Here is a 72,089-nt window from a genome sequence, read left to right as displayed (position 1 = left end):
ATTTAGCTGCCCCCCCACCTCCCCCCGTTATTTTAAATGGAATTTCTCCATCTCTTGTTACTAGCATTTTTTACTAATAAATAGAAATGCTGATTATTTATGTGGGTTTTTTATATTTTGTAGTTTCAATAAAGTTATTCATTTTTTTAAAGTAGATTTTTGAAGGATTCTCTAGAATTCTCTAAGTATGTCATCATATTACCTGCAAAAGTGATAGTTTTATCTCCTTTTTTCCTATTCTAATGTCTTTAATTTCCTTTTCTTATTGCTAAAGCAAGTATAGAATATAGTGGTGATTATGAGCATCCTTGTTTTATTACTGATGTTATTGGGAATATGTCCAGCTTCTTTCCATTACAAAAAATGCTTGCTGATAGTTTTAGATATATGCTGCTTATCATTTTAAGTAAAACTCCTGTTATTCCTGGGCTTCCTGATGTTTTTAATAGGAACGGGAGATGTATTTTGTCAAAATCTTTTTCTCTATCTATTGCGATTATCATGTGATTTCTGTGGGGTTTTTTTTGTTTTGTTTTTTAATGTGCTCAATTATAGTAATAGTTTTCCTGATAGTGAACCAGTACTGCATTCCTGGTATAAATCCCACTTGGTCATAGTGTATTACCCTGCCAATAATTTGCTATAATCTATTTGTTAATATTTTATTTAAAATTTTTGCATTAATATTCATGAGGGAGCTTGGCCTGTAATTTTCTTTCTCTGTTTTGGCTCTTCCTGGTTTTGTTTGTTTGTTTGGTTGGTTGGTTGTTTTTTTTTTTTTTTATCAGCACCATATTTGTGTCATGGAAGGAATATTATAGGACACCTTTATTTATTTTCCTAAACAGTTTATGTAGTTTTGAAATTAATTTTTCCTTAACTGTTTGGTATAGTCCATTTGTAAATCCATCAAGCCCTAGAGATTTTCCTAAATTCACTGATGGCTTGTTCAATTACTCTTTCTAAAATGGAGCTGTTTAAGCAATTTGTTTCCTCTTCTGTTATTCTGGACAATTTTGATTTTTGCAAATATTCATCCATTTCAGTTAGATTTTCAGATTTGCTGGCATGTAGTTGGGCAAAATGGGCCAAAAAAAATTTAATTTCTTTTTCATTGGTCACAAGTTCACCTTTTCATTTTTGATGTTGATAATTTGTTTTTTCTTTCCTTTTTCTAATCAAATAAACCAATGGTTTATTTATTTTGTTGTTGTTTTTTCATAAAATCTAAATTTAATTTTATTCATTGGTTCAATAGTTTTCTTAGTTTCAATTTTATTGATCTCTCTTTTGAGTTTCAAAATTTCCAATTTAGTATTTAATTGGGGTATTCAATTTGTTCTTTGTCTAGTTTTTTTTTTTTCATTGTATTCCCCATTAATTGTTCTCTTCTTTCTCTATTTTCATAGAACTACTTAGAAATATAAAATTTTCCCCAAGAACTGCTTTGGCTGAATCCCATAAGTTTTGTTATGTCTCATTATTGCCATTCTCTTGGATGAAGTTAATGATTTTTTTCTATGATTTCATTTGACCTGTAATTCTTTAAAATTTCATTGTTTAATTTCCAATTGGTTTTTAGTTTATCTTTTTGTATGTTGTCATGTACTTCTGAGAAAAAGGTGAATTCCTTTTTGTCCTTATTCAATTTTCTCCAGAGGTCTATCATATTCAATTTTTCTAATATTCTATTAACCTCCCTGTAATGGGCTGAGGTTTGAGTTGATGCACTGAGGTCCCAAGTACGTGAGGCTAAATAGTAATTGGGCTATACTCTATTAATATACATGATTGGATAAAGAATGGTCCCTGCCCACTCTCCATGCAAGTCCTGATGTGTTGTATAGGAAATGACGATTTTGGTGGGTGGAGGCAGAGAGAGAGGGGAAGTGGGAGGGTTGGGCCTGGATTCGGACTCCGAGCTGCTGGTTGTGTGGCTGCTGGTCGAGCTGCTTCGCTCAGCTGCACATTCTATCCCATTCTCTTCCACCTCCGATCCTTCTTCACTGAGTAAGACGCGATTTTCCCCTAACCTGAATTCCTGACTCGGCGTTTAAAATAACGATCTTCAATTTTGGTGCCCACGGTGGGAACCAAGGACTGAAAAGTCTCCGTGACCAGGAACTTGGGTGAGTATTGTTAATAACAAATAAGGAACTTATTTTCTTAAAAATAAACAAATCTTTTTTTTGGCTAAAATGGGACAAATGCTGCTAAAACTCCATCCTGCCCCCTAACCCACCAAGTGGTGCTTAGAAAGCATGATTAAGCTGATAGAAATACATGGGTTACTTATAACTTGGGAACAGATGGGAGATGTGTGGGTATATTAAATCATCTCCCCTTGGTTCGTGGGAGGAGCAGATCTCTCAGATAACTGGTCCTGGGTTGGAAAAGAGATGTCCATGCATTTCAGAGAATGTGGTCCTCATTCAATTTCCATCGGGCATTTTTTTAATATATTTCATTGCACTAGAAACCCCTATCCCTAAAGAAAAAGCCCGTGGCTCCTTCTCTCCCAAATTACCATGATATTAAGGAGGGAAGACAATGAAAGATTAATGACCAATACAGGGCATGGGCTTAAGTGAGCAAGGGGTGTGGTACCCCCCCTCAGAAAGGCAGCTTCAGCCCCACCCAGGGGAAGTGATTGCTCTCCTCCCCAACTCCACCCTCCGGGATGGAAGGAGGAGGGCAGTGGGGGCAGTTTCCCAACACCTCCCCCACATCAATCATGAGCAGACTCCAAGAGGGGCTTTAAAAGGCCAAAAAAAGGGTGTGGACATCCGGGCTTCCAGCCACTTATTTTCCTTAATTTATCTAATCCTCATCAACAAAGTCAATGCCCCCAACATAGAAATCATTAAAAGATCTTAAAAAGGCCTGCACTAATGGGGCACATCAGCTTATTTAATGCTATTCAAATTTGGCTTTTAAATCTTGACTCCTGATGACTAAATCTATAGCAAGGGATCCTAGAACCTGAACAAAATTAATTGGCTTTCTGAATATAGTAGTTCTGTGGATACAAGCAACAAAATAGTCAAAATCTTTCATGCTGCGATCACCTATGACCACTACAAAGGTATAGGTCCTATGCAAAATCAAACGGTTTATTCATGCACATATGGCAAAATTCTGCTAATGCTATCAAAATGTGAGCTTCGATTCACAAAAAATACAAAAGGTATCTTCACAAAAATAATCAAGGGGGGTGACCCTTCCCCGACTTTTGGGACGTTTGACTCTTCCAAACTAATAGGAAAATCAACAACAGATGTTTAATAAGGCAACTTCAAGGAAAAGCTTTAATAAAGGGGCAAAGGAATTTAGGACTCAAAGGAGCTCCTTTAAAGTTCATAATTTAAGTGGGCCAAATCCATAGCCAACATAGAACTTAAAGATCCCAAAGGGTGACAGGGTCCCTTTTAAAGGGACTTTAAGGGAATCAATCTTTCGTGTGGGGTTTTGGGGATCTGAAACCTTTTGGAAAAACAATGAAAAAAGGGTGGAGGAACAAGGGCCCCACCAAAAATCAAAAGGCTTCATTGGGCCTAGAATGTAACAGGTTAGGGAAACGGGATGGGGAAGTTTAAAAAAACCCGGGGCTATGGGCACCAATGGGCACCAAAAAATGCAGAAGCCAAAAATATGCCAAAGCCGGAAGGCCTTTTGATCAAAGGGTTACAATAATCACCAGGAAACAACCGATGGAAAAAGGGAATTCAATTAAAATAGATTGTTGCAGGAGCAACTAAATCTCCCTGGAGAGGTAAAACTGTTCCTCTCCAGCCTATGGATCCCTTCCTCCAGCCATAACGCCCTTTTACCTCCCTAGAAAGACAAACAGTGTTAATAGATTGAAACTAATGTTAATAATAATAATAAGGAAAACAAGTGGACAACCCAGGAAAAAAGGCACAAACTACAGCCTAAAAGTGGGATAGTCACAGATTAGCCCAGCACAAAAAACCGCAATTTATGGCAGCCCTTGGCCAAAACCGCGCCATCCCAATCTTAAAATGGCCTTATTGGAAGGGATTTAACATTGCGAACAAGGTGGGTTATTAAAAAAATTAAACAACACCAATTCTTGGGGAGGATCTTTCCTAAGTTGGTCTGCCCCATAAAGGGACTTTTGAAGGCAAAACAGGGGTTTTTACTCCTTTAAGTTGAAAAAAATCCCCCATCAACTGTGGGGAAAAGATGTTTACCTTGGGTTAAAAATATACGGTTTTTTAAAAGGGCTGCTGTTGAAGGCCCAACCTTTCCCTGTTCTATCAATGAAAACTAAACCAGTGTAATAGGCAGTGGCCCTTAAGTAAAGATAAAATTCAGGCCTTATTAGATATAGTACAGGGCAGCTTGACCAAGGAACCTTAAATTCTCTAATCCTTAAATTCCCCAATTTTTTAAAAAAGAAATCTGGAAAATGGAGATGTTAACGGTTTGAAAAGTGAATGAACAGATGGAAACTAGAACTCTTAGCCTGGACTTCCCTCTCAGTTCCTGAGAATGGCCTCTTTGGGTCTAGATATTGGGTTGCTTCTATTCTATCCCTCAGGATAAGAAGGATTGAAAGATTTGCCTTTTCAATTGCGGTTCCGAGCCTTATAAAAAGATATGAATGGACAGTTTGCCACAGGTAAAAAACCCCCTACTTGTTCAAAATTTTGCTGCTGTCTTTTAGAAAAACATTCCCAAAAGTTATGCTTTACATTACATGGATGACATCTTGGGATTGCACCTGAAACAAATGTTAGAAACATGTCTACAAAAACCAAAAACACTAATTACAAATTATCATACAAGAAAAAATTCAAAGACATGCTCCTTTTCAATTTTGGGATTAAGTATCCAAGGTGCTTACAGTTCAAAACTTTCCTTAAGAACAGAAAAGCTAAACACATTAATGTTTTTGAAATTGATGGAATATCCAATGGATGCAACCAGTTTGGTTTTGATTACCTATCAGTTACAACCATTATATGACATTTTAAGGGAACAGTCTTTAAATTCACCACGCCAACACAAAAATAAGAGGCTTTGAGAGAAGTTGAACTGGCTTTATCAATTGGTTGAAGAGTCCCAAAACCCTTGGAAATCAGTTTTGCCACAAAGAGCACAGCGTCCTTCATCAAGGACAGTGGGATAGAGTGGGTGAACCTCCCCAACCAGAACAAAGCCTTCCCCCCAATGTTGTGGCTAAATTTTTATTAAAGGCCACTAACGGGAAACCAATTAAAAGGGACAAGACCGAAAATTACCCTTTATACCAATACCAAAATTAATGTGTTTGTGAGACCATCCCAATGCCAAATTTTTTTTTAGCCACGCTCCAAATTTTTTTAAGGTCTCCATTAAAAAACTAACTTACAATGGCGATGGACTCTTGAAAAAAAGTTTCTAAAAGTACCTCTTCAAGGACCAACTATCTTCAAAGGTCATCCAAAATAATATTTTCTTTCTCATATCTAACTATAAAGTAGTCAGCTCCTTTCAGTCCCTCACGGAATGTTGTTCATCATTCAGCCCTTACTTTTATCCAGGAACAAAATAAATATCTGATTGGCCTATTCGGTAGGTTGGTTCAAGTCCCAGCCCAAATAAAATTCGACCTCTAAATATATAGCTCTTTAAAACTTCGAGCAAGTGGCTCGTAAATCTATATATTACCCCATTCTCATAGTGGATTGGTCCATATTTGATGGCAATTCAGGGGCCCAACTTTTGGTCAATACCCCTTTGTTCCAGAAGCTCGGGCATCTTTTCTAAATATCATCAGGCTGCTCGGCTTTCGTTTTAATTTTGGAATAACAAGAGGAAGCTAGGAGCATGTAAAAGCCTGTATGGCTTGCCTTCCTTTCCCAGCTCTAAACCCTCCAGGAAGAACCCTTTGGTTTGAAGACCAATGAAATCGGCAAATGGATGTTACCCAAAATCTTTTGGTCTCTTCTTTTTTCCATGTTTGGTAACACCTTTTCAAATTCCTTTTTGCAATGCCAGCGCAAAAAGACAGCCAGTGTACTAATTCCTCACACAAGCATTTGCCATTATGGGGGCCCAAGCAATAAAACAAAAGGTCCTGCTTATACTTCAAAACAACATTTTTGTCACAGTATAGATTTACCACGGCATACCTTTTAATCCTAAGGAAGGCAATAGTGGGAGGGAAAAGAGATAAGCCTCCTCCAAAAACAAAAGAAAGGGCCACAGGTAACCCCTGAAACTTCAAATCTACTCTTTTCTATTAACTTTTGATTTTTACAAAGATACTGGCTCCAGCAGACAGGTTTTATAACCACCGGAAGATCAGTGTCCAGTGCGAGCAGCTCCACTATCTTTAGATAATGAGGTGATGTGGAAGACCAAAAGTGGTGAATGGAAAAAGGACCAGATAGGTAACTGCTTTGGGGAGGGGTTTTTGTTTCTACGGTGGGAAGGAATCAGATGGGTGAACGGCCATATTCACCTTTCCATCCCGAGAAGGGAGCAGACCCTTGAAACGGAAGACAAAAATATCTGGTTTTTTGATTGGTTACCATTGAAAAACGGGATTGGGTTTGACTCATGGACATCAAAAGATTGTCGGACTTGAAAACTCTCAGGAATCATTGGATTCTCTGGTGGGACTCAAAACCCCCTCAGGAAATTGGTTCTCTGAGACATGGGACGAAAACTCTCGGTCTTGGTTCTCTGAGAAAATGGAACTTTACAGGACTTCAAAATCTACTGGAATCATTGGTTCCCTAACACATAAAAAGCTTTGCGGACTTCAAAAACTCAGGATCATTGGATTCCCTGACTTTGAAACAATGGACAATAGTTGGTTTTGGACTATCTCTTGGCTGCTGAAGGGTGTTGTGTGACTGTTGTTTACCCTGGGACTTCTGGTGATCTTTTCCAACACCATGTTGATTTATATTGTTTGCTATTCTCCCATGTAAAATTCATTTTGTTACACCACATCGAGCCTGCCTATGAGGGGAGGGTCATCCCTAATAACCTCTGCGTTATTGCTTTTGTTTGTAATACCTCCCATGCTGATGGGTTTGTGATAATAAGACCCTTCAGCCCAGAAACCATGCAACCCCTTTCCCCGGTGCTTTTCATCTCCCTTCCTGAGATGTCGGGTGGGCGTGATCCCCTTTTTGTGCTTTCCTGCCTTTTCTGAGGAAGTCAGGGGCTGTGATCACCACCCTTTGCTTTCACCTCCTTCCCTGGAAGTTAGGAGGCGTGATCCCACCTCCCTGGGGGAACCTCCCTGGGAGTCAGGGATGGCATGACCACCTTGTTCTAAATAAAAAAGCGGGGAGATGTAATTGAGGTTTGGTTGATGCCTGGGTCCCAAGTACATGAGGCTAAAAGTAATTGGGCTATACTCTTTAAAACCATGATCGGATAAGAATGGTTCCCCTCTCCCGTGAATCCTGATGTGTTGTATGGAAATGACGATTTTGGTGGGTGAAGGCAGAGAGAGAGGGAGAAGCTGGGAGAATTGGGCCCTGGGTTCCAGACTCCGAGCTGCTGGTTGTGTGGGCTGCTGGTCAGGCTAGCCTTGACTCAGCTGCACATTTATCCATTTCTTCCACCTCCCTATCCTTCTTCACTGGAATAAAGACTGACGATTTTCCCTAACCTGAATTCCTGTCTCAGGCTGATTTAAAAATACACGATCTTCACACCTCCCTAGTTTGTTTGTTCTTTTTTTTTTTTTTGGTTAAATTTATCTAACTCTGAGAGGAGGAGCTTGAGGTTCCCCACTAATATAGTTTGGGTATGTATTTCTTCCTATAACAGAATTAATATCTTCTCTAAGAATTTGGATGCTCTACCTCTTGATACATGTACTTTTAGTATTGATACTTCATTGTTTATGATATCCTTTAACAAGATATTGTTTCCTTCCTTATCTCCTTTAATTAGATTTATTTTTACTTTTGCTTTATCTGAGATCATAATTGCTACTCCTGTTTTCTTTGCTTCAGCTTCAGCTTAATAAAACCTGCTCCAGTCCTTTACCCTTACTCTGTATGGGTAAAGAAGAAAAGAGAGATACATATTCTGTATGTATTTCTCTGTTTAAAATGTGTTTTTTTGTAAACAACATATTGTGGAAGTCTGGATTTTAATACAGTCTAGTATCTTCTTCTGTTTTATGGGAGGGTTCATTCCATTCACATTTATAATTATGATTCCCAGTTTTATATTTCCCTCCATCTTATTTTCTCTTCCATATTTATTTTTGTTTTCTCTTTCCACCCTGTCCCTCCTTAGCAGTGTTTCCTTTCTAACCTGCCCTGCCCTCTTTCTGCTCTACCTTCTATCACTCCTTCCCCCTTCTCTTACCTCTTTCTCCTGGTATTTCTCTCCTCCCTTCTATCCAACCCCTACTTTTTCTTTCCCCCTTCCCCTTTTACTTCCTTATGGGGAAGACAGATTACTATGCTCAACTAAGTGATTATGTTATTCTGTCTTTGAGTCAAAACTGATAAGATTAAGCTTCAGACTATGCTCATCCCCTTCCCTTATTTCCCTTCATTTTAGCAGTCGTTTGTGCCTCTTCATGTGATCTAATTTGTCCCACTGTACCTTTTTCCTCTTCTCCTAGCACAATCCTTTTCCCACCCTTTAATGTCCTTTTCTTTGATATCATCACATCAGAATCCATTCAGATTCACATCCTCGATCCACATATACTCCCAACATATTTTTCCCATTTAGGGATATAAACAGTTTGACCTTAAATAATAAACATTTTTCCCTGTTTATCTTTCTATACTTCTCTTGAGTTCTGCATATGAAGATCAAATTTTCTGGTTTGTTCTGGTTTTGTTTTGTTTTTTTCAATAGGAATGATTGAAAGTCTCTTACTTCATTGAAGATCCATCTCCTCCCCTGAAAGATGATGCCCAATCTTGCTGGGTAGTTAATTCTTATATGGAACCCCAGGTTCTTTGCCATCTGGAATATGGTATTCCAGGCTCTCTGATCCTTTATTGTAAAAAATGTCAGATCCTGGGTAATTCTGACTATTGATTCTTTGAATCGTTATTGTCTGGTAACTTGCAGGATTTTTTCCTTGAGATTATAGTTTTGGAGTTTTGCAACAATGTTCCTTAGGGTTTTTCCTTGTGAGATCTCTTTCTAGAGGTGATTGATGGATTCTTTCAATGAGTATTTCCCCCTTTGGTTCTAATATATAAGGGCAATTTTGCTTGATAATCTCTCGAAAAATGCTATCCAGGCTCATTTTTTTGGTCATGACTTTCAAATTGTCTCTCCTAAATGTATTTTCCAGTTGGCTATTTTTCCAATGAGATATTTTCCATCTTCTTCCATTTTTTTCATTTGTTTGATTGATTCTTAATATGTTATAGAGTCATTAGCTTCTGTCCAGTTTTTATATGTTATTTTCTTCAATTAGCTTTTATGTCTTTTTCCCCCCATTTAATTCTACTTTTCAAGAGGGTGTTTTCTTCAGTGGATTTAAAAAAAAATTAAACTTTTTTGGATTTTTTTTTTGCATTTGGTCTATTGTGGTTTTTAAGGAATTGACTTCTTCAGTTGATTATTTTTTTGCATTTGTTCAATTTTTTAAATTTTAATTAATTTTTAAAGCTTTTTAGTTTTAAAGCATATGCATGGAATTTTTAACATTCACCCTTGCAAACCCTTGTGTTCCAAAATTTTTCCCTCCATTCCCTCTACCCCCTTCCCTATATGGCAAATAATTCAATATATGTTAAACTTGTCTAATTTTTCTGTCCATATTTCTACATTTATCATTTTGCACAACAAATATCAGATCAAAAAGGGAAAAAATTAGAAAAAAAACAAAATGCAAGCAAACAACAACAAAAAAGTGAAAATACACTACACTCAGTTCCAACAATCCTCTCTCTGGGTGCAAATGACTCTTCATCATAAGATCATTGAAAATGACCTGAAGTAATTATCTATTTGTTGAGAAAAGCCTTGTCTTTTTCTCATGAATTAATGCTTGTATAATCTTGTTGCCATATACAATGATCTTCTGGTTCTGCTCATTTTATTTAGCATCAGTTCATGTAAGTCTCTCCAGACCTTTCTGAAATCATCCTGCTGATCATTTCTTATAGAACAACAAAATTCCATAACATTTATATACCATAACTTATTCAGCCATTCTCCAACTTGTTATGGACCAGAACTCTGTACTTGAAACAAGGATTCTTACAAGATGTTAAGTCAGTGGAATTGATAAGACAATGGTTATCTAGTTTAGCATGGTGATTAATAGTTCTCTAGCTCAGTACATGTATTTAGTACTTAATATAGTTCTACAAGATTCACTCCTATGATAATGTAATTAGAATAGAGCATATAAAGCTGGGACAAACTCAGCCAGAGACATTCCGTCTTCATCAGCCTCATGGTGGCTCTCCTAAGGGACCAAGAGGCTCAGAGACAGACTCAGAGAAGACAAGAGGGCTGGAGGCACTCAGAGACAGACTCAGAGAAAACAAGAGGGCTGGAGGCAGGAGCTCAAGCTCTTGGAGCCAAGGAGAGACATTCACTCCATCTCACACCACCATGGTGGCAGATTTGTCTTGCCCCCTCCCCCACCAAAGGCCTCAAGAAAGCTAACCAGGCACCAGGCAAGGAGACAATAAAGAATTTGGACTTTAATACCTGGCTATTCTTCTGGTGATTACTCTACTGAAACGAAGGCTGCTCCAAGACCTCCAGAAAACCAAGCAGAACACTACAGCTGATGGGCTTCTACTTAGTTTCCAGTTTCTTGCCATTATAAAAAAGGCTGCTGCAAACATTTTTGCACATGTGAGTCCCTTTCTCTCTTTTATTATCTCTTTGGACTATAAGCCTAATAGAAACACTGCTAAATCAAAGTGTATGCACATTTTGATTGCCCCTTGACCATAGTTTTAAATTGCTCTCCAAAAGAGTTGGATCAGTTCACAACTCTACCAACAATGTCTTCATATCCCAGTTTTCCTGCATTCCATCCAAATTTTATCATTATCTTTTCCTGTCATCTTCTCCAATCTGAGAGGTATGTAATAGTACCCCAGAGTTGTTTTAATTTGCATTTCTCTGATCCATAGTGATTTAGAACATATTTTTCATATGACTAGAAATAGTTTCAATTTCTTCATCTGAAAATTGTTCATATCCTTTAAGCATTTGTCAATTGGAGAATGGTTTGAATTCTTATATATTTGAATCAATTCTCTATATGATTTTAGAAATGAGGCCTTTATCAGAACTCTTGAATGTAAATTCCGCTCCCCACCCCCCCAGTTTATTGTTTACCTGCATTGGTTTTGTTTATTAAAAAATCTTTTTAACTTAATATAATTTAAGTTATCTATTTTGTGTTCAATGATGTACTCCAGTTCTTTGGTCACAGATTGCTTCCTTCTCCACAGATTCCTTCCTTCTCTACAAATCTGAGATGGATAGTTTACATAGTTTGTTCTTCTTCTAATTTGGTTATAATATCACTCTTTATATCTAAATCATGATCTTATTTTGGTCATGACGTTTTGACCTTATCTTCATATTAGGTGTTAGGTGTGAGTCAATGCCTACTTTCTACCATACTAATTTGAAATTTTCTCATCAGTTTTTGTCAAACAGTGAGTTCTTATCTTAAAAGTGGAGTCTTTTGGTTTGTCAAACACAAGATTACTATATTCATTGACTATTTTGTCCTGTAAACCCAATCCACTGATCAACTTCTATTTCTTGGCCAGTATCAAATGATTTTAATGACTGCTATTTTCTTTATAATATAGTTTTAGATCTGGTACAGCTAGGCCACCTACATTTGCATTTTTTTTAATTATCTTGAAATTCTTGACCTTTTGTTTTTCCAGATGAATTTGTTATTATTTTTAAAAACAAATAAACCCATAGACTAGCTCTGGAAAATAAGTTTTTGGCAGTTTGTTTAATATGGGATTGAATAAGTAGATTAATTTAGGTAGTATTGTCATTTTTATTATATTACCTTAGTCTATCCATGAGCACTTGATATTTTCCCAAGAGGTTAGATCTGACTTTATTTGTGTGGAAAGTGTTTTTTGATTGTGTTCATATAGTTCCTGACTTTGCCTTGGCAGGTAGATTCCCAAGTATTTTATATTATCCTTAGTTATTTTAAATGGAATTTCTCTTTGTATCTCTTGCTACTGGACTTTGTTGGTGATATATAAAAATTCTGATAATTTATGTGCATTTATTTTGTGCCCTGTAACATTGCTAAAGTTGTAAATTATTTCTATTAGTTCATTCTTTAGGATTCTCTTAAGTACACCATCATATCATCTGGAAAGAGTGTTAATTTGGTTCCCTCTTTACCTACCCTAATTCCTTTAATTTCTTTTTCTTCTCATTGACAAAGCTAACATTTCTAATACAATATTGAATAGTAATGGTGATAGTGCACAACCCACTCCACTGATCAACTACTCTATTTCACCCCTGTTTCACCCCTGATCTTATTAGGAATGGTTCTAGTTTAGCCCTATTACATCTGATGCTTGCTGATGGCTTTAAATAGATGCTATTGATCATTTTAAGGAAAAACTCCATTTTTTTCCCTCTACTCTCTAGTGTTTTCATTAGAAATGGGTGGTGGATTTTGTCAAATGTTTTTTCTGCATCTCAAGATAGTCATGATTTTTGTAAGTTTGGTTATTGATATAGTCAATTATGCTAATAGTTTTCCTAATTCAATTGTATTTTTAAAGGAATTGTTTTCTTCAGTCAATTTTTCCCTTCCTTTTCCAAGCAATTGATTCTCTCTTGCATACCTCTCAGTTCTTTTGTCATTTTTTTCTTGTACATCTCCTATTTGGCTTTTAATGTTTTTTATGACCACTTCTAAGAAACCTCTTTGGGCTTGAGACCAATTCATATCTCTCTTTGAGATTTCCTCTGTGGACATTTTGTTCTCATCTGAATTGGTGTTTTGGTCTTCCCTGTCACCACATAGCTTTCTATACTTCCTTTTTTTTTCTTGCTCATTTTCTTTTATTCTCTTTTTTTATTTCCTGTTTTGTCTTTATGGTCAAGCTCTGCTTCTGGAGGAAAGGAATTGTCCCAAACTTTCAGTGCAGCTCTGAACCTTGATTTTGAGCACAGAGCCCCTTGTATTTAGTGTCTTGTTCACATCAGTGGGTATCCCTATTTGCTCTTTCCAGAAAACATCATGGTTTCCCTTTGCTCTGGTCTGCTCTACTACTTTCTTGAAGTCCTTCCAATTTATCTTGACCTGGAGAGTCACTTCATTCCATTAGACTCTGTTCATAGGCTTGGTTTCAAATGGTTTTTGAGAGAAAATGGGAGAGCTTTGAGCAGTTTCTTGGCTTAACTGCACTATTGTGGCTCCACCCCCAAACTCTCTCTAAATTGTTTCTTAAATCATTTTTGTCCTGATATTCTTCAACAGCTTCATCTAATTATGAGTTTAGTGCTTCTGACATTATTCTTAAAAAATCATGCATCACTTTTGTATTTATTCTTGGTATCCATCTGCCCTTGGTTCTATCTTTCATAAATATCTTTATTTCTTTAAAATAAGCAATGTATTCCCACTGCATCCATGTTGGTCTTTTTAGACAGTTTCCTTTTCCTCCTTTTCTCATTGAAATTATTTATGTGTGGGTATTTTAACTATTTTTTCTTAGGAGTACTCCATCCTATTTAGACAATCACGAAGAATTGGCAGGTCAGGAGATCTCACTTTTTCTTTCTCTGTACTTCTTCAAAATCATTGGTGTATATTGTACTTTGAATGAATTTTGCTTCTCATAAATTCTCTGTCACTTCCTCCTAAACTTCCCATCATTCCTACTTCAGCAACCAACTTATTTATTATTAATATTGGTTAAAATCAGATCCAAAATAACAGCTCTCCTCATTACATCTTCAATCTTTTGTAGAAAATAAGTATTAATCAAAGTATAAATTAAAATTTTTATCAGCTGCTTTGTTTTTGACAGAAGATCAAGCAGATGTCTAGATAGCTGAAAACCTCCTGTACTGATATAACATGCTCATGTGCCAGACTTGTTACTTATTTCTCAAACTCATTATCTCTTTCTTTTCTTCCATCCAGATGATGTTTCATTATCCCACAGCAATTTCATTTATGTTTCATTCTCTATTGGTGGTCACCTAATGCTTTTTTCCTTTGGTTTCCAGCTTTCCTGACAGCAGTATATCTTATCAATATATAGCATTTTCCCCAAATGGATGAAGAACCTCTTGGAAAGTCTTCCATCACATTCCAAATATATAGCCCTGGATGACAGCATGCCTTCTAATTTCTTCTGCCAAATTAAACAATAAATGTCTCTGTACAACCTGGTACTAAGTCACTATTACTATTACTAAAACTTTTCTTTTTTTTCCTGAGCCCAGTAATATATGTTCTCTCTATTGGAAAAAACTTGTATATCTTTACCTATATCTATGGAGCAGGGGAAGTCACTTTTTTCAGAAGGAACAAGTCCTTCGTTTGGGGGAACAGTTTCAAATCTATGATGCATCTAATATTTCAAAGAATCATAATATTATGACTTCTCAGAGTAAGGAAAAAATGGTTTTATACAGAATCATTTCAAGAAATCCAATTCATACTGAAACAGAAAATTTCCCCTAATTGTCCCACTGCATAAAGACCCTCAATCATGGGTCACTTGATGCTTCACTTAACAATGCATTTCTTTTTTATAATTCTAATTACAGCTATCTCTTACACATCACAACTTTTCCTGCAATGGTTTTTATATATCATAGGTCAATATAAGAAACACAATGGGAATATTAAGGAGAATTTTGTGGAAGCCTATGATGACATGTAAAGACCAGCAAATGACAGAGCATATGACCAAATACTTAACCTGAATCATACAATGTTATTGTAAATACCTCATAAAATAGAAAAAAAAATCAGATCTCTAGCACAAAGAGAAGGCCAAAAATTTTCATATGGATTTTCCAGATTCTGGGGAGTCCACCCCTATTTCCCATGATGTGGAAAGGATAACTGTATTAGGAAATTCTCCCTTAAATTAAGGTGAAATCTGCCTCCATGTTACTCCCACATATTGGACCCAGTTCTAATCTCTCTTCCACTCAACAGCACTTCAAACACACATAGACAGTTGTAATACCAAGTCTTCTCTTATCCAATCTAAATATCTCTTTCACAATTGAGATATGATATGATTTTGAAAATGTTCACCATATTTGTCAGCCCCTTACAGCACTACTTTTGTCAGTATCCTTCATAAAATATAGTACCTGGCACTGATACAATTCCTAATATGGATTGAATAGGACAAAAGGCAACATTCTGAGAGTTCCTTATAGCATCCTATGATTTGATTTGCTTTTTTGGCTGAGTCTCACCATCAATTCATATTGCACTTACAATTCACTAAAATCCATGCTGTTGTTTTTAAATATACTTCCTTAATTCTATAGGTGTGTACTTGATTTTCTTTTAATCTAGCTGTTGATCCTCACATTTATCCCTATTAACTTCTGCTGTATTCAATTTGGATCATGATTCTGCCTGTCCCTCTCCTTCTTTGTGTAGCATTCTTCCACTCTCTTGACCTAAGTGTCAGTTTTCCTCTGCCAACTAAGATTCTTTTCTTTTGTTATTTTCCATTTGAAATATTTCTTCCATTCTCTGAAGGGATGCTTTATTCTCTCTGACAAGGTGGAGAGTAAAGAGCCCTTTTCTAGCCTCTCACCTTCTCATATACCAAGACGATCAACCTGCATTTTGTATACAGATATTGAATTACCTCTGGAAGTAATACAAATGCAGTGCAATCTCTCTAAGTAAGAAATTTAAGACTCTATCAAGAATAGAGTTCCTCAAACAAGAGGTCTTAACCTCGTTCGTGTCATGGCAGTCTAGTGAAGCCTCTGAACCACTTTTCAGAATCATATTTTTAAATTCATAAAACAAAACACAGAATTACAAAGGAAATCAATGACAATGGCTACTTCTCATTGGTTTAAAATCTCCCAGATTAACAATTTTCTAAAACAGTTGGCTACAAGAATTATCCAAGAGATATACTAAAAATAAATCACAGGACTTTGGATTTTGCCTCAAGAAAGTATAAGAATTAGGAGAATTTTACAATGACTATAAAGATTATGCTATGTGATCTTTCTACTGAAACCTTTGGAAATCTTTAATAACTAATATTTATATATCACTTTTCATATTCAAAGCAATATATACATATATATGCATATATATATAAATCATACTTGATCCTTACAACAACTCTATAAAATAGGTACTATTATATTTCTCATTTTAACAGATGAAGAAACTAAAGTTGAGAAAGACTAAATAATTTTCCAGGGTCACCCAGAATTAAATAACAGCAACACTAATAATGGTTATTGTTTATATAGTACTTATTTTGTGTCAGATCCTACCCTAAGTATTTTATAATATTCATTTGATTCTTACAACAATCCTGGGAGGTAAATGTTGTTATTATCCAGATTATAGAGTTAAGGAAATTGAAGCAAATAGAGCTTACGTGACTTGTGCAGCCTCACATAGCTAATAAATGTCTGAGCTTAGATTTGAATTTGAGTCTTCCTGATTCCAAATCCAGTACTCTATCCACTGTGCCACCTAGATGCCTCAGAATTAAACTCAGATTTCCTCACTGTAAGTCCAGCATTCCAATCTTGATACTACCTCACTGCATAATTATATATACACAACATGCAAGTTGGTCTCCTATCTAAAAAAAAAAAAGTAAAAGAGATGAAGGATTACATTTCTATTTTTTAGAGTATTATGAGGAATGGAGTGGTCTTGGAAGACATAAAGGAAAAATATTTATAGGAAGAAACTAAGTTAAAAACGAATACTTAAGAAAAGCATTAGGAAATTTTTACTTGTGAGGGATTTGGGAGGGTGAAAATATTTGACACAAGAAAGAAAGTAAACGATTATCAACCATGTAGATCTATGTAACTAATGGGACACTTTTTAGAGGGAGATTATTGGACAATTTCTATAAAAAGGTATTTCTGTGACCTGAGGAATGGTCTTTGGAATTCAGAGGTGCAATCAAATGAAAAATATTCCAGTAATGATCAGGAGAAGAAGAGATGAATATTCGTGGTATTGGACTCTTTGCTGAAGAAATTGACAAAGATTTAGATTAACTTGAAATAAAATTTAGATACATCTTCTGTCTAACACATTTCTTGGATGTGATGGAGAAATTCCTGAAAAGTATTGACCATTACTTTTGATTCATATGAAGAAATATGATAAGACCAGGAGTCTAGAAAGCATTACTAAAGTATACTAGCAAAAAAAAAAAAAAAAATAGATATTTTCATTTCCACTGATACTTTCAATTGGGAACAAAATAAGATTTAGGTTTTGTTTTGTTTTTGACTATAAGAACAATAACTTTTCAACTAGAAATGAATGCAGCTAAAAAAGCAGACACATAGGTCATCCTCCTGATTCAAATGTCAATTCTCCTCTGCTTCCTTAGATTCTTTTCTTTCCTCATTTTCCACTTGAAGTATTTTTTCTATTCTTTAAAGAAACAAATTTAAGCAAGAAAGTTTTAAATTAAAAGAATGAGTGAAGTAAGGTAGTCTAGATACATATGTTAAGGGAAAGAAAATAAATGATTTACATATGACAAAAACCGGCATCATATAATGTAGCAGGTATAAAATAGGAGGAATGGAGGATAAGCATTAAGGTTACAGAAGAAAAATATCCAAAAGAAGCCAAAAAATAAACTAATACTCACCGGAGCTCAAATGTCAATCCTATTTTAATAGCTGTTTGATCATAGCAAATAGCATTGTCTCTGGGTCTCAGTTTCTTCTTACATAAAATAATGGGTTGGATTAGAGGATGTCTATGTACAAATACAAAAATAGGGGCAATACTATAGTGAGCTGGAGAACCCAATGGACAGAGATATTTGACCTTATATGTATAATCTTTTTGACCATTACTAGTGACAAAAGAATGGAGGGGAAATGGAGGAAGTTAATTGTTTCTATCAATTCAGTTACAAACATTTATCACATGCCCCATATGAACACATTCAATTTAATTCAATTCAACAATTTAAAAAATACTACCTAAGATCAAAGTATTTACTAAAAAGTTTTCTAAGTCATCAAATCTTTGCTCCTTACCTTACAGATAATCAAAAAGATCATGATTTGCTCTAGTCACATAAGTAGAAATAATAGGGCTAGATTTGAATCTGTGTAGAGTGACCCCCAGGCTAGTATCTTTTCCTGTTTGCTACATTTTTTTTCCTGACATGCACAACATTGTTGGGAGATAAAAACTGTGAATATGCCATAATCTTAGATATATGGCATGCATGTCATAGATTGGTGCTGGAAGGAATCTTAGAGGTCTTTTAAATCCAACCCCTTCTTTTACTTATAAAGAAATTGGGACCTTGAAATATTAAGTGACTTGTCCAAGGTCACACAGAAAATAAGTACAAGAAAGCAAATCAGAATCTATTAATTTTTTAAATTGATAATCATTTTTAAAAGGATTTAAGAATCATTCCTAAAAAGAAAACCAGACCTGAATAAATTGTTCACTTTGAAAATACTCTAAGACAAAAGAAATTCAAAGAAAAGTTAATTAATACAATAACCAAGGAAGATACAGATTATTAAATAAATCACCCCCAGGTAAAGGATGGAAAAATACAAAAAAGACATCTATGGAATTAAATACTAACAGATTGTTAGACTTGTTTTTCTAAAAATACAGATAAAATAAAATAAAAATACAGATAAAAATTAAGATTAAAGGGTAAAAGTAAAAGTCAGAAAGAAATGATGGTGGAGAAAAAAAATTTTTTACAAAAATAATAGCTTTTTATTTTCAAAATACTTGTAAAGATAGTTTTCTACATTCACCCTTACAAAAACTTGTGTCCAAACTTTTCTCCCACCCTTCCCCTACACCTTTCCTAGACAGAAATTAATACAATTTATTGTACTGTACAGTTGTGCAATTGTTGTGCAATTCTTCTATATATATTTCTACATTTATCATGCAACACAGAAAAAATCAGATCAAAAAGGGAAAAAATGAGAAAGAAAACAAAATGCAAGCAAACAACAAAAAAAAAGGTGAAAATATGATGTTGTGATCCATATTTAGTCCCCACTATCCTCTCTTTGAATACAGATGACTCTCTCCATCACAAATCTATTGGAATTGGCCTGAATCACCTCATTGTTTGAAAGAGCCATGTCTATCAGAATTGATTATCATATAACCTTGTTGTTGTTATGTGCAATGTTCTCTTGGTTCTCCTCACTTCACTTAGCATCAGTTCATGTAAGTCTCTCCATGCCTTTCTGAAATCATCCTGTACTCTTATCACCTCAAAAGTTATCAAGGAAGGGCAACTCCTGTAGTCTCTCAGGAAAAGGACCTGTGGGAGAATGAGAGAAGAAATAAAAGAAAAGACTGAAAAACAAAGATGGAGGAATTTGCTTCAGTGATAACATATAGTAAACGAAATTTTAAAACAAAACAAATTGAAGGGAGAGGAAATATTTTGCTTGATAACTGAATTAAAAAAAGACAGAAAAAAAGATTTACATAACAAAGAAAAAAGAAAAAGAAACTGATAATTTAAGCAAAACTAGAGAAAGAAAATAACAAATTAGAAGAGATGTGGGTGTGAGGGTGAGGGGAAGAAAGCTTGTGAAAATAAAGATATCTTAAAGTAGATTTTAAGCTAGAATAACTGAAGAGAAAAAGTTCTTTCTTTGCAGAAGAAAAGAAAAAAATATAATTAAAGACAAATGGAGGAAAGTATAAATCTAACTCTCATCACTTTAAATTTGAATGGATTAAACAAGCCAATAAAATAAAAAAGAATTATAGTTGATGAGGAAAACAAACTCCCACAGTCTATAAAGACATTCAATTGCACATGTTCAACATGTATTGGATTACTTGCTGCCTAAGGGAGGAAGATAGGGGAAGGGACGGAGAAAAATTTGGAACACAAGATTTTGCAGGGGTGAATGTTGAAAACTATCTTTGCCTGTATTTTAAAAATAAAAAGCTATTATTAAAAATTAAAGTTAAATTTTAAAATAAAAATAGAAAGACATTTAAAAAACAAAGACATACATGAGATTGGGACAATGTTTACTAAACATAAGAGTAAAAAAAATTCAGTAGTTGCAATAATTGTTTCAGGTCAAGCAAAAGCAAATAAGTGGAAGATCAAAATGAAACTAGGGTCCTTTAACTCCAAATCTAATTTACATTCCATTGTACCAAATTACTGATATACAACATCTGTGCAATTAACTGTGTAAGCAACTGTGTAATGTCAGAAACAAAAACATAAATGACTGCCATTCAACCTAATACCATTTTTACTGCTAAAATAATTTTTCCTCCTGATCTATCTATGTAGGCATAAGGCTCATCCAATTCACTGCCCACTTTGTACCTCCACTTATTTGTCAGCTCCTTCTTTACCTTTCTTTACCATTATCAATTATGCTTCTATGCAAAGAATTTTAATGAAATTCAATAAAAGAGCATTAAAGTGGATCTCAAAAAGCTTTTACTGCAATAACGACAACAACAATAACAAAAACAACCCTCAAGTGGTTAATGTAAACCTCCCAACTCCCATTAAGTGAGTACATCTCAAATCACTCTATAGGAAGGTAAGACCAGTTTACCATTATGCTACTTATGTTGCTTGTAACTTGTAATATGTACCTTATAGACTGAAGATATTTCTTGTCCAGTGATACAGGTCAAGGCATACAGTTGGATACCCTTTTCCTCCATTTTATTTATCTGCCTCTGTGTATCTGTTTATCTAACCTTCAACATTCTTATCCAGGGAAATGTGTGTCACACAGGATCTTAGACAATTATTTTCAGGGTTCCCATACTCTTTCCTTGCCCCACTAGCAAGAGTGAAGTCCATAATTCATAAGGAACAGAGGTATTTAATCAAACAACAAGTATATATTGTCTCCACCATGTGTCTGACATTGTGCTAGGTGCTGGCTCTACAAGGAACTTGTATAGTTCCTACTTATGTTTTTCCTTGGGAGACAATATATACTTACAAAAACATATACAAAATAAATAAAACATTAAAGTTGGGGCAGGATCAAGAGGATGAAGAAAGATTTCATGTAGAAGTTGGTTAAATTTTGAAGAAAACCAAGGATTCTATCATTTGTGATACAAAATAATATGAATATGTAAGAGAACCATGAAAGCAAAATATAAATGTGTGTGCTAAAGGATATTATTATTGATTGGGAGTGGTGGTATCATGGAAGTCTTAGTTTATTAAAAAGTGGAGGCAGAGTTTGGATGTGGGGAAAGAATGCAATAAGGGAAGATATAGCTCTCCAGGATTAAGACACATCATAAATAAAGTTTCATAGCCATAATAATGGTTAAGGTCAAGGTGAAGGTTTGGTATGTATGAAAAATACTGAATTGCTCAGTTTTTCTGGAGCATAGAGGACATGAAAAGGAGGAAGAAATCTAATAAGGCAGAGTATGTCAAGATATGGAGAATTACAATTATCTAGTTTTGAACTTTACTCAGTAAATAAAAAAAAGCTGTTATATGGTTTTAAAAAGAAACATTACATAAATAGATTTATGCAAAAGGAAAATTTGTGTTGCAGCAATAGGATTGAGATAGTGAAATAAAGGAGAAGATGGAGGCAAGAAGATTGGGGGACAGTAATTGAGAGAGAGAGTCATAAAGATAATTTAAAAATGGCACTGGAAATAGAGAAAATGGGTGAGGAGGAGGTACAGTCCTGAGGCAGTAACAAAAAGAATGACATCATCTTTACGTTACAGAAATGTATTCTTTTTCTCTGGAAATCTTTAAGAATAAATTCATCTCCTCTGAATCCTTTGATTATCTACTTTCCTGAAGTCAGGCAGCTGGTGTAGATAAACTCTTGAGTGCCCTTCCAGGTCCCATAGATATTAAATTACTTAATTCATCAGTCATTTTTGAAAAAAACTACTATGGGTAAGGCCCTGTGCCAGCTGTTGGGAAGAAAGAGTAAAATTAGTTCAATCTTTCTGCTCAAAGCATTTATAATTTAAAAGTGAACTATGGTATTGATGGCACAGTGGTATTCAATTATTTTTTTTAAATTTTTTTTATTTAATAGCCTTTTATTTACAGGATATATACATGGGTAACTTTACAGCATTAACAATTGCCAAACCTCTTGTTCCAATTTTTCACCTCTTACCCCCCCACCCCCTCCCCTAAATGTCAGGATGACCAGTAGATGTTAAAATATATTAAAATATAACTTAGATACACAATAAGTATACATGACCAAAACATTATTTTGCTGTACAAAAAGAATCAGACTCTGAATTATTGTACAATTAGCTTGTGAAGGAAATCAAAAATGCAGGTGTGCATAACTATAGGGATTGGGAATTCAATGTAATGGTTTTTAGTCATCTCCCAGAGTTCTTTTTCTGGGTATAGCTAGTTCAGTTCATTACTGCTCCATTAGAAATGATTTGGTTGATCTCGTTGCTGAGGATGGCCTGATCCATCAGAACTGGTCATCATCTAGTATTGTTGTAGAAGTATATAATGATCTCCTGGTCCTGCTCATTTCACTCAGCATCAGTTCGTGTAAGTCTCTCCAGGCCTTTCTGAAATCATCCTGTTGGTCATTTCTTACAGAACAGTAATATTCCATAATTTTCATATAGTGGTATTCAATTATGTTATTTCTTCAGCTTTAAAAAGTTTGAGATGAAGATCCCAGTGGATATTTCTGGAGTTGCTTCTCCTATAAATCATCTCAAAATCCTCTGTTTCACTTTACAACCTAGTCCTTCCTCCCTTTTTAGTCTTACACATTTATTCCTCCTCTTCCACATACACCATGCTTAAGTGATATTGACTTTATTCCTCTTTGCCCAAGATGTTTCATCTCTTGACACAGACTTCACTGTTCCCCATTCATGAAATTTCTTCCCTCTTCATCTTTGACTCCTGATTGCCTTCAAGTCCCAGTTAAAATATCATCTTCACAAGAAGCTTTTCCTGATCCCATTGATATAATGTTGATGGAACTTTTCATTGCTTCAGTGATTCTGAGGGAAAATGGAATTATGTGAGTAAAAACATTTAACTCTCAATGAAAGATCTTATTTCCAGTCATATTCCCCAAGGAAGTAAAATAAAGAAAAAGAGTATAAGATAGACTAAGATATTCATAGTTGTACTTTTTTGTGATAGCAAAACAAAATAAAACAAAAAATTTGAGGGGAAAAGGAGCGGCCATTAATTGAACATTGGCTGAACAAGTTATGGAATATGAATTTAATGTATAAATTATGATGATAAAGAATTTGAAGAGATATGGGGAGATTTTTGAACTGTTACAAAGTGAAGGAAGCAAAACCAAGAAAACAATATTCAAAAGGAAAAATATTCAAAAAAGGACAAAAAGTTGAAAACAATATTAAAGGGCAATTTAGCTCTTAATTATAAATAATTTTGGGTCCAATTTAGTGTTTGATAAACCTAGACCCCAGCTTCTGGGATAAGAACTCACTATTTAACAAAAATTGCTGAGAAAATTGGAAATTAGAATGGCAGAAACTAGGCATTGACCCATACTTAATACCCTGTACCAAGATAAAGCTGAAATGGGTTCATGATTTATTCATAAAGAGTGATACTATTAACATATTAAAAAAGCAAAGGATAGTCTACCTCTCGGATCTGTGGACAAGAAGAAATTTGTGGCCAAAGATGAACTAGAATACATTATGAAATGCAAAATGGATAATTTTGATCATATTAAGTTAAAAAATTTTTAGCACAAACAAAACCGATACAGACAAGATTAGAAGGGAAGCAATAGACTGGGGGGGGGGGGTTGTTAGTACATGCTTATTTTCATCAAGTGCCTTTTTTTTTTTTTTTTGGATTACCCACAACTTTACTTTTTCAGAAGCTGATGTCCTGTGACAAAACCATAGAGTCATTGGAAAAAACAATGTTTTTAAAAAGTAAACACACACATACATACACATATACTCACTCAAAGGAACCAATTTAATAACCATGTGATATGGAAGCCAGTAGAGATGACAACATATTTGGCTACACTATGATGAAAAAAATAGTTTCCCAAATAAGGGAAGTTATTCAGCCTGCTGTATTTTGTTCAAATCAGAACATTTCAGGATATCAAAGTAGTTCTAGATGTGACAAAGTTTTAGACTTTGATTAGCTGATATCAGGGCAGATCATCATTATGTCACATCATTACTTCGCAATATTTCAGTAGCCTTCTGGTTCTTCTCCTTGCTATGTCTCCCTCCACTTCAAGTCTATCCTTCATTCAGCTGCCAAAATGATTTTCCTAAAGAACAAACCATGTCACCACCCTATCTAGTAAACGTCCTTTACTAGTGTCTCCCTTTTTACCTCCAAGATCAAATATAAAATTCTGTGTTTGGCTTTTAAAGCCCTTCATAACCTGGCCCTTTCCTACTTTTCTATTCTTCTTATAAGTTACTCCCTTCCACATACTCTGGGATTCAGTGACTTGGGCCATTTTTGCTATTTCTTGACAAGACATTCTACCCAGGCACTGTACTCCATATTTAGAATGTTTTCCCTCCTCATCACTGCTTCCTAGATTCCCTCCCCTCCTTCAAGTCCCAGTTAAAATACTGTTTCTTTCAAAAAATCTTACCCAATGTCTCTTAATTTCCTTGTTTATCTCTAGCATATCTTGCCTCTGGCTTGTTTGTACCTAATTCTTGGCATGTTTTCTTCTTCATTATTCTGAGATTCTTAAGAATAGGGATTACTTTTTGCCTTCCTTCATATACCTAGCATTTATTCCAGTGTCTGGCACATAACAGGTACTTAATAAGCTTTTATTGACTGGCTGAGTTGAAGGATTTAGAAATATTCTGAATGGAGAAGAAAAAGTTTATCTTGGGATGGGTGGGAATAGCTTTAAGTACTTGAAGGGATGCCACATGGAAGAGTGATTAGTTTATGTTCAATTTGGCCCCCCAAAAAGGAACTAGGGACAACAGGAAGAAATTGCAAGAGGCAAATTTAGGCTGGAGATCAAGAAAAACCTTTTCATAATACTATTCAAAAATAAAATGGAGTTCAGGAAGTGGGAGGGTTTCCAAAACTGGAGACTTTCAAGCAAAGGATCATGGTATCATACAAGCCTACTTTAAGATTCTTTCATTTCTGTGGAATACAAAGTATTATTCTTCTTTGAAACCGTGTTCCTATCTTGTTCTCCAGAATCTTGTTGCCTAAGGCTTATGTAGCATAATTCCAATCTATCATTGCATGGGTCCCTGATAGTCGTTGCTAGGATTTCCCTAATGCTGTTTGCTTGCTTGAAAAGGCCCTGATTGCCTGCTTCATATACATTTGGTTTGATACCATGATTATATGACCATGAACAAATAATTTCAATTATGAACCTCAGGTCACTCATCTATTAAGTGGAGAAGGTAATAATTATCTACCTCACAGGATTCATAGAGCACAGATCTAGAGCTGGAAGAGAATGTAGCACTCAGTAGTCCAACTCCATAACTTTACAGTGAGGAAACCGAGGTCCAGAGTAATTGTGTGATTTCTTCAGAATCACATGGGAAAGAATGAATAAATTCATAAATTCAAAAGCATTTAAGTGCTTACTATGTTCCAAACACTATACTACAAGCTTGTGATACAAAATAAAAAAGTCTCTGATTTTAAGGAACTTCTATTTTAATAGATGAAGATAATACATATATGGGGCAGCAAGAGCTGAAAGGTGGGGGAAAGCATGATGAAAAGTATGACCATGAACATAACTTAGAGGTGATCAGAAACTAGCATAATAGGCCTAGGATTGGGCAAAATGAGGTGAAAGCTCATCAATCCTATCCCCAGGCCCTAGAAACAAGGTCAAATAAGGAGCCCCAGGGACCTACTTGCCAAGGAGCTACAGGGATAATATCTTGGCAAAAACAAGCAATTTCCCAACTGTTATACAGTCTGATTTTATCCAGTTCTGAACCCAATTCATTGCTCTAACTATCCATCCAAAATATAGAAAAATGTATATTGTATAGACTATGATATGAAACTGAATACATGCCCAATAGAGAATTGAATTTGTTAGACTAATTATGTGGTGTGTGTCTATGGGCATATGTATGTGTATTTGTTCATTACATTTTCTTCCATATGTCATGTAAATATTCAGACCTATTATTTCATCACTACATAAGTTGCCAGATTTCTATACTTTTGCAGATGAGTAACAAGTCATATCCTTAGAGAGCAGCCTGGGAAGATAAGAGACTAAAAAGCTTTATTATATCTGAATTGGTAATATGCATAAGAAGTAGTTCTTGAATTCATGTCTTTCTTATTCCAAACCTTACTCTTTATGAACTACATCAGACTGTTTTTTTAATTTATTGATGAAGATACTTTATCTGCATGTACAATTGCAGGTTAATAAAGAGTCAATAATGATGATGAGTAAGACAAGCTCAGGAAACAGGTAAAGCAATTAGTGCAATGGGCTTGGAATAAAGATTTGTTTTTGGATACTACCTCAGATGCCTCATTACCATGTGACCCCTGGATCTAAGTTTCCTTGTCAATAAAACAAGAGGGTTGACCTTGATGATTTCTAAAATCCATTTCATTCTAAATCTATGCTCCTATGAGAACACATTTATGAAATTACTCAGTTTCTAAGATTCCCAAGATAGTTAGGTGGTACAATGATAGAGTGCTCATCCTGGAGTTAGGAAAACCTGTGTTCAAATTCAATCTCAGATACTTTCTAGCTGAATGACTTTAAACAAGATAATTAACACTGTTTGTTTCGATTTCCTCAGCTATAAAATGAGCTAGAGAAGAAAATGGCAAACCAGTCCAGTATATTTTCCAAGAAAGTTCCAAAATCAGGTCACAGAAAGTTGGACATAACTGAAACAACTCAATCACAATTCTATAACCTCAAAATGTTTGATCCCCACAAAATCCAATTCTTTATTTTTATTCAGTGATGCTAGAGAGTGAGAGTCCTGGAATCCATTATTGCAGAAGATACACTTACAGGTGGTCCAAAGATAACACAAGAACACAAGAAAATCATAATTATTTATGATGATCAGAAAAGTAGCAGAGACCTGCTCAAGCATGTATACTCTACTGCAGTGAGAATGAAACACCAAATACAATCTTAGTATTGCAGTGATAAAATTAATGCATTCTGTTAAATGGATCTTCCATGAAGAATCATGTGTACAATCTACAACCATACTACTTTGAACTAATGCCTTGAACCTTGAACCTTGAACATGCCTAATTTTGTTTTATCTCAGAAGCTAAACAGGATTGGATCTGCTTTAATGTGAGACAAAATGGAAATGGTGGGTGCTTTCTGGGGGGATAGCTAGGGAGCACAGAGAATTCTGTGCTGGAATCGGGAAACTTCATCTTCGTGAGTTCAAAACTGGCACTTACTAGCTGTATGACCCTGGGCAAGTCATTTGCCCTGTTTGTTTCAGTTTCCTTATGTATAAAATGGACCAGAGAACCACTTCAGTATCTTTACCAAGGACACCTCAAATGAGATCCTAAAGAGTTGGACACAACTGAAAATGACTGGACAACAGCAACCATGGAGAATCTATTAAAAGGCAAGAAGAAGAATTATATAGTAGAAAAGACTAGAGGACAATGACATAGAGCAAAGGATCAAATAAGCTAGAGCTAGCTAGAAAGGAGTTGAGACTTCATCATCTGCCATCTTCACTTTCACAAATGAGCAAACTGAAACCAGAAGGGGAAGGTGACTCACCCAATGCTTCACAGATAGGCAATAACAGAACCAGAATCAGAATCCAGGTTAATATTCTTTCTGTCACATCATAGCCACCTCTGGGATCAGTGGAAGGAGCGCCCACAGCAACAAAACCACAAGTCCATCCAAGTGCCAGAAAATCACAGAGTTAAAATTGGAAGGAACCTCAGAGATCATCTTTTGCAACTTTTCATTTTCTAGATGAAAAAACTGAAGACTAGTGGTGTTTCAAGTCATAGAGTTAGGGAGGATAAACGATGTTTTACTGGATTTACTGAGTTTTCCTGGATCCTCTGCTCTAGATACTACTTTTCCTCTCTATATTAAGTCATTCCATCCATGTGAAGCAGATGCTATTCTACTTATATAAGCATGATTTCACCAATACAAAAATGTATGAGACCATAGTCTCTATAATATAGTGTTTTATAGTCTATGATGCACTTTTCTATCACTGATGTTATGAAGTAGGTAACAGAACACAATTGGGATTGGGCAATGACTGGGATCGCTAAGCATATTACATATTTTTGTTATTCTCACACCTGTGATTCTATTGCTTTGGGGAGCTCTCTGTGAGGAAACTACCTGGTGAGTACATTCTCTGGAGCAGAGCGCTAACCTCTCTGCAATGTATAACACTAGAGAGCTACCTTGGGAACTTTGGGCTATGAGTTGCCAGGGTCATATGGAACCAGTATATGATAGAGACCATACTCAGTTCTGGACTCCACACCAGTCACTTTGCTACACCTTCTTACATTACTCTCTTTAGTGACATTTTTTTAGATCAGTATTTCACATGATAGGCTATTGTGTATTTTGTATGGCTTCTAGAAATCCCTTGAGGAATAACAGTTCTTCCACATGGACTGCTGTATATAGAAGACATTCTGGCACTTCTGGTGAATGAATGAATACATGAAAAAGTATTTTTAAGCACTTACTATATGTTGAACACTATGCTTTGAGGATATATAATGAACATTGACAATCCCTGCTTTCAAGAAGCTCCTATTCTATATGATAGTGACAATATACACAGCGTGGAAGGGCCTCATGGTCCTGAAAGCACTTGGACAGGTCAAGTGGTAATATTTAGCAAGGTCAATGATAAGACCTTATAGAGCCAATGGTCCAATTACAGGGCAGGTGGCAAGACCTGGTGGATGCAGTTGCCAAGCATCTTGGTAAGTCCTAGGATTTCTAGAATTATAATTGGTGACTCTTTGCTCATTTAAATGGGAGGGAGTGTCATGATTACTCAATGGATGATTCTAAAAACTTGGAATCTACATCTGCCAGAGGAAGTAGGCCAGAGAGTAAGAGTAAAGCGGAGATTATGGGTTTTCTTACTGATGGATGAAATAACAGACAAAATCCATCCATGAAAGGGACAGAGAAACAGAATATGGGAAGGGAGTTTTGTGTAAAAGACTTTGCATAGTTACTGCTTCTTCTGAGCCCTTCAGGGCCTGAATGGGACCTGGACTGACAGATGGGAGTGATAGAAGACACACTGTGGTGCCTGCTCCCACTAGACCCATAAGCAAACAAGTAAGTTAGGAAAAATCAGTCATATCTAACTACAATAGACTTTTTATAAGAAACATCTATCCAATAGCTAATCACCCAATCCTTTTATAATTATCTATATGACAAACCACCACATTTAGAATTTTATGCCTCAGTGTTAGATGGAATTAAAAAAGGTAGAGTCTCTAGGACTAAAGAAGCAATAAGAGTTTCTGTACTTTGCAGATAATATCTGAAACATTATTTTCCATTCTTGGTGCCACATTTTAGTAAGGGAAATCGATAATCTGGACAACATCTAGAGAAAGGTAATCAGGATGGCAAAGAATCTCAAGATGGATGTTGTATGGAGACAGAAGGAAGGAGTTAGTGATGTTTAGTTAATAGAACATAAGTGAAAAAGACTGAGTTTGAAAGGCAATCTCATGGAAGAAGGATTTGATCTATTGTTCTTAACCATACACAGAAGAACTATACACCAAGAAGCAGATTTCGGCTTGATAAAAGGAAAACTTCTTAACAAATTAGTTATTCAAAGGTTAGGCTTTTAAGGGAGATGGTGAGCTCCCCATCACTGAATGTCTTCAAACAGAAGTTGGATGATTCCCCAATGGGTATATTGTAAAGGAGATTCCTATATAGATATTATTTGGACTAGATGACTACTGATACTACTTCCAACTCATTTTGTGATTCTATAATATTTGCTAATATTTAGTACATTACTATTTGCAAAGATGCGCCAATGACAATTCAGAAAACACAGTTGGAATGCATGAAGCTCTCTCCATGACCTGATCATGGACCAAACTGCTTCTTGAAAACTGTTGTGAGCATTTTGCAATTAAAAATAAAATCTTCTCTGAACTGCATTCCATTAAATACTTAATTCATCATTTGCCTCCTGTTTTACATTGAAGAATCTTATCCTAATAAAAAGGACTTCATAGGTTCAACTATGAGGGTAAGCAAGGAAAATCCCAATCTCCTTTTCCCATATTAATATTATTATTGAATATTGAAATGACAAAATGTGAAGACTTAGCTACTCTGAACAATAGGATGATTCAAGATAATGCCTAAGGACTTATGGTTAAAAATATTATTCATCACTAGAGAGAGAGCTGATGAGCTCCAAGAAACAGTTTGAAGGATAATTTTTTTTCTTTCTTTCTTCCTTTCTTCCTTCTCTCCTTTCTATTTTATTTATTTTTTATTTCATTTCTTTCTTTTCCTTGCTTTTCTTTTTTTTTGTAGCATGGCTAATATGGAAATATTTTTTGCATGACTTCACATGAAAGCAATATATCAATTATATATATTGCTCTCCTTCTCAATGAATTAAAGAGGGGCTTAAAGGAAAGAGAATTTGAAACTCAAAATGGTTTTAAAATGATTGTTCAAAATATTTTTTTTAAAAAAATGTTGTTTCAGAATCAATAATGCCTTTAAGCAATGGAGGGAATTTTATGGATCCAGCAATATTTGTTGCCAATCTGAAATGTAAAAGTACCCCAAGTTCATGCCTTTCTTACAGGATAGACTTAGTCCCAGAATGCTTCAAAAGGGCTAGCCATCTGGTCATCCTCTAGGGGATACCTGTCACAAACTGATGAAGCCCTTCTGTGAATAGCAAAAGCTATGGTATGCTATGGACTGTGCACAGTAAATATGAGGAATTTGATTGGGTTTTTTTAACCTATATTTGGTATTCCAAGTATGTAACCTGAACCAAGCAAAACTAGTATTAGAGTTTTCCTGTCTGGATATGACAATGTAGTTTCTGTCCAAGAAAAGACTAAAATCTGCATGGTACATATCCTTAGCAATCCAGAAGGCTTATGGTCTGTAATTGCTATAAACCATCTCCCAAATACTTGAATTAAGAACAAGGCCCTTTCACATACTTAATCCAAACAAGTTGTAGTTATATGAGAGCAGTTTCTCTGTTATATTGTTATAGATACTTGGTGATGATAAGAAATTTAAGTATTCACCTCTTGGGATTTCCAAGCTAACCCCCTTCCTCCCGTTTGCTTTGTGTAGTTAGGGATTATACATAATACATGTAATGTAACAGATGCAATCATAAAGCTATTAGGATTATAAAGCAATTGGTTCCACCAGACCTTCCAAATTGCAAATGTTTTGCCATGTCCAGATGCTTTGGGTGTATTTCGACATCATCATAATTCTGCAAAACACATAAAGCACCATTACCCAAGTTTTACAATACGAAACCAACATTTTCATTGTTTCCTTTTCCCAAAAATCTGGTACTGTCAGGCTTAGTTGGTTGATAGATAAATGTAGTTTTTTTTTTCTTTTAGCACTCAGACTATGCTTTTTCTTGCCTAATTTTAAGTATATGAACTTGATCTCCTATTTATAAGATTGAGGTTTCCATTAGGGAAAGCTAGAGTCAGAATCTGTTACCTGGCTCTGCTTTCCTTGAATCTCAAGTTGTATTATAGTAGCAAGCCAATTACAAACTACTACTACTGCTTGCAGTATGACTACAAGGGATTCTCTATTCAAAAGTATCCTTTTATTTCCAATAAAATATGATAAGCTTGAGGAGTGAGCTGGTTACTTATTACTATTCCTAATTGTAGAAAAGATTTGGGGCAATCCACTATTTGGTAAACTAGTAAATTAATTTATTCAAATACTTTCATATTTTGGGTCATTTTTCTATCAATGGGATTGTAAAAGACACAGAACTTATGTCACCTCCTCCACAAAACCTGCTTTCATATTTCAAGGAAGAAATGATCAAATATTTCTCTGACCAATTGCTTTTATTTTTACTATTCCCTTAACATTTTTTTTGCATATTTATTGATGTGACAGGCAGGTTGGCATAATAGGGAATACTTTTGTTGGGGTTATGAAAACTTAGGTTTTGGTTTAGCCTTTGAAACATATTGGCTATATAATCCTGGACAGGTCATTTAAACTCCCCATGTTTAGTAGTTCTCTGAGACTATAAAGTTCAAAGACACTTATCTGCATTCATCATGAAAAATTACTATCAGAAAACTGCCTGCAACAATGAAATCACAAAATGAGTTATCAATGTACATTTCTCATCATCTCAATAATATTGGGAGCTATTTGAGTTCAAGAGGTATGGTTCTGTTTTATTTTTACTTTCTAGACGCCCTTCGATAGCTAGTAAAGTGCCTTACAGATAATAGGCACTTAATTAATATTTGTTGAATGAAGTAATCAATGTGTTTTCAAATAAAAATGAAGACCTTTCTTTGACTACTATTGTTTGGTAGTGAAGACAAGAGTTCCATTATGTAACAAAGATGTTATACATTTATAATAAGGGGATAGGTTCCAGTCAAAACTTTGTTACTAATTCTTTATGTAACAGGTTACCTATTGATCTGTTAAGTAGTAATAACAAAATCATCAAGGGATATCAATAATTAAGATGAATTTGGCAGAAATGCTATCATGTTTCCAAAGATATTCTAAATATGCTCTTGCATTTACCTATTGGAAATAGCCTGACCCCTGAGTAGTAGCTGCTCCACATGTATGACCAGTTTTTATGAGTATAACATGGGAAAATATGAATAAAGATGATGGGATATGCTCTCTTGTAATTCTTGGTAAGAGTCCAGCTATGGAAGGGTAAATGATAAAAGGAAAGATGGAATCGATCAACATGTTTTTATTTAGTGCTTATTTAACTTTTATTGATTGACTTTTATTTGTTCATTTATTCATTTATTTTTTTAGAGTATTTAGTTTTTTGGTGTTGGGAAATACAAAGACAAAAATGAAATAATCCTTTTCCTAAAGAAGCTTAACTTAACTAGCATAAAGAATAGATATATACATTCAAGTATATGAAATATATACACAAAATAAATATTTAATTTTGGGAAGGGTGACCAACATTTGGAAGATAAGGTAAATCAATAATACTAGTTAACATTTATATGTACCAAGCACTGTGCTAAATGCTTGACAGATATTAGTAGTCCTAAAGTCACTAATAGAAGAAAGGGCCAATTTTAGATACTGATTATAGAAGATATCATTCTTTTGACAACAAGGCTTATTTAAGATCAACATTGAAAGTAAAATGGAAAGATACCCATGTAAATAAAGTGCCAAGTAGATAGAAAGGATAAATAGTAAGACTTGGGGTTTGTCCTGTCAAGCATTACTATATTTAATAGTATCTATAAAGCTGGATTCAAGTATGTAAAGAGGGTGAGTGTGAATATTTGTGAGTTTTGAATAGAACTGATTTGTTAAGTGTCATGACTGCTGAATTATACAAAGGTGAAAATTAAGCCAGATCCCTGTGAACATGTTTATTTTCTAGCATCAAAGTGCAATATTTAAACAGAGAATGAGGTTTACAGACCTGATTCAAGGCGGGCTAGAACTCTGTGAGGAAGTCAGGGAACACCAGAGCAGTAAAACACAGAAGCTCTTTGTGGGACACCAGCAGTGGAAACTAATCAGGGGAAATAGGTTATCATTTGTCTACTAGACAGCTCTTTGAAAAACAGTCATCAATCAGTAAAAAAAAAAAAAAAAATTACATGCCTGCTGTGTGCCAGGTATTGTGCTAAAGCACTGGGGAAACAGAGACAAAAGCAAGACACTTCTTGATTTCAAGAAGACATTCTATTATCTCAGTGAAAGTCATTATCTTTGGCTTGGCTCAGGTACTTTTACCTATGGCTATGATTTTTTTTAAAATGATACTAGAAATGAATCTTTCTCATTGAACCCATGAGAGGGACCCAATATACTAATACTGTGCAAAAGCAGAATTGAGCAATCCCACACATGCTTCTCTAAATCAGCCATCTAATCCCACTACTACCATATGGTACTCAGGAGGGGCTAAAAGTCTGTATTGTCTTATGTGCATTGAAGGATTGCTGTACTGGTCCAGAAGCAAATAATTAATAGTCAGTGCCCTTTAAGGCTGTACAAATTGAACTTATGTAATATGGCAAAAGATACCCCTTGAACACTGGGGAAAGATTCCTGCAAAACAGAATGTGGAGCCTTGAGGCTCAGGGATAGCCATGGTGGCAGGTGGCTAATATGCTGATTCCCCAAACCTCTTGGCACTCTCTATTAACTTGCTGTTACTTGGCATCTAATTTTTTTTTTCAATCTTTTCAACCTTGTTGGACAAATAACTTCAGCTCAGTTTCATCAGGCTCTTGGTCAAAGTTTCAGAAAATTGTGTGGGTATCTTCAGAACAAAAGTGTTACCCAAAAGGGAAGATCTAGGGGATGCAGAGGAGGAAAAAAAAAAAAAAAAAAAAAAACACCTTTCAGCAAAATCTGAGATGAGAGGCTTTCTCGGGTACACATAAAAAGAAAAAAGTTAGAAACTCATAGAGAAAACCACAGAGGCATACAAAAGAAAATACCATGGATTAACAGATGACCAAAGGTGCCCTCCCACCAAGAATCTTATACATCTCCAAATAATAATGATAATAGTTAGCATCTATATAGCACTTTAAGGTTTGCAAAGTGCTTTACTCATGTTAACTCATTTGATTTTTACAATCCTGAAAGAAAGGCACTATCATCATGTTCATTTTACAGATGAGGAAACTGAGACCAAGGTGGTAGTAAGTGACTTCCCCAGGGTCACACAGCTAATAAGCATCTGAAGAGGATTAAATTTAAGTCTTCCCAACTCCAAGTTCCATATTCTATCCACTGCTCCATCTAGCTACATCTAGGTCATTGATCTATAGGTTATGTGTCAAACAGAACTTTTGCATTGTTCATCATAATTTATTCTTTTCCAGACAAATAGCTTTGCTGCAGCACTGGAAGGATCCAGCCTTACAATTTTCAGTTCCGAAAACTGATGCCCTTTGTTCTTTGCAAAGCTGGAGAGAGCCTGGAAAGATCATCAGGGTAATTATGTCTTCACTTACTGCCACCTCAGCTCTGCTACCCTAACTTTGTACATGATTAATAATAATGATAGGTTAAAAGAAACAGCATAAAAGTTCAAATAGGTAACTGCCAAAATCTAGTTTCTATTTAAGTACAATGATTAATTAGAAGAAAGTGGGGAGGTATGCTCCTGAAGCTTATCTATATACCTAGAACTAGAGGTATCATGACTTCAAGAAAGAATTTCCTTTTCCCTTTGCTTTTTACACATCTCAATTTTTGATGGCATGAACAATATCATTGAATACCCCACAGTGGCAAAAATGGAACTTTTAATAAAATGTGATTGAGACACTTAGAGGGGCAGAACTAAAATGGTAATTTAACTGAGATCTCCCAACATTCCCCTCCAAACTTTAAGATAAGGCTTAAAATTGAATTCTAGAACAGAGCCAAGAAAAGGTCAGGGTGAAACATTCTTCCATCAGAAGACAACTTAGGAGGTTGGAAAGAAAGAACTGTCACACTTCCTATAGAAGATGGCATCTAAGTTAAGCCTTAGATTCTAAATGTTGGAGATGAGGAAAGAGAGACTCACAAGTATGGGGAACAGTTTTTACAAAATCATAGAAATGACAGAAATAATGCTGGATTCGAGTAAAAGGAAATAATTTTGATATGTCAATAACATAAAGAAAAAAAATATACAATGGGTCTGGAAAGATAAACTGGAAAAATTATAAATGAAAAATTTATATTTTTTCATAGAAGCAATAGGGAATTACTGAAGATCTTTGAGCAGAGAAAGGTCTTGATCAGACCTATTACTTTAGGAAGGTTATTTTTTGTTGAAAGAACAAAGTACACGATGTGATGAAAAGCAAATGTGGCTTAGAAAATAGAGAAGAAATCTACTCATTTAGAAAAAAAAAAAGTTGAGATAACATTGGATACATATTCAGAGCCAGTAAATCTGATTATTGGAAGGGAATGAATAGCATGGGAAGTTAAAACCTGGCAATGTAAATGATATTGAAAAAGAGGATTTCATTTTCTGCACTGCAGCAAAAGACACCAAGATAGTCACTTCTTGGCCAACAAGAGTGCATTTCATGAAGCTTAGAAAGTAAATATTTGCCAAGAGATTTGTCACCTGGATAAAGAGGGTTTTAACCTTAAATCTGGTGTGGAAGGAGAAAAATTCCCAGATAAAACTCAAGGCTGCATACCATGTAAGATAGCAACAATGATCCAGAAGTGAGACTTTCCAGTTGAGGAAAAGACTGAAAATTTACAGAAGAAAATAACAAGAAAGAGTTCCAACCAATACTTCTAATTTCTGTATAAATATACCCTTTAGAATATTACTCCTACCAGCATCTTTTTTTGTGTGCGCAATAACAGTAAAAACTATTAAAATTCTACAATCTCTTTATTAAAATGACCGAAAACTAGTTTACAAATATCAGACTATCAAAGTTTAATTCCTACGTGTAATGTCTCTTGAATCACTGGTTCTACATTACGATTTTAGTAAAACAGTAGCATTATACTTTTACAGGGACAAAAAGATTCCTCACCCTGGAGAAATGAAAATTCTCTGGCTCTGTGGGGAGGGAGTGATGTTAAGGAATAGCTCCCTTTCAAACCAGACAAGCAGTAGAAAGCAACACCATCAAGACCTTGAAGGGTCCCCCCTTTTACCTCCCACCAATAGAGGGCGATAGAGGCCAATACTAGATTCTTGCAGCTTCAGCTTCTCCTTTCTGCAATTAGCTTCCAGCAGCTCCTGCACTCTCCTCCAATCAAAGCAACCCCTGAAGAGCCTGATGCTTCAGTTGGCTCGCTGAGCCCTATGCTCATTTCAAACAGCAGGGGGCAGTCCAGGCTTTCAGCTTCTCTCCAGGCAGCTGCCATGTAGTGGTCTCATTCTTCTGATCTCTGGCTACTCATTCTCTATATTCATCTTGTCATTTCTAGCTTCTGATGCTTCACATCAGGGCCTCTTCATAAGTAGAGCTCCATCTCTAATGCAGGTTTAAAAAAAAAAAACTCGAAGCCCACAGTTCTATCATGTAACATACACACACACAACTAATACGCAATTTCCCGCTAGTTCTCAAGCAAGTATATTTCATTAGTTCCCAGTTCTGTTCTGAAAACAATCATAGAGAAATTAACTGATGGACAATAATGCCATTTTTACCTCAGTTCAAAAAATTCTTTTAATATATTTATCTGGCTGTCCATTTTATTTCAGGTGCTCAGAACTCTTTCAATCGTTTCTTACACCAGTGCCAATGTTCTGCTTCTTTTGGGCAAATAAAATGTCTGGAGTTGTAAGAGAAAGTACCTTTTATTCTCTCCCCGTAGTAGGTGCTAAATAAATAAATCTTTTTTTAATTGGTTGACTTTCTAATTACAGATCACAGAATCAGCACAGAAATCATATAGTCATATATAGTCATAATGGGGTACTTCCGTGATTTAGAACCTTTGGAATCGGATTTTAAAGAAAAGTATAGAATTATCTATATAAAATACAGTGAATTTGCTTGTTTTTGTTGGATTTTGTTAAAGAATAATAGAATAAAAAAGTTTACAGTCCTGAAAACATCATTAACAAATATAGGAAAATATAGAAGATGATCGTTTAAATTTAAAATTATAACTAAAAGTAAAGGTGAATTGACTAAATTACCTGATAAAAAAAGAATAAAATAAAGTTTATTGAATGGATTTTAAAATATAGAACACAGCAGTATTTTCCCTAAAGGAATTATTTTAATGCAAATGGACATAGATTAATTAAAGTGGAATACTCCATGGGTTCTAACATTTAATCAAGAAATACCTGGCCCAGATAAAGTTGAATTCAAACCAGCAAATTTTAAGAAACATAGACAAAGAACACAAAGAACAAGAATCTTACAATATTAAATGTTTATGCTTTAAATAATACAACAGTTAAATTGAGAATTGGATTTATATTTGCAAGATGAAATTTTTAGAAATATATAAGTATTAGGTGGTCCTAAAATCCTATGATGACAATGATGATGATGATGGTGATGATGATGATGAAGATAATTAGTAAAGAGTGGAAGATTTTAACAGTTTAATACAGAAGTTAGAATTACCAGATGTGTGGTAGAAATTAATTGGAAAAAATATAATTGGAATTACCAGATGTGTGGTAGAAATTAATTGGAAAAGACAGGGAATTTATTCCTGGAATTCATTAAAATTGATCACATACTGGACCCCAGGAAATATTTAATAAATTCAAAGAGGCAGAAATACTACTTAAAATAATATTCTGAAATGATAATGTGAATCCACAAGATATTTACGTGAAAACTGAAAAATAGTTTAATTAAAGATAGTTGAGTCAAAATAGAAAATGAGAAATGACAAAACATTTAAAAGGCATGGAATATATAAACATTAGACATAGAAAAATCTGGAACATAAAATGATTATGAGAAGCAAATTAAAAATAATGAACATTCATATGAGAAAGTAAATAAAGCATTGTTTTATAGTTAATGACATTTTAAAAAGCAACAAAATTAAAAAAAAAACAAAGGAAGATAGAAAGATCATAAAAAATATGATCAAAATAATCAACTGGAAGATGAAAACTTTGAATTGACAATAAAGCAAATGATTATTTTTTAATGATAATAAAATTAACATCATTAGAAATCTTAATTTTAAAATAGGAAAAAACAACAAAAATTATAAATAAGAAATGACAAATGATAGTAAATGCAAAAATAAATTAAACATGATTTCTGGAGGCTATAGCTATATGATAATTAATAGGGAAGTTAAGTGGAAATGAATACTTAGAACAATGCATAATGCTAAAATTGATATGCATCAAGCAATAATGTAAATAAATGGGCTTAATTTTTAAATTTATTTATTGCACTAAATACAAAATAAGAAAAGAAATAGAAGAAAAAGAAAAGGAAAATAAAGCAAAATAGAACAGAACATTGTCATGTCCCCAGCAGAACATCAAGGAGAATTCAAAATATATAACAATAAATTTTCATTTCAAGAAAGCATGTATATAATAATAGGAGAAATTATGTTCATGAGTGTCTTTCCTTATTTCCTTGTAGGTTATTCTTTTTTTTCTCTGTTGCATACCTTATTGCTTTATTCTTTTTTTCCCCTTGTCATTCCTCTTCCTCCCACTTTCCCCAAGCAGGCTACAGTTAAGAACAGATATATTGATATACACATAGACACATACAAATATATATATATATATATATATATATATATATATATATATATACGTTCACACACACTCGTTGACCCACATACATATATATAGAGAGAGAGCTACATACATACCTACCTACATATATATACATACACACATATATTTACCAATATGTAAACACGCATCTAAAACAATATTAGTATGACAGACATAAATGTAGATTTCTCTCTTGATTGAATTTTTAAGTTTGACTTTGTCTAAAATCAATGGTTACTAGCCCTATTTTTTTCTAATAAATTCTATTTTTGATCCTTGTGATAGTGTTTATGTATTATATCTCATTCTTTCCTATCCCTGCTAACTCTTCTACTTTAATTCTGTTCCTTAACTTGCCTTGCTATTACTTAATCTCCTCTCACCCATGGATCCTTCCCTTCTCTTCTTTCCCCATCCTTTGCTTCCCCCTCTCACTTATTTCTTTATCGATTTTGAAGAGTGTTATACCCTTTGTAATATATATATATATATATATAACCTTCCAAAATTTAATGGCCCAGGGTTTGGAGATATGGAGTGCTAGATATTCAGATACCTCTCTATTTAACCCATTTCTTATGTGAACAGGTTTGCAGAACTACAAATCTTTCTTCCCTTTGTAATGACTCAGTGTCTACTCTTACTTTGCACCTATTTTTACCTCTTCCTGGACAGTTTTTCTTTTTAGAGTCAGATCATACTCAATTCTGCCCCAATCTTTCTTTTGAGCTACCCAATTGCTGATATCAATCTTAAATATATGGTATACATTTCCATGTAAAAAACATAAATAATTTATCCATGTTAAATTCCTTAAAATTGATCTTTGATATTGAGTCTCATGTATTAAATTTTCTATTAAGTTCAATTTTGGGTGAAAATCTTGCAAATCTGTGAATTCATTGAAGTTAACTTTTTTTTCATTCAATATTATGGGTAATTTTGCTGGATATGATAATTTTAGTTGCAGGTCTAGTTCTTTTGATTGCTGGTATATATGATTCCAGGACCTGTGGCTTTTTATTGTGGCTGCTGATAAGCCCGGTACAATTTTGATTGTAGCTCCAGCATATTTGAGTTGTTTTTTTCTTATTTCTTGCAAATTTTTCTCTTTGATTTGGGGGTTGCAAAATTTAGCAATAATATTTCCATGTGTTATCCACAAAGAATCTCTTTGATGCAGTGATTGATGGATTTTTTTTCTCATGTTCTATTATGTTCTGTCCCTCCAGAGCAATTTTCTGGGATTATGTCTTGCATTGTTGTGTTGAGGTTCTTTTTTTTTTTTTATCACAACTTTCAAGTAGTCTAATTATTCTTATATTTTCTTTTCTTGATGTATTCTTCAGATCTGACATTTTTCTTATGTTTCATATTCTGTATTATTTTTTCATTCTTTATATTTTGTTTTGTTATTTCTTGGTCTCATAACTTGCCTAACTTCCAGTTGCCCAATTCTAATTTTTAAAGAATTATTTTCTTCTTTAAGACTGAAAAAAGTTTTTCCAGTTTAACTTTTTTTCATAATCTTCTTGTTTTTCTTGGATGTTTTCTTTTTCTTTTTTTAATTTTTCTTCAATCTCTCTCATTTGATTTTTAAAGTCTGTTTTGAGTCCTATAAATTCTCTCTGGTCAGGGAACCATTTAGTGTTATTCTTGCGGATAGAAGTTTTTCTTTACCTCAGTGTTCTCTTCTGAAGATGAAGGCATCTTTCCTATTCCCATAGTAAATTCATATGGCTGGGTTTTTTCTTCATTTTTTTTTTTAAAGAGAACTATTAGTGTAAGTACTTCTGATTATAGAGTAGAAGATGGTGCCTCTAACTTCACTTCAGCTCTCTCCTCTGACTCAGAATCCCAAACCAAAAACTCTTCCCTCCTACAAGTGTCCACAGCCAGCAGTATCTCTGCTCCACTGCCTCTGTACTCACTAGGTGCACTGGTTGCTTTTCACTCAGGACAGTATCTCAGCAGCACAGCCAGACCTGGCATTCTGAATCATCTGAAGTCCCTCAGTTTTTCCATACTCAGACCCCCCGGCTTCACAGGCAGTCCATAGGTGAAACTTGCTGTGGTTGGAGCTGAGGCTTCTGCCAAATCCAGCTAGCCCCAAGGGTCCCCATTTGATGTTTCTTTGGACCTAGCCTAGAAATATTTGCACTTCAAACCCAGTTCTTCTCCAAGTTCTCTTGATCTTTTATCAGTCTGTGTTTACCCTGAGGTACAAATTTGTTCTGTTTGTGGGGAAAATCTTGGTAACTTAAAAATCTACTAACCTACTCTACCATTTTCCCAGAAGTTAAGTGAAATGAGTACTTAGAACAATATATAATGCTAAAATTGGCATCTAATACTTCTCATTTTTGTCTGATATATGACATAGTAAAGTTATATATGTAAAATTTTATTTTTATTTCAGAATCATGCAATCTTGCAGTACAACAATGCACAAAAGAATTCTTCACTGTAATATATCCAATAAGTGCCCTTCCTTGACACTTCTAATGTAGGAGAAACCCTTCACCTCTCCATGACGTCTTTATCATTTTGGGACAGTTTTCATTATTAGAAAATTATTTCTAATGTCAAGTCAAAATTTACTTCTTTACAACTTCTACCCATTGTTTTTGATTCTACCCTCTGGAGAACAAATAAAACAAGTCTTATCCCTTTTCTGTATACATTCTTTCAAGTACTCAAAGACAGATATAGTATTACCTTAGTCCTGTTCCTCTCTTCTCCAGTCTACCTATGTCCAGTTTTTTTTTTTTAATTGAATCAAATATAATTTGACCTCAAGGTTTTTATTGTTTTGGTTGTTCTTTGGACACTCTCTAGTTTGTCGGTGTGCTTAAACTACACAATCTAGACCCATACCAGTATTCCAGAAGAGGACTTCTGAGGGCAGTATATAAGCAGAGCTGGATCCTTCTGCCTAGAAAACAACATTCAATGCAGCACAAGATTGCATTACCTTTTTAGAATGCCATATCATTTTCCTAACATAATGATTTGGCAATCCACTAAAACTCTTAAATCTTTTTTTAGAACAACTGTATTCATTTGTCCCCATTTGATATTTGTGAGGCTCATTTTTTTGTGTCCAAGTGCAAGACATTTCTTTCTATTGAATTTATTCTCATTATATATCGTCCGATGCTGTAGCTTGTCAAATCTTTTTTTAAATTCTGACTGCCATCTACTGCATGAACTATCTCTCTCAGCTTTATGTCATCTGCAGATTTGATGAACATACATCTATGACATTATTCAAGTCATTGATAAAAATGTTAAACATCAAAGGGCCAAGTATAAATCCCTAGGCTACTCTACTGGAGATCTCTTCCTGAGTTAACATTGAATCATTAACAACTAGTTTTTGAGTCTGGGCATTCTTCCAGATTTGAATCTCTCTGAATGTATTATCATCCAATTCATATCTCTTTAATGTTTCTAAAAGAAAAAGTTCAAGAGAATTTGGTCTACTGTTTGCAGTTTTTCCACTTAGTACTATGTGTTATGAGCCTATTGGTTGTCCAATTATTCAGTCACAGCCTTCTCTTTGTGACAACACTGGACCATGACACACCAATCCCTTCCATCTTCCACCATCTCTCAAAGCCTGCCCAGGTTTATTTTTATTGTCCCAGACAGTATTTATGTATCTCATCTCTGACATGTGCTTTTCCTTTTGCCTTCAATCTTTCCTAACTCATGTTTTTTTTTCCAATAAATCTTCTCATTATGTGGGCAAAGTATTTAAGATTCACCTTTAATATTTGATCTTCCATTGAATAGCCTGAATTAATTTCTTTAACTGTTGACTGGTTTTATCTCCTTGCTATTCAAGAGATTCTCAAAAGTTTTCTCCAGCACCACAATTCAAAAGCATTGACTCTACAGCACTCAGCTTTCCTTAGTCCAACTCTCACAGTCACATATTGCTACTGGAAAATCATAGCTTTGATGACATAGATTTTTGTTGGTGAGATGATGTCTCTGCTTTTTAATATGTTATCCAGATTTGCCACAACTTTCTTTCCTGGGAGGAAACATCTTTTAATTTCATGGTTATAGTGCCATCTACAGAGATCTTTGAATCCAAGAATATAAAGTCTTACATTGTTTCCATTTATTCTCTCTCTATTTGCCAGGAAGTGATGGGACCAGTTGCCAAGAACTTAGATTTTTTGATGTTATTCTTCAAGCCAGCTTTATACTTTCCTCTTTTACACTAATCAGGAAGCTTCTTAATTCTTCACTTTTTACTGTGAGAATGGTATTATCTGCATTTCTGAGATTGTTGAGATTTCTCCCAGCAACCGTCATTGTGACTTTTTATTCATTCACTCTTGTATTTTATATAATATACTCTGTACATAAATTAAATAAATCAGGTAACTATACGACCTTGTTAGACTCCTTTTCTAATCTTAAACCAATCAATTGTCCACATTTAGTTCTAACTTTTGTGTTTTTTAACTAATTATTTTCCTGTATGTTTTTTATGTTATCTTCCTGATCTATGTGTTTACTCTTTTCCATGCAAATATAATCTTAACTATTTGAACTATATTTAATACTACTTACATGTGGCCTATACTTCCCAAATAACTGTCTATGATGATTCACTATGCAAATTAATTATTTATTAATTTATACAAGTGAATAATATAAATGTTTTATGTTGCATATGTGCATGGTATAATTTTCAAGGCTATAAAATTTTTTGTATGAGGAAAATGTAAAGACTTGTCTATTGGCTAGATATTTCAAGATGACCAGTCCCAGGGTCTGCTCACTTATTGGGAGAAGTTCTTCAGGATTCCATTTCCCAGAGACCAAGTATTTGCAACACAAGTTCTTTTCTCTGGAATTTATAATCTAAAATAGTTATTAGATGATTTCTATCCTAAAGAAGTCAGGGACTGTATATAATTAGTCTGTGATACGACTATTCAAAAGCCAAGAAGTTTTTCCTATATTCCTGAGAAAAGAGAAAAGGTTATTGGAAGATATATTAAATGAATTTCTCAGTGCTATGTGGGCAAAATTGGCCAATCTCAGTATGAACAAACTAGAGCCTTTGTCAAAACTTTTCTCATTATAGAGAAAGTATTCCCCATCCCACCCTAGGAATTGCTTTCCTACATTTTTCTGTGGATCTTGGAAGGATGGTCTATCTTTATATTAAAATACCTTTAGAAACACTTGACTTCTTTCTGATTCCAGAAAGCACAAGATTTCCCCCCTCAGGTCAGAGGAGTACCATAGAGAAACTGTTTTTCCAAGTGAGAAATGAGAACAATTTTGCACTCATCAACCAACTAACCAATCAACCTCAAGTACCTACTCTGAGCCCAGGGAGTGCAATAACTAACATATGTAATATCCAAAAACTCTTAGGTTTTTTTAAGCTTTAATAGCTCAAAACTGCATTTAGACTCTTAGGACAAAATAGATAGATAAATAGACAAACAGGTAGATAAAAGATAAGCAGACTTGAAAATAGGTAGTCTGATAGAAATACAGAAAGATACATACATACATACATACATATATACAAAGGTGTATGGATATATATATGTATAGAGAAATGTGTGTGTGTGTATGTGTGTGTGTGTGTGTATGTATGAAACCCCTATCCCAAAGCATATTGGTATGGTGGTCTCTTCTGCTTTACCTCCTGGTAAAAATTAAATGCTTCCCTGGAAAAAAGAAGAGGCTAGAGATATCTATTTTGCCTCACTTTGAATAAAAAAAGAATAACCCTATCCAAATACATGGGTCTTTCTCTACACATGGGGAGTCACTCCACTATTCTCACTCCTTACATCTATATATTAAGATAAAAAATATAGGTAGAAAGATGTAGTTATTGATATGTATGGAGAGAATATATCTGTATACGTATGTGTGCGTGTATATGCACAATACATATACACACACAGACACACACATAGAATACCTATATATCTGCATGTTCATGTATTCACATACACACTTGACCTGAGTCTAAAAGGAAACCAGAAATTCCAAGAAGTGGAGATAAGGAAGGAAAACATTCCAAGAATTAGGAATAGTAAGTATAAAATTGTAGAAACCGTAAATGGAGGGTTGTGTGTAAAGAATAATTGTTGTTGTTCAGCCATTTCAATCATGTCTAACTCTTTGTGATCCCATTTGAGGTTTTCATGACAAAGATACTAGAATGGTTTTCCATTTCCTTCTCCAGCTCATTTTAAGATGAGGAAACTGAGGCAAGTAAGGTGAAGTGACTTGCACAGGGTCACATAGCTAGTAAACACCTGGAGCCAGATATGAACTCAGGAAGAGAAGTTTTTCTGACTCCAGGCCCAGCATGCTATCCACTGAACCATTTAGCTGCCCAAGAAGATGGCTAAAATGGCGATGTGTTGAATGCAGTAATAAATAATGAATGTATAATCATTCTGAAAAGGTAAAATGGAAACAGACTATAAAGTACTTTAAATGTCAAATCAATGTTTGTATTGGGTTCTAGAAATAATTGGGGGACACCTGAGATTGTTGAATATGGGGTAAAATGGTTATACTTGCATTGTTAAAAAAAAAAAATTAGCAACTGTGTGACAAAGTGTTGAGAGACTTGAAGCAGGGAGAACAACTAAGGGTCTAAGAGATGATAAAGGGCTGAACTAGTAAGATAGTTGTGTAAGGGGAGAAGAGGGGATGAAAACAAAAGATATAGAAATAAAAATAATATTTGTCAACTTACTGATGATAGAGGAGAGTAAGGAGTTGAAAATGACTATGAAGTTGTGAACTTGCATAACTGAAAGAACACTTGTTTTCTACAGGGAAAAAAAAAGAGAATTTCAGAAGTGGAGGAAGATTTGGGGGGGAAATGACAAGTTGTATTTTGGAGATTCTGAGTTTGAAATTCCTATGAAATATCTAGTTCAAAATGTGAGCAGTCCTAAATCTATCTATGAACTCCTGGCTAAGTGTGAAGACCACGTATTTTAAAATCAGCCTGAGTCAGGAATTCAGGTTAGGGGAAAATCGTCGGTCTTTATTCTCAGTGAAGAAAGATCGGAGGTGGAAGGGAATCGGCAATAGCAATGTGTGCAGCCGAGTCAAGAAGTTAGCTAGACCAGCAGCCACACGACCAGCAGCTAGGAGTATGGAACCCAGGCTAATCTCTCCCAGCTTCTCTTCCTGTCTCCCTGTCTCCACCCACCAAAATCGTCATTTCCTATACAACACATCAGGACTTGACAGAGTGGGCAGGGACCATTCTTTATCCAATCATGTATATTAATAAGGTATAATCCAATTACTATTTAGCCTCCACGTACTTGGGACCTCAGTGCATCAACTCAAACCTCAGCCCATTACAGCTAAGGATTCCTCCTTTATATCTCTTGACATTCCATGAGTACCAGCAGTACACAGGAACCATGTGTTAGTAACCTTTTTCTTTGCTATGTGAAGAAACTACATCTTATTCCAGCCATACAATTTGTTTGATAAAATTTTTTAGATTACTTCTATAAAATTTATTGGAATATACCATAATCTACTTATACTTACTATATATCTTTCTGATGCTTTTGTGTGACTTGCAAGTTTAATTCTTTGAAAATTGCTAGTTTCTCTGTCCAGAGAAACCTCTAGGATTAAATATTAAATCACCTGGCTTCTAAAACCCTTCATAATCTACCTCTCTGCTACTTTTCCAGTCTTTTTCCATCTTCTTCCACCTGTATATCCTCTATTATCCAGTGTCACAGGCCTCATTTCTGTTCCCCACACAAAACATTCTATTTTCTGAATGAGTGCATTTTCAGTGGCTGAATACCATGCTCAGAATTCTGTTCCTTCTCTCCCCCATCTTCTGCATTCACTGGCTTCCTTTATGTGTAGCTAAAATTCTTCTTCCACAAATGCTTTCCCAGGTCCCTCTTAATGCTAGTGTTTGTCATTTCACATCTTATTTGTACATCACTATTTATATATTTGACTGTGAAGTTATTAAAATCAAGCCATTTTTTCTTTTCTTTGCATCCCCAGCACTTAGTTTATAAAAAGTGGTTAATAAATACTTGCTGACTTGAAGAGACAACATTTTCAAAGTTCTAGGTTTCTCTTGCTTTTCTCTTTGTTTTCTACTTCCTCCTTTCAATTTCCCAGTTACCCTGACAACCTTTTTCATTTCTCAAATAAAGCATGTCTCCCAGCATATTCCATTGATCCAAGTGTTTTTCATGGGGAAGAGTGAAAGGTAAGAAAAAAGGATAGATTGTAGAACAGTCTGTTTAATATTCTTTTTTTTCCTTTATTCTAAACTCAAATTCTAAAAGATCATTTCACTACTCATAAAAAAAAAAGAAAAACAATAGAATTCTATAAGAAACAAGAAAATCATTTCATGCTGCTTGCTTTTTTAAAAATAAAAATATACAAATTACGTCCTTTATTTTCTACATAGTTTCCTTGCCAAAAATATAACTTTCTATAGCTTAGTAATAACTGGGTACATAAAGATTTTAAAAATGATACAATCCTTCCTCCCCTCCAAAAGCTAACATGAAATTGGGGTAGTATATTCATATAATGTTATGATAACAAAGTAAAGATTCAGTAAAATTTTCCAGGAATATTTAAGCAATTATGGTTGCACAGGAATAGAAAAGATAAATTTGGTAAAATATGAATATTTCCTCAAAATAATTTATGGATTTAATGTGATACAAATGAAAACACTAGAGGTGACTTTACAGAATTGGATAAAATGATGGCATTTGTATGAAAACAAAAGTAAAAGAAAAAAAGGGGTCACTTTCAATGCAACAAAAAATTTTACAAACAGTGGACTTTAAAATGCTTTAGATAGTGTTAAGATTTTTAAAAACTTTAGATATTGTTAAATATCAATGCTATGTGGTATTAAAAAAGAAAAATAGGATAATCAATAGAATACAGATTCCAAAGAGGAAAAAACTTTCCATTGTATGAGATAACATCCCAATTGCAAAAAAAAAAAAAAAAATTTCATAATATTGCAGAAGAAAGATTTATCTTAGAAAGTTTTTTGAGAAAGTCATGTATATTAAATAGTAGAAAAAGGGAAAATTATTCAATAAATATTGTGGGAAAGTGGAGAGCACTGTGGCAGAAATAGAGCATAAATCTATACCTTACTCTATATAACACAATAAATTACAGGAGGATCAATGAGTTAAACACAAAAAGAAACCACAAAAAAGTTGGATGAAAATGAGTAATCTAGTTATCTCAATTCCAAAAGTGAGATAAAGTCTTTGTTATTGAAAAATAGAAAAAAATTGTTGGGAGGAAAGGAGATTGATTTCATAACATAAAAAATGAATACATACAAAAAGACTATACAGCCAAAATTTCATAGCAAGAAAAGTAACAGTGAATAGATTTGGAGGGTATAGAGGAATTTCATGCTCAGAATATCTTACCTTCCTCAATATATAAGGATGGGGTACTAGTTTATAAAGCCAAAACATAATCTACAATGGATAAATAATTGTTTGAAAAGATGAGTATGCTATTTACAAGGAAAAAGCACAACATGTAAAATCACTTTAAAAGGTACATAATAACATTTAATAATGATTACACCTGGCACTTTATAAATATTATTTCATGCTTATCCTCAGAACAATCTTGAGAAGTAGGTGCTATTGTTTTTTTCATGCAACAAGCAAGGAAACTGAAGCAGTCAGAGGTTAGTTGACTTCCTCAGAGTCACACAACAAGCAAATGGCTCAGGCTGGATTTGAACTTGGGTCTTCATGACTCAAGTCCCAGCACTTTATCTACTACACTACCAGCTTCCTCTGTACTTTATTCGTAATCAGAGAAATATAAACTGCAATAACTCTGATTTGCTACTTCATGCTTATAAAACTAGTAAGAATGCAAGCTCAAGAAAATATGTTGATGTATCTCTGGGAAAAGACACACAAATATCAACTTTAGAGTTACTAATTGATGTTTCTTTTCTCTTTTTTATGCTTCACTGTATTTAGACACCAATAGTTCTCTCTGGGTATGGATGACATTTTTCATCATAACACCTTCACAATTGTTTTGGATCATTGTATTGCTGAGAATAACTAAGTAATCACAGTTAATGGTCTTACAATGTTGCTGTTATTTTGTATACAGTTTAATTCACTTTGTATCAGTTCATGGAATTCTTTCAGATTTTTTGGAGAGTATTCTTTTTATTTCTTATAGTACACTAATATTTCATCATAATTACATTACACAATTTGTTCACCCATTCCCCAAATGATGGACATCCTTTCAATTTCCAACTCTTTGCCAGCAGAAAAAAGCTGCTATAAATATAATTTTTATTTTTTTAATTTTTAAAGCTTTTTATTTTCAAAACACATGCATAGATAATTTTCAACATTCACCCCTGAAAAACCTTGTGTTCAAAATATTTTTCTCTCTCCTCCCCCACCAACCCACTCCCCTAGAGACGGCAAGCAATCTAATATATGTGAAACATGTGCAAATCTTCTACACATATTTCTACAATTATAATTCTGCACAAGGAAAATCAAGTAAAAAAGAAAACAAAATGCAAACAAACAGCAACAAAAAAGTGAAAACATTATGTTGTGATCTGTGGTGTTTTTCTTCTTTAAAATATAATAGAATCGTTCTCTCTGGGAGAAGGTTTCTTGGAAAGGCAGCCCTAGTTTCAGTTAATCACTCCAAATACAGCCAGGTGCTAAAAGTTTAGATCTTTTATTGTCTCCAATATAGCCCTGTTAGTTTTTCTTAGAAGCCTATCTTTCTGCTTGGTTCTAAGAGCTCTTGCACCTTTGTCCTTTGCTTTTGCCTCTGCTTTCTTCAGCCTCCAGCCAGCACCAAAGTGGAAGATGAAAATGAATCTCTCTTGCCTCGGAGAGAGGGCTTGTGGGTTTCCTCCCAGAGTGCTCCTATCCGACTCCAGTCAATGTTCTGAAGTAACTCTCTGGAGTAGCTTACTGAAGCTCTGTTTATGCTGAGTGTAAAAGGTTGACTCCACCTTCTGGAGGCAGGGATTAAGGGAGGTGTGAATTTAGATATCTCATACTAAACTCTGAAATCTCTCAAACATGTGAACTCCAATGAGTACTTAAATATTTCTTGCTTATATGAGCTCTCTAAAGGTGTGAACACAAGCATTATTGTCTATCAGTTCTACTTAGTACCTGGTTTCAAGTTCTGGCCCATAACATCTCTTAAGATCAGATCAATCATACTGAACCATGCTAAATTAGATAATTATTGTCTCTATCCACTCTAATGACTTAACAATTTGTAAAGATTCCAACAGTGATCCACACTCAGTACTCAGTCCTCTCTCTGGGTGTAGATGGCTCTCTTCATCACAAGACCTTTGAAATTGGCCTGAATCACTTCATTCTTAAAAGAGCCACATCCATCAGAATTGATTATCATATATTCTTGCTATTGCTGTGTAAAATGTTCCCTTAGTTATAGTCACTTCCCTTAGTTTCAGTTCATATAAGTTTCTCCAGAGCTCTCTGAAATCAATCTGCTAATCATTTCTTATAGAACAATAATATTCCATAACATTCATATAGCATAATATATTCAGTCACTGTCCAACTGATGGGCATCCACTCAGTTTCCAGTTCCTTGCCATTACAAAAAACACTGCTACAAACATTTTTACATATGTGGGTCTTTTCCCCTTTGTTATAATCTTTTGGGAAACATCCAGTAGAGACACTGCTGGATAAAAAGGTATGCATAGTTTGATAGCTCTTTGGGGATTGTTCCAAATTGTTCTCCAAAATGGTTGGATCAATTCACAACTCCACCAACAATGTATGTATCCTAGTTTTCCCACATTCCCTCCAACATTCATCGTTATCTTTTCCTGTCATTTTAACCAACCTGAGAAGTGTGTAGTGGTACTTCAGAATTGTCTTAATTTGCATTTTTCTAATCAGTAATGATTTAGAGCATTTTTTCATGTAATTAGAAATGTTTTTAATTTCTTCATCTAAAAATTGTTCATATTCTTTCACCATTTATTAATTGGAGAATGGTTTGAACTCTTACAAATTCCAACCAATTCTCTATATATTTTAGAAATTTGAGGTCTTTATCAAAACCCTTGGATATAATTTTTCCCCCCAGTTTATTGTTTCCTTTCTAATCTTGTCTGCATTGGTTTTGTTTATACAAATCTTTTTAACTTAATATAATCAAAATTATCCATATTGGTGGTGGAGCCAAGATGGCAGAGAGTAGACATGTCTCTATTTGAGCTCCTGCTAGTGTCCCTCAGATCAGTGCCAGATCAAGCCTCTGAATTGGTTTTGAGGTAGCAGAACCCACAAATATTTGGAGTACAACAAATTTCCAGAAATCACTTATTGTCTATTTTTCTCAGTTCTCTTGTAAAATCGGGAAAGAAAAAAGAAGAAAATGGCAAACCTCTTCAACATCTTTACCACGAATATCCTATAGCTGGGTCCATGAGGTCACAAACTATCACACATGACTGAATGACTGAACAATAAACTAAAAGAATACTTTTAACCTAGGGGTGGTATTCTCCATGGGAATCCAACCAGAGTGCAAGTTGGAGGAGTAATTTGGAGGAGGTACCCCATGTGATTATTCAAGTATTACAAAACTAAAGGGAGTTGCTATAAAGTTGTAGTAATGAAAGAGAAAAACTAGGGCTAAGACAATATTTGTATTTTGACTAAGGGGCTTCTCATCATCATCTCCTTACCCCCCACATGATTGAGACAGACCTTTTCTAAAGTCCTTCCAAGATATCTTCTGCTGGAAATGTGTACACTCCAAATATTTGTGGGTTCTGTCATTTTAAAATCAATTCAGAGGATTAATCTGGTATTGATTCTGAGGGAAGCCAACAAAGTCCTGTCTACTCTCCATCATCTTGGCTCTGGTCCTCCCTGCCTCTTAAACAGGATCAGGATATCATTATATACTTCAACAACAATACTATATGATGATCAATTCTGATGGACGTGGCTCTCTTCAACAATGAGATGAACCAAACCAGTTCCATTTGTTCAATAATGAATAGAATCAGCTACACCAAGCAAAAGAACTCTGGGAATTGAGTGTGAACCATAACATAGCATTTCCAATCCCTCTCTTTTTGTCTGCTTGCATTTTTTATTTCCTTCACAGGTTAATTGTACTTTATTTCAGAGTCCGATTCTTCTTGTGCAGCAAAATAACTGGATGGCTATGTATACATATATTGTATTTAACATATACTTTAACATATTTAACATGTATTTGTCTACCTGCCATTTGGGGGAAAGTGTGGGGAAGAGGGGAAAAATTGGAATAAAAGGTTTTGCAATTGTCAATGCTGAAAAATTACCCATGCATATATCTTGTAAATAAAAAACTAAAATAATAATTAAAAAATGTCTATGATTTAGACATAAAAAAATGATACTATAAACAAATTAGGAAAACAAGGTGTGGAGAAGGAAGGAATTTATGGTCAAAGAAGAACTGGAGAACACTACAAAATGGAAAATGGATGATTTTGATTGTATTAAATTAAAGGTTTTGTACAAACAAAACCAATAAAGCCAAGATTAAAGGAGAAGCAGAAAACTGGGGGAAAATGTTTACATCTAAAAATTCTGATAAAGGCCTCACTTCTAAAAAATACAGAGAATTAACTCAAGTTTATAAGAATGCAAGCAATTCTCCAATTGATAAATGGTCAAAAGATATGAACAGACAATTTTCAGAAGAAGAAATTAAAATCATTTATAATCATATGAAAAAAAATTTCTGAATCACTATTTGATTAGAGAAATTCAAATTAAGACAATTCTAAAGTATCACTACTCACTTCTTAGACTGGCTAAGATGACTTTAAAAGGTAATGATGAATATTGGAGGGGATGTGGGAAAGCTGGGACACTAAGACGTTTATGAATCTGATCCAACCATTCTGGAAAATAATTTGGAAGTATGCCCAAAGGACTATCAAAGTGTCTATATACTTTGATCCAGCAATGTCTCTACTGAATCCATATCCCAAAAAGAAAAAAAAAAGGAAAAGAAAAAGGACCCACATATGCCAAAATATTTATAGCAGCCCTTTTTAGTGATAAGAAACTGGAAAACTGAGGGGATTCCCATCAGATGGATAATGCCTGAATAAGTTATGGCATTTGAATGTTATGGAATATTACTGTACTATAAGACACAATCAGTAAGATTATTTCAGAAAGGTCTAAAGAGACTTACATGAACTGATGCTAAGTGAAGTGAGTAGAACAAGATTATATGATGATCAGTTCTGATGGACATGGCTCTTTTCAACAGTGAGTTGATTCAGGCCAATTTCAATGGTTTTGTGATAAAGAGAGCCATCTGCACCCAGTCCTCTGACTGTGGGAATTGAATGTGGATCACAACATAGGATTTTCACTTTTTTGTTGTTGTTTGCTTGCTTTTTGTTTCCTTACTCATTTTTTCCCCTTTTTGGACCTAATTTTTCTTGTTCAGCATGATAAATGTGGGAATATGTATAAAAGAATTGCAAATGTTTAACATATATTGGATTACTTGCTCTCTAGGAATTGGGGCTGGGGAAGGGAGAGAGAAAAATTTAGAACACAAGGTTTTCCAAGAAAAAAGATTTGAAAGCTTTAATGTGGAGAAAATTAGAACTAATCAAAAAAATTTTTTTTCCAATAGCAAGACCCAAGAGTAACATAAATAGGTAAAACGGGGAAAGGAAACATAAGGGATTCAATAAAGCTAAATTGTTTATATCCCTACATAGGAAAATTATGCTTGTAATTCTTAAAAAATATACAACTAGAATAATTTATATATATATATATATATATAATATATACAGAGGCTTAAATATAAGGTAAATTGAGGAAATGACCAAAAAAGGAATATAAAGGAGGAGTATGATGAGTGCAAAAAGAAGGGAGAAGTCGATGGGGTAAATTATTTTATATGACAAGGCATGAAAGATCTATTAAAGTGGAAGAGAAAATGGAAGGGTGGGCTATGGGTATGGCTTGAAACTTATGAAATATGATACTTATGAGAATTGGCTCTAAGAGGGAATAATATACAAAATCAATTGAATATAAAAAGCTATCTTACCTGACAGGAAGGAGGAAGGGAGGACGTTAAGTAAAGAGGGGGAGGGAGATTGACAGAAGATAGGGCAGATTAGGGGAAGTGGTAGACAGAAGCAAAATACCAATGGGGAGAGGTCAAAAAAGGAAAAACAGGAGGATGGAGTGAAATATACAAGTAGTGATCATAACTGTGAATGTGAATGGGATAAACTCTCCACAAAACAGAAATAAATAGCAGAGTGGATCAAAAAAATAGAATACTGCATATGGTATTTACAAGAAACAGTTTAAATACATATAGAGAATAAAATAAAGGATTAGAGCAGAATCTATTATACATCAGCTGAAGCAAAAAAGGGGAGGTAGCAATCCTGATTTAAAACAAAGCAATAGCAAAAACAGACCTAATTGATGTCTTGCTAAAAAGTACCATAGATATGATAATGAAGCAATTAATCCTAAAACCATAAGCAAGTGGCATATTTTTCAAATTCCTAAAAGAGAAGTTAAGGGAGTTCAATATAGTAGTAGAAGAGTTAGTTGTAATAAAAGGGAAGAAAAAAGATATAGAAGGAATTAGAATAGGCAATGAAGAAAAAAACTGTCACTTTTGCAGATGAAATGATGTTGTACTTAGAGAAGCAACTAAAACTTTCTTGATTAGAGAAAGAAATGCAAGTTAAAACAACTTACCAACTATTACGATAACACTTCACACCTATCAGATTGGCTAAAATGCTGAAAAAGGAAAATAATAAATTTTGGAGAGGATATGGGAAAATTGGAACACTAATGCATTGTTGATGGAGTTGTGAACTGATCCATCCATTCTGAAGAGCAATTTGGAATTATGTCCAAAAGCAACTAAACTATGCATACCTTTTTTTCAGTTCTTTTTAATTTTTTTTAAAGCTTTTTATTTTCAAAACACATGCATAGATAGTTTTCAACATTCACCCTTGCAAAATCTTGTGTTCCAGATTTTTTTCTCCCTCCCTTCTCCCATCCCTTCCCCTAGAAAGCAAACAATTTAATATATGTTAAATATGTGTAATTTTTCTATACATATTTCCACAATTATCATACCACATAATAAAAATCAGATCAAAAAGGGAAAAAATGAAAAAGAAACCAAAATCAAGCAATCAACAACAACAAAAAAAAAAATAAATAAAAACACATGTTGTGATCCACACTCAATGCCCATAGTCCTCTCTCTGGAAGCAGATAACTCTTTCCATTACAAGACCATTGGAACTGGCTTGAATCACCTCACTGTTGAAAAGAGCCACCTCCATCAGAATTGATCATTGTATAATCTTCTTGTTGTTGTATAGCATATTCTTTTGATTTTACTCACTTTCACTTAGCATTAGTTCATGCAAGTCTCTCCAGGCCTCTCTGAAATCATCCTGCTTATTGTTTCTTATAGAACAATTATATTCTACAACATTCTTATACATAACTTATTCAATAATTCTCCTGCTGATGGTATGCATACTTTTTGATCCAACAATACCACTACTAGGTCTGTATCTCAAAGATATCCTAAAAAAGGGAAAAGGACATACATGTGCAAAAATATTCAGAGTAGCTATTTTCATAGTGGTAAAATATTGAAAAATTTAGGGGAAACCCATTAGTTAGGAAATGATTGAACAAGCTGTAGTATATGGATATAATGAAATACTATTGGTCCATAAGAAAGAATGAACACTCAGATTTCAGAAAAACTTAAAAAGACTTACATGAACTGATGCTGAGTTAAGCAAGCAGAAACAAGATTTTTTTTTTTTACAAAATGTCAGCAACATTGTGTGATGATAAACTACAAATGACTCAGCCTTTCTCAGCATCAAAATGATCCTAATCAAATATAAAGGACTCATGAAGCAAAATGATACCCATATCTAGATAAAGAACTGATGGACTCTGGATGCAAATAGAAACATATACTTTTCATTTAATTTATTCTTTCTCATGTTTTTTTCTTTTGATTTGTTTCTTCTTCCACAATTATGGCTAATGTGAAAATGCATTTTACATGATAGCATATGTTTAAATTACATTAATCTTTTTACTATTTTCAGAAGAGGGAAGGGTAGTGAAGAAGAATTTTCTTGATGAGGAATTGAGGAAAAAATAAAATACTAATAAAAACAAATAAAAAAGAATCTTGCCAGCAATTACTGAGAGATCTCAGCCCCACCCCTATAATTGTCACAGGACAATCTATTCTCTTTACCTTTCTCAATATGAATAATGGAGGCATCCTTGAACTCCTAGAGGGGTAATCTCTTCTTGTCATATAATCCAGAAAATATCAGTTGGCTTTTTTTTGACCAATGTAAATCTCAGCTGGAATAGAATCAACACCAGGTGCTTTGCCACACACACAAGAAAGTCTAATGACATTCAAAACCTCTTATTAGGTTAGAATATCAACTAAAGAAGAATTGACCTCAACCTGAGGTAAATTGTCAATGGTTTCAGTATTGATTGATGATGTTCTATTGAGAGCACTATGAAAGTGTTTGGTCCATCTTTCTAGGGATCTTGTCCTTATTATTAATTAATGTGACTCCATCAGGACTGAGTAGTTGGAAGGCACCATAGGTCTTTGACTCATAAATGGCCTTCAGACTATCATAAAATCACTTTGGATTGTTCCTATCAGCATAAAACTAAATTTCACCTCCTTTCACACTGAGTCAAGAATCCTGGATCCCTAGAAGCTTTGTTTAAAACTAATATTAGTTTTGATGGAATTAAATGATGCCTTTTTGGAGATGGATGAACTATTCTTCGAGTACACTCTGTATAGTTCTCATTTTTCATTTACCAGCTTTAAATTTCCTCACCATTTTATCAAACCTGTCTTGATGCTTTAGTGTTCTGACCCAGACAAACAAATGCAGTACTGTACATCAAATTTCTGAAAAATGTCTATATCTTTTCTGCTCCACTGTTACCAAGTATGTGATAATACACAGCTCAACTTTTCCTCCAAGTTAGCAATAAATGTTCTGGTTCAGAGAAGCTCTAATCTGTAGATATTAATTCTTCTGGTAGTCATTTTGCCTTGGGGATGCAAATATTTAGCTTGGAGAGTATGTCTACAATCAGTCTAACGCTTTCATATCCTGTCTGTCTCTTCTTATAATCACATGGTCTATTAAATGTCAGTGCTTGCTGTAAGGGTATATCCACAAAGTTATATTGTGTTTAGGTAAACAGAAGACAGTGTTGGTGATAAGAGGGTCATGAGATGCACAAGTCTTTGATAGAAAGCAATCATTGCTTTTGTTGTTTCCAAGTCTATTCCTCCCAAGGACTCTTTGCCATATCTGATAGTCTGAGCCTACTCTAGTATTAACATTACCCAGAATTATTAGCTTGTCCTCTTTGGCACATTAATAAGACGGGTCTCCAAGTCTTCATAAAATTTTTCAGGATTCCTCATGGTGGGAGTATAGGCACTGATCATGGTGGCACAGCATTTCCCTGCAAGTGACAATCACATTGTCATGAGCCCGTCATTCATTCTTTTTGGCAAGCATACAAATTTAATGACTAGATTAGTTTTGATTACAAAACCTGCACCAGTTTTACCATGCTCCTTTCACTGCAGATGTTTCAGAAAAAAATGTGTATCCGACTCTGACTTTAATAATCTGCTCTTTATTTACCAGCTTCGTTTCACTCCAAGGCTAATATTTTGAGGTGATACTTGTGGAGTTCTCTCACAACAAGAGCTATTCATTTTTCACATTCACTGTATTTTTGTGTTGTATGTACGTGTGTGCACTTTCCATGTCTCTATGGTGAATGGAATCATCTCTGCAGAAGTTTATTTATTTATTTATTTATTTTTTGTATTTTAACTACAGAATGAAATCCCTACTTGCCATAGTTGGGACATGGTTGGGGAAGCAGACAATTTTTAGGGCACCTTTTCTATCCCCTTTCTCACAACAGGAGGCAAGCAATGTGATCTTTAAAACCTTGCTCCAATATCCAGAAGGCTACCCAATCCCACTGTTGCTTCCAATGAAAAGATGATCCTATGGCCTAGGCTGCCTCTGTGTAGAGTCATGACTATAGCTCCCAGTGTATTCACACTAGCTGCTTCATCACTTATCTATCACCACAGAATTTTGAGATAAATAGAAATGGTAAAAATAGTATGGATAGTATCTTTTGATTCATGCATAAACTGGATTTAAGTGAGGCAGAGTCACATGAAGTTACTGGTCTCATGTTTTCTTCCAAAGTCATCACAGACCAGTGCAGGACAAAATCAAGATGACTTGCTGGCTCAAGATATAATGAATGGCTTTGGTATCTTCAATGTCTAAGCTCTAAGTCCTCAGCACCCACTTCAATTGTCTTTATGGCTGTTGGAATAAATCTTTCTCATCTACTCATTCTACCAGAGGAAGTCTTCACATGCTTTGGGTAAATACTGCTCTAACTTACTGATGGGTTTGATACCCTTTGGTTATCCTGAACCTGGTTTGGCCCATCTGCCAAAAAAGTTTACCAGGGTGTGGCTGCTGTGCATGCTTACAGCTTCATGGTATCAGAGGTGATTGTTAGGCAGATCACCACCAAAAGTGGAAAACAGCCCTGAAAAAAGCTCAGCAGCCTTCAACTAGAGGTACTAGTCTTCCATAAACACACCCAATATATAGCTACTGGAAAAACCATAGCTTTGACTATATAGACGTTTGTTCTCCAGATGTAAACATTAGTATGCTGTCTAGCTTTGCATTATCTTTTCTCCCCAAACTCAAGCTACTTTTAACTTTGTGGGTATAGTCAGTCTACAATGATCTTTAAGCCCAAGAATATAAATTCAGACACTTCTTCTTCTATTTGCCAGGAAGTAATAGTACCAGCTGCCAATATCTTACTTTTTTGATGTTAAATTTCAAGCCTGCTTTTACACCCTTTCACCCTCATCAAGAAATTTTCCTTTTCACTTTCTGCCATCAGAATGGTATCATTTGCATATCTCAAATTGTTGCTATTTCTTCTGGCAATCTTAATTCTGACTTTTGATTCATCCAGTATAGTATTTCACATGAAGTAATCTGCATATCAGTTAAATAAATGAAGTGACAGTATATATCCTTGTCAAACTCCTTTTCCAATCTTACATCAACCATACTTCCAGGTTTGATTCCAATTGTTGCTTCTTCATCCATATACAGATTCCTCAGGAGACAAGCAAGATGATCTTATATTCCCGTCTTTTTGAGGATTTGTCATATTTTTTTATGATCTACACAGAAAGGCTTCAATGTCGTCAATGAAACAGAAGGAGATATTTTTTCTGAAACTCCCTTGCTTTCTTCATCATTCAGCAAATATTGGCAATTTGGTCTCTAGATTCTCTGCTTTTTCAATAACAACCTGCTCTTTTGGTAGTCTTGGTTCACATAATGCTAAAGCTTAGCTTGCAGAATCTCAATCATAACCTTCTTGACAAGTGAAATGAGTATAATTTAGTAATCTGATCATGTTGTAAAAAAAAAAATCTGACTTCTATATTATCTATCTGGTGAAATCCATGTGTAGAGTTGCCTTTTGAGTTGTTGAAAATGAATGTCAGAGTTTTACAATGGTTAATGTTGAAAACTATGCATGTATTTTGAAAATAAAAGGCTAAAAATGAATTTTGATATGACTAGTGAGTTATCTTGATAAAATTCTATCAGTCTCTTCATACATTATTTTGTATTCATTCCAAGGCCAAACTTGCCTGTTACTCCAATTATCTTTTGATTTTTTATTTTAGCATTCTACTTCTCCATAATGAATGCAACATCTTTATTTCTATAAGATGTCATAGGTCTTCATAGATTGTATCAACTGTGGCATCTTTGGCATCAGTGTTTGGAGCATAGATTTTTATTACTGTCATGTTGAGGGGTTAGCCTTAGATTGAATCAGATCATTTGTTCATTTTGAAGATTATATCCAAGTATAACTTTTTTTACCCTTTTATTGACTATGAGGAATACTCCATTTCTTCTAAAGGGATTCTTGTCCATAGAAGAATGTATAGTAATCATGTCAATTGAATTTACCCTTTCCTATCCATTTAAGTTTACTGACACCCAAGATGTTGGTGTTTAATATTTTGATCTCCTGTTTAACCACATCCAGCTTACCCTGGTTCATAGACCTCCTATTCCAGATTCCTGTGCAATATTGATCTTTACGACATTATATTAAACTTCCTTTTAGCTTTGTCTCAGCTGTTTTATTAGTTATGGAGCTATTTGTAGTTGCCTTTGCTCTTCCCCAATAACATACTGAACAACTTCTAACCTAACAGGCTCATCTTCGGAAGTCATTTATTTTATCACTTTAGTACAGTTCATGGGGTTTTCTTTGCAAAGAATACTGAAGTGATTTGCCATTTATTTCTCCAGGGGACCCTCTCCCATGATATATCTATCTTGGGTAAGCTTTCATGGCAAAGTTCAGAGTTTCATTGAGCTACAGAAATTCCTCTACAATGAGAAAGCAGTGACATGGAGAGAAGGAAATGAGTAAACTATTTTAATTTTAAGCATCTTTGTTTAAAATTATGGAGATCCAAAAATGGACAAAGTCTCCCCATGCCTTTAAAAAATCTTCTAACACAAGCTATTTTGGATTTATAATTTATAATTTTCTCATCAAAGACAAAGTTTCAATTAAAATTAAGCAAGGGTTCAGCGTTTAAGTAACAGCTTCAGAACAATGCAAGCTTAAAATATCAGGCACTCAACTGAATCATTTCCCTAAAACTACCTAATCCCCCTTTTGTCGTTCCCCCAGGATTCTCCCTCCTATTTGATGAAAGATGAACCCAAGAGATGCTCTATTCTTTTTATTAATTGAAGACTTCTTCCCTTTCTTAGTTTGATCATTGTCCTAACTAAAATGTCATCTTAATTCTTAATATTATTTTCTAACATGTAGCCTAAAGATGAAATCGGGTGGGGAGGCTCAGTATATTTTCTAGCAAAAGAACAAAGAATGCTGGGCAGGAGATACAAGCACAATACAAATATAATCTCAAATAGTAAATAACATAGAAAGATTAAGGAAATCTTCCCTCAGTACTAATAATGGTTTCCCTCCAAAGTAAATTACTGGTCCTGATTCTATGCTAAGATTCTTAGGACTCTAACTACAATTTCCCTTAAAGAAATGTCTGAATCTGTTGACAAGGGAAAAGACCTTGTTAATTTTGTGACAGAATCATCACTGCTAATTCATTAGAGGACCAAAAAATATTAAGATTTGGGAGATTGCATCTTTGAACAAAACTTTTGACCTTCATATTCTTTAACAATAAGAAGCTGAAAGGCAACAACACAATCTTTAGATAGATATTTAAAGTATATATGTATATACATCTTACATTTTTAAAAAGCATCTCTTGGTAAAGTTGTACAAAAGTTTAAAAGTTTTTTGGAGACAATCAAGCTGACGCTGAGAGAGGAGTTCTTTAGATAGTTTGTCATGTACCTGAAACTAGTATTCCGCTCTACAGACTTTCAGTTTGGTGTTCTTTCCAATATATCAAAATAATGGGGGGAGGGAATTTCAAGAAATTGAAGAGACTTTACTGAACAATACCAATTGTCTAAACAATACCAAAAATGAGCATTTATATTGGACTTTTGATCTGCAAAGGGTTTTATAACTATCATCTCATTTTGTCCTCATGTCAAAGCTGTGGAGTAGGTGCGATGATTGTTATTTTCATTTTACAAGCAAGGAAAAAGGTTTCATGACTTGTCAAGTGTCACACAACTAAGATCTAACTGTAGTCTCAATGCTGGATCCATTTGCCTATCTAGTGCCCTCTGAAAGAATTTCCTCTGCAACTCAACTGATTTGTGATCATTTACCTTCTCTTTGAATCTCTTCTAAGAAGAGGAACTTCCCATGGAAGCAAATTGCTTTTGAACAGATTTTATTATAAGAAAGTTACTCCCTAAGCCCAGTTTTACCTCTTTGCTACTTCTGTTTCTTGTTTCTTGCACAAATATAACAAACTTGATCTTCCAAAGGACGAGTCTTCATCAAATACTTGAAGGCAGATACCATGTTCCCCTTAAGTCTTCTCTTCTCCAGGCTAAACAAGCTCCATTTCTTCAATCAGTTCTCATATGACATATACTCAAGACCCTTCACAAAACTGATTGCCCTCTTCTGTATATACTCAAACTTGTCAATGTCCTTCCTAAAATGAGGTGCTCATGATGAAACACTGCATTCCTGATATGTTTTGAGCAAAGCAAAGTAACTGGGATTCCATTTTGTGCCTGAAAGCCATGCTTTTTATCTTGTTGTCCTAAACTGCATTAGCCTTCTTGACTCTTACATCCTACCATTTGAGCTTTCAGTCTAATCAAACTTTCAGTCTGCTGAAATCCCTAGATCTTGTTTTGAATAAATTGCTATCTAACCATACTTTTCTCATTGTGTACTTGTAAAATTGATTTTTAATCCATGCATGAGACTTCATATTTATCCATATTAAATTTCATCTTATTTAATTTTGCACAATGTTCTAATACATCTAAATCTTTTTTGTATCCTGACTTTGTTATCCAGTATGTTAGCTCTCTATCTCAATTTTGTGTGATAGATAAATTTGATAAGAATTCCAGCTATACATTTTACAAAATCCAACACCTTTTACTATTAAAAAACACTAGAGAATATAGGAATAAATGGAGTTTTCCTTAAAATGATCAGCAGTATCTGTTTAAAAACATCAGCAAGTATCATATAAACTAGAACCATTCCCAATAAGATCGGGGGTGAAAAAAGGTTGCCCACTATCACCATTTCTATTCAATATTGTATTTAGAAATATTAGCTTTAGCAATAAGAGAAGAAAAAGAGAGTAAAGGAATTAGAGTAAGTAATGAGGAAACCAAATTAACACTCTTTATTTTGTATGAAACTGCAAATCTAAATACCAAACAAATTTATCATGGAAATTCCCCTTTTTCCCCCTCCTCCTCTTCCCCTCCACCCCTGCCAAAGATGAAGTTTTTTTTTTAATTAAAATTTTATTTTTCAAAACATATGCATGGCAATTATTCAACGTTAGCCCTTGTAAAACCCTGTGTTCCAATCTTGCCCCTTTTCCCCCCACACCCTCCCCTAGATGGCAAATAGTTATATATATATGTTAAACATGGTAGAAATATATGTTAAATCCAATATATGTGCACATATTTATATAATTATCATGACACACAAGAAAAAAGAGAAGCAAAATAAAATGCAAGAAAAAAACAAATAGAATAAAAATGTTATATTGTGAATCACACTCAAGGAACTCACTATTTGACAAAATTTGTTGGGAAAATTGGAAATTTTGTGTGGCAGAAACTAGGCACTGACCCACACCTAATACCCTATACCAAGATAAAGTCAAAATGGATTCACGATTTAGACATAAAGAGCAATACTATAAGCAAGTTAGAAGAACAAAGTATAGTCTACCTCTCAGATCTGTAGAGAAGAAAGGAATTTGTGGCCAAGGAACTAGAGTAAATTATAAAATGAAAAATGGATCATTTTGATTATATTAACTTAAAAAGTTTTTGTACAAACAAAACCAATGCTGACAAGATTAGAAGGGAAACAATAAACTGGGGAAAATGTTTACATCCAAAGATTTTGATAAAGTCCTCATTTCTAAAGTATATAGAGAATTGACTGGAATTTATAAAAATTTGAACCATTCTCCATTTGATAAATGGTCAAAGGATATGAACAGACAATTTTCAGATGAGGAAATTCAAAACATTTCTAGTTACATGAAAAAATGCTCTGTCATTATTAATTAAAGAAATGCAAACTAAGACAAGTCTGAAATACCACTACTCCCTCTCAGATTGCCGAAGATAAAAGGAAAATATAATGAAGAATGAGGAATATGAGAAAAGTTATACATTGTTGGTGGAGTTGTGAACTGATCCAACCATTCTAGACAGCAATTTGGAACTATGCCCAAAGAGCTATCAAACTATGCATACCCTTTGATCCAGCAGTGTCTCTTATAGTCCTGTAACCCACAGACCCATAAAAAAAGAAAAAGGTCCCATTTGTGCAAAAATGTTTGTAGCAGCCCTTTTTGTAATGACATGAAACTAGAAACTGAGTGGATGCTCATCAGTTGAAGAATGACTGAATAAGTTATGATATATGAATGTTATGGAATATTATTGTTCTATAAGATCAGCAGAATGATTTCAGAGAGACCTGCAGGGACTTCTAGGAACTAATACTAAATGAATTGAGTAGAACTAGGAGAACACTGTATATGGCAACAACAAGATTATGCAATGATCAATTCTGATAGACATGGCTCTTTTTAACAATGAGGTGATTCACACCAGTTTAAATGATCTTGTGATGAAGAGAGCCATCTGCACCCAGAGAGAGAACTGTAGGGACTGAATGTGAATCACAACATAGTATTTTCATTTTTTTGTTGTTGTTTGCTTGCATTTTGTTTTCTTTCTCATTTTTTTTCTTTTTTGATCTGATTTTTCTGATGCAATATAAATGTGTACATATGTAAAGAAGAATTGCACATGTCTAACACATATTGTCTTACTTGCCATCTGGGGAGAGAATGCGGGGCAAGGAGGAAAACAATTTGGAACATAAGGTTTTGTAAGGGTGAATGTTGAAATTATCTATGCATGTTTTGAAAATAAAACATTTTATTAAAAAAATTAGAATTCCAGCTAAAACAATCTAAATCATCAAATACTCAGCTGGAACTGTGATGTCATTACCATGGGTTAGTATTTGTCCATATAACTCTTGTCCATGTCCCATAACTTCTACATCATACTTCTACCTAATATACTAAGGTTTTTTTTTTTTTCTCATCTTCCTTTATCATCATAAAAATACAAATAATACACATGGGTTGTCGATGGGTTAGCTTTTGCATTCTTCATGAGACCAATTCTTCTTTCTAAGTAGTGTTCTTTGTTTTAAAATAGATTTTTTTTATTATTCTGAATTTTAAAACAATAAATGAGTATTTGCATATAGAATATAAATAAGCTCAGAAAACAGACGCACATAAAACAACTAATTTCCGTTATATGCAACTTGGTTTTCAAGACATGATAATTTCACCACATTACTTCCCAATATGTCTTCCTCACCTATGTTTCCTATTGAATCTCCTTCTGTTCTTTTCTGTACATTGTTAATTGCCTTTTTGATATCATTCTTTTTTTTTTGTATCACTACTTACTTTCCTTTCCCCTCCAATACCCTACCCCTCAAAAAGTCCTTCCTTGAAACAAATAACAGTCAGATAAAACAGATCCTCACACTGCCATGTCTGAAAATATATTCTACAATTTGAGTCATTACTTCTCTATTAGGAGTTAGGTAGCATGATTCATCATTGGTATTCTGAAATCATGGTTGCTCATTGCTTTGCATGGAGTTCTTAAGTCTTTCAAAAATGTTTTTCTTTACAGTGTTGGAATTCTTATATCAATGAATCAACAAGCATTTATTTAAAAGCCTCAGGTGCTAAGAATATATATATACAAATATAAAAAATGAAATAAATTGTTCCATGTGTACTCATTTTACACTGAATCAGTTCATCAAAAAAGTCTTATATGTTTTAATCAATCAATGAACAGAAATTTATTGTCACATGGCAGAAATTGTACTAGATACTGTAATAAAAGTGCAAAGAATGAAACTATACCTAATAATACCTATTTATAATATATGGCAATTAACACAATGCTCCTCCATTACCTTTTAAATGATCTTAAATTTCAGTGCATTGGAGGTGGTAGTGCTAAGTACCTCACAGTCTTACAAGATTGTTGAATGAATATTGATATTAAAAAGGTAAACTCTTGTTTTAGTAGAAAACTTGGGATCATTAAAACAATTTTGCTGCTTCCTAAAGGGAAGAAACCTAGAAAATTGATCTCTTGATGTGCTCAAAATTGCGTAATCTCTAGCATTTTCTTTGTTTATTTAATCTAGTCTGAATGATTCTCTCATCTGTGTTTTCTACAATGTTTCTCTAAATACATCCAAATTGCTCCATTTTCCTTAATGATGAAAAAGTTTGTTTAAAAAAATCTTTGCAGATTTTTTTGACTTTTCATCTTTCCCCCTTCTATTTTCATCTTTAAAATGCACATGGGATGACTTTACTTGGCTCTCTTGCCAAGCTTTCTTTAAAATTTTTAACCCCCATCCACTAATATTCACTTCTTATAAAGTCTTAGTACTCATAATTTTATGTCATCTTTTATCATAAAGGTTTACAAAGATATTTATATTCTAAAGCAGTGTTGCCTTTAACTGCTATATCTCTCTGCTTGGCCAGGAACTTATGTTTCTAAGTAAACCAGTATCTTAAGCCCCCTTTGTCTCTTTTGTTAGAACAACAGATTTAATAGTTAACTACTCCCTCTTCCAGCCACTTCTTAGCATGTTATATTGTCTTCCACCTCTCCCAGCCATCAAAGAATAGAAGTAAAATTCTGCAACATTCCTTGGAATCTTTATTGTTTATCACTCATTTGCTATCTACTCCTACCCTTATGATTCCTTCATTTTCACTACTTATTTCTTATCCCCAACTCTTCATCCCTCTTACCTTGTTCACTCTTCTACCACCCCCTCTAAAATTTTTGTTCCATAACGATCAAACTCTCCTTTATCCTAGGTCTCTTTATTTTACAGTTCCTGTTTATTAGTTCTCCTAGAGACACTAATGGTTCTGAATGAGGGGATTTGGAGCCATCTTTCCATTGTTATTTCCAAAGTCTTGCTTAATCTGGATCACTTAGAAATTTTTCCTCCTTTGTAGCCCACTTCAGTAGTTTCCACCCAATCCAAATTATGATAGCTGTAGTATATTACCTACCAGGTCATTCTCCTTTTCTAAAAGAGTTTAGTTGCTGTCTTGCAATTTTTCTCTTTTCCAATTCCTGCCCTAAAACTAAAATAATTTATTATCCATATAGATGTCCTTCCAACCTCTCTAACCTTCCATTTCCTTAGCCTCCTTAAATCTCATGACCTCAAATATCTTCATTTTACCCTAGCTATGGATAGGAATTATTATAGACTAAATTTCACCAAATGTTATTCCCCTAATTAGAAAATCTGGCATTCCTGTAAATGATAATTACTTTCTATCATTCCACCTCTCCATATGCATCATTGAAACCTTCACTGAAAGCTTCAGTCTCACCACTCCTCAATATTTTCTCATATCATCTCCCCTTCTATTATTTCATTTTTCTCCTTTTACAATCTCACATTAATAGTTACCTATTTCAACTCTAAATTGTCTTCTCTTAAAATCACTTGCTTGAATTACTATTTCTGTTCATCTCTTGCCAAATATTTTACTGAAGATCACAATTACATATAGTATAAATATAAAATTTAAAAATACAACTATATTACAGAATAGTTAAATAGATGGTAGTTTTGATAGAGAGAGTATTATATATATAATGCTTATTATATATATACATAATATATATAATGCATATTATATATATGTGTGTAGATAAGTATGTGTGTATATCTTTCTCTTAGAAGTTTTTCATCAAGTCCCCATTTCACTGAAAATTCATTTTTCTCTTTAAGAATTATATTCAGTTTTGTTTGATATGTGATTCTTGATTGTAATTCTTGCTTCTTTGCCTTTTGGAATATCATAATCCACTCTCTCCACTCCTTTAATGTAGAAACTTATAAATCTTGTGTTATCCTGACCCTGTTCCATGATACTGAAATTGTTTCTTTCTGACTGCTTACATTATTTTCTCCTTGACAGAGAAGGTTTTGGAATTTAGTTATACTATTTCTGGTAGTTTTTATTTTGGAACCTCTTCAGGGGGTGATTAGTGGATTTTTTTTTTCAATTTCCATTTTACCTTCTGGATTTCAGATATAGGGACAGTTTTCCTTGATTATTTCTTGAAATACAATGTGTAAGCTTTTTTTTTTTAATCATAGCTTTCAGGTAGTTCAATAATTCTTCAATTATCTATTTTCAACTTATTTTCCAGGACAGCTATTTTTCTAATAAGATATTTCTTATTTTCTTATATTTTTCTCATTCTGTTGACTTTTATTGTTTCTTGATGTTTCATCGAGTTTTAGCTTCCACTTTCCCAAATTCCAATTTTTAAGATATTATTTTCTTTAGTGAACTTTTGTATCTTTGTTTCTATTGGGCCAGTTCTGCTTTTTTCAAGTAGTGCCTTTTTAAGTGAACTTCTGTATTTCCTTTTTCCTTTGACCTATTTTGCTTTTTAAGGATTTCTTTTTTCAGGTAATTTTGTGCTTCTTTTACAAGCTGTAAATTATCTTTTCATGATTTTCTTGCATCACTCTCACTGCTTTTCTTCAATTTTCCTTTTACTATGCTTAACTTTTTCCTTACTTCTTATAGGGATTCTTTTGGATTCGTGTGCAATTATCATTTTTCTTTGAAGTTTTGTTTTTAGTTATTAATACATTGTTCTTTTCTTCTGGATTTGTGTCTTGGTCCTTGACACCCTAATAGTTTTTTATGGTCAAAATCTTTATCCATTGTTTGCTCATGTTCCCAGTCTATTTCTTGACTTTGAACTTTATGTTAAAATTGAACTCTGCTCACATGGGAATGAGGTGAGGAGGTGGCACTGTCCCAAATTTCAGGCTTTTTCATGCTTCTGTTTTCAGAATTAGTTCTAAGGGTCTCCAAGTTTTCAGTACTTTCAACGTAGCATGATCCAGGAAGAGAAATATACACTGTTCTAGTCTGTGCCCGTGTTTACCCACACTGGCATATGGCTAATAGTTACCTAACAGTGATAACTGCACTTAGTACCAGAAGAGTCCCTGTAATCACTTTCTGACCAATCATACAACTCTCTTACCATCACTGGTCTGAGAACTTTTGAAACTGTTGCCACCACTGCTGTGACCATCTCCAAGGCCTGCTGCTAGTGCTGCTCCTATGTTTGTTCTAGAATGGGCCCTTATTCTGGGATCACAGATTTCTTGTACATACCTCCTTGTTGTCTTAAAATGGAAAAAAAATTTTTCACTTTGAACTTTTGTTGACTCTGCTATTCTAAAACTTGATTTGAGGTATTATTTTAAAATTGTTAGCAGAATTAATATTAATGTTAATTTGGGGGAAATTTGCCTGTGTCATTGCCTCTCATCCTTTATCTTGGATTCAAACAAAAGCTTGTTGACTGATCAAATACACAAGTATTAAATTATTAGTTCATGTCATTTTTCTTTTATTCTTCACTTTGTATATTTCATCAATAATTTACTTAAATAGATCCATTTGGAATTGTTTTAATAGTATTCCATCTGTTTCCTTTTCATGTTCTTATTCTTTCTTCTAATTTTATATTAATTTTTACCTTTGCTCTGACAAGTTGGTAGTCTAACTATAAAGAAAAAAGATATAGGAATGACTTTCACATCAGGGACAAGAATTTTCATGTCTGCTAACATATAATCATTCTCCTTTTTTGTTATGTTATTTGGTACACGTTGTGCCCAGCACTTTCTCTTTCTTTCTCTGAAGAAAATAGTCATAATATTTAGACAAAAACTTCTAGGGAGTTAACAAGTCTTTGATTTCTTTCCTTTCTTACTACTGAACAAGATTTTATTAAATTTTTCTATATCTTTACCTATTTCCATCTTTTTACTGAAATCACTTATATCATAACATATTTTTAGTTAATTTTAAAGGTTTCTTATAGAGGTCTTCATAGATTTTATTTACCTTTTCATCCTCTGTAACATATATTGGTACCTAAACTAAAATTATTATCCTTTTACTAATCTTATCATGGGTGATGCATCATGAGATGATCAAATGTGTCATGAAAATGATTTTTCTTTTTGCCTTTTGATCCATAATGAAACTAACTTCATCAACCATTTTCTTTGCCTCTCCCTGGGGAACTCGTGTGTCACCCTTCCATTGAGATGCAGCACCATTCTATTTTCTGGTTTCAATTATAGTAAGAATTTTAATTCTTCTAGTAGTGTCTGTTTGGTGGTCATTAGTCAAAATTCTCACATTTATAGGCAGTATAAAAGCTCTGATTTATAGTGTTCTCTACCTTCCATTCTACTATTATGGAACTGAATCGGACCATGATTGCCCAGGACTGTGTTTTATTTTACATTTTCTCCTGTTTTATTGGTTCCCATTGCCAAGGAGTTTATCACTAAAATGGTCAGCACAATGTTGATTTGCCTCTACCTGCTAGCAAGCCTGTATTCTGAAAACTGACAGTCTAGACCCTATTTTTCTGATATACACAGTGGAATCTGTCAAAGTTTTTCCTCTTCTTGAATACCTCTTGAAAAATTTATTTCATTTCCCATCAAGGCCTCAAAGCAGGTTTTGTGGAGGATTTTAATTGATAAACATATTAAACTCACTGTTTTCAAAGTGAACTCATTATCTTTTCATCAAATATTCCCATCTTTCCTATTACTGAGAAGGATATCACCCTCTTTCTAGTCACCCAGTTCAGTCCCACTACAAGCAAAATACTATCCTTGAAATCTCAGTAAGCTTCATCCTTTATTTACCATTTCAAATTAGTCACCAAATCCTATTGATGCAAACTCCTTTGAGTCTGACAACAAATCTTTTTTTGTAGTCTGGCTATGCAATCTGTTCCAAGTCAACTTAATTATATCAGCCTCCATTTCCTTTCTCTCCCTCTTTTCCATAAAGCAACATGAGATATTTTATCAAATGATTTTGTTGTTCAATATTGAATAACTTATTATATCTTTTTTTTCTTTTTATATTAGAAGGGTTTATATTGAATAGAAAATTTGTCCATTTCCTCTTCTTTCTACAATTCTATTTTATTAATGATCCCATATAGGTAAACTATTGGTAAATGGAGATAAGGGTTAAGCATGAGAGGAAAGGTGTAGAAAGTTGGACATACAACATTCTGCTCCAATTATCACTTTGGTTAAAGCACTGAACTATCCCAACTTCATCTGCTTTTTTTTTTTCTTCTCTTCCATTCTGTATCTTCTCCACCTCTTCCTTCTCCACCTTCTTTGAAGCTTCTCATCTCCTTGCATCACTGAGACATTTCCAAGAGATGCAGCATACACAGAGTATGATCTGAGAA

The sequence above is a fragment of the Sarcophilus harrisii genome, chromosome 3 (genome assembly GCF_902635505.1).
Source record: "Sarcophilus harrisii chromosome 3, mSarHar1.11, whole genome shotgun sequence".
In the NCBI taxonomy this organism is placed as follows: Eukaryota; Metazoa; Chordata; class Mammalia; order Dasyuromorphia; family Dasyuridae; genus Sarcophilus; species Sarcophilus harrisii.
Note: the sequence above shows the minus strand (reverse complement) of the source record.